The 71,455-nt window shown below is 32.4% G+C and overlaps 6 protein-coding genes and 1 long non-coding RNA gene across 10 annotated transcripts; 3 read left to right on the top strand and 4 right to left on the bottom strand.

Annotated features, from left to right (window-relative positions):
* The first annotated feature begins 888 nt into the window (after nt 1-888).
* LOC118032584 (uncharacterized) lies at nt 889-5,037 on the top strand. The gene is made up of 5 exons (XM_035037315.2): nt 889-1,446; nt 2,107-2,254; nt 4,026-4,243; nt 4,371-4,544; nt 4,732-5,037. Exons 1-5 carry the CDS (start codon nt 1,216-1,218, stop codon nt 4,816-4,818), a joined length of 858 nt encoding a protein of 285 aa, XP_034893206.1. The 5' UTR covers nt 889-1,215; the 3' UTR covers nt 4,819-5,037.
* Nucleotides 5,038-6,491: 1,454 nt separating this feature from the next.
* On the bottom strand, nt 6,492-7,751 carry LOC118032585 (calmodulin-like protein 3). The gene has a single exon (XM_035037316.2). The coding sequence runs from the start codon at nt 7,616-7,618 to the stop codon at nt 6,908-6,910; it is 711 nt and encodes a 236-aa protein (XP_034893207.1). The 5' UTR covers nt 7,619-7,751; the 3' UTR covers nt 6,492-6,907.
* Nucleotides 7,752-25,945: 18,194 nt separating this feature from the next.
* On the bottom strand, nt 25,946-27,154 carry LOC118032586 (uncharacterized). Its single transcript, XR_004684674.2, has 2 exons — nt 26,782-27,154; nt 25,946-26,648 (listed from the first exon to the last, which is right to left on the bottom strand). It is a non-coding gene; the product is annotated as an uncharacterized lncRNA (long non-coding RNA).
* A 16,403-nt stretch (nt 27,155-43,557) lies between these two features.
* On the top strand, nt 43,558-47,434 carry LOC118032589 (uncharacterized). Of its 3 annotated transcripts, none has more exons than XM_073409930.1 (8): nt 43,558-43,685; nt 44,125-44,194; nt 44,310-44,436; nt 44,780-44,893; nt 45,529-45,727; nt 45,844-45,889; nt 46,090-46,165; nt 46,764-47,434. In XM_073409930.1, exons 2-8 carry the CDS (start codon nt 44,138-44,140, stop codon nt 47,075-47,077), a joined length of 933 nt encoding a protein of 310 aa, XP_073266031.1. In that variant the 5' UTR covers nt 43,558-43,685; nt 44,125-44,137; the 3' UTR covers nt 47,078-47,434. The 3 variants fall into 3 exon arrangements, with proteins under 3 accessions (XP_073266031.1, XP_073266033.1, XP_073266032.1); XM_073409932.1 differs by having other exon boundaries at nt 43,559-43,685; nt 44,357-44,436; XM_073409931.1 differs by having other exon boundaries at nt 43,594-43,685; nt 44,127-44,194; nt 44,287-44,436.
* Nucleotides 47,435-47,819: 385 nt separating this feature from the next.
* On the bottom strand, nt 47,820-51,259 carry LOC118032588 (probable galactinol--sucrose galactosyltransferase 6). 2 transcript variants are annotated; one of them, XM_035037317.2, is made up of 6 exons: nt 51,054-51,259; nt 50,894-50,936; nt 49,394-50,778; nt 49,084-49,293; nt 48,831-48,965; nt 47,820-48,687 (listed from the first exon to the last, which is right to left on the bottom strand). In XM_035037317.2, exons 1-6 carry the CDS (start codon nt 51,194-51,196, stop codon nt 48,000-48,002), a joined length of 2,604 nt encoding a protein of 867 aa, XP_034893208.1. In that variant the 5' UTR covers nt 51,197-51,259; the 3' UTR covers nt 47,820-47,999. The 2 variants fall into 2 exon arrangements, with proteins under 2 accessions (XP_034893208.1, XP_034893209.1); XM_035037318.2 differs by having other exon boundaries at nt 50,894-50,943; nt 51,054-51,169.
* Nucleotides 51,260-57,255: 5,996 nt separating this feature from the next.
* Nucleotides 57,256-66,138, top strand: LOC118032590 (uncharacterized). The gene is made up of 6 exons (XM_035037322.2): nt 57,256-57,605; nt 58,047-58,133; nt 61,403-61,585; nt 61,694-61,780; nt 61,860-61,931; nt 63,877-66,138. Exons 1-6 carry the CDS (start codon nt 57,393-57,395, stop codon nt 65,821-65,823), a joined length of 2,589 nt encoding a protein of 862 aa, XP_034893213.1. The 5' UTR covers nt 57,256-57,392; the 3' UTR covers nt 65,824-66,138.
* Nucleotides 66,139-69,744: 3,606 nt separating this feature from the next.
* Nucleotides 69,745-71,222, bottom strand: LOC118032591 (uncharacterized). The gene is made up of 2 exons (XM_073409857.1): nt 70,550-71,222; nt 69,745-70,039 (listed from the first exon to the last, which is right to left on the bottom strand). The coding sequence occupies exon 1, from the start codon at nt 71,150-71,152 to the stop codon at nt 70,556-70,558; it is 597 nt and encodes a 198-aa protein (XP_073265958.1). The 5' UTR covers nt 71,153-71,222; the 3' UTR covers nt 69,745-70,039; nt 70,550-70,555.
* Between the last annotated feature and the right edge of the window lie 233 nt (nt 71,223-71,455).

Below are 71,455 nucleotides of genomic sequence, written 5' to 3'. Positions count from 1 at the left end.
TTAGTGGACCTTTAAACAGTGGAGCTTATTCCTAAAAGTAGCCACAATCAAAACATTTTTCTAGCAAAATTCAAAAATTTCTAAGAACATAAAAAAAGAAAGAAAGGTGGTAGGCCGAAAAACCGTTGAACGCTTCAACTTGGCCACTGAAGAAGGTTGGGCGAGAGACTAGGCCAACGTCACTGCTTACTTTAATGCCATGGTTGGAGCTTTGGGCTCCATAGACGAAACTATGTATGAAGCAACAAAATGCTGCTTCTCAAATTTTGCGGCTGCGCAACAAAAATTAGTAGACCCTACCATCTAAAATCAGGTTTGTTTCCTTTACCAAACATTAAAATGTGTAGCTGCGGGTGAACCTCATCCGCAGCCACATTGCCAAACACCACCTTAGTTTACACTTACTCAATGTTAACTCCATAATATTTGAAAAAAATATAAATTCTCCCCTTTTCTTATCACTTTGGAATAATTACAGGAAAAACAAATTTATATTATTAATTTTATTTCTCATTATTTCCTCTTAAATATCACATCAATATTTTATTTTTTATTTCTTATCCTTAATTATATCATTGAGATTAACTTCGAATTTGATCTTAAATAACTCATTTAGGCTATAGAAAGTTTTTTTCTTATATATCGAATGATAAAAAATAATATCACATAAAGAAATTAAATAACTTAATAAAAAAACTCAAAAGTTAACTTCAAAAGTTATTTAATGACAAGAACAATGCCTTTTGGAAGGTGGAAGGGTAACATTATGGGATTCAAAATATAAGGGTAGAAATATAACATTTATGAACTACAGGGTTAACAATGACGTTTACCCTTTCCTTTTTTTTTTTTCCTTATAAACCAACCCAAAAAACACGTCACCTTCCGCCTTTGGCTTTCGCCATGAAATATGAAGCAGCAATAATGAAAAGACAAACAGATGCAGATTAGGCAGATAAAAACCTACAAAGAAAGAAAGAAAAGAAGAGAAACCCTAATTACCATCGAATCCCCAAAAGCGATCAATCAAACCCTCAATAAAAAATTAGAGATCGGAATCAATCGAATTCATCGAAACCGGTCTCGATTTTTGAGGATTTGATTGAAATTTGGTGCTGTATGAACAAGAAATCAGTGGTTGGAGTAGATAGATAGATATAGAGAGAGAGAAGGAGAGATTTTTTTTTTTAGTTTTGATTAGGAGGAAAGAACACTATGTCTGCTATAGTGTGCGGGAAGAGATCTTTCTTTGAAGAATTGACAGTTACTAGCCCGCCTGTGTCAAAAAGAATCCGTTGTTCTTCTTCTTCTCCTGTTCGTTTCTCTCCTCCCAGATCGAATACCCTTGTTTCCAACCCGGCCTCCTTTAATTTCTCTTCTTCTTCTTCCTCTTCTTCGACTTTTGTCGAACAGCTCGCCGCCATTTTCCCTGATATGGACAAGCAGGTTTGCTCCTTTGTTTTATTACAAAACACAAAATGATTGATTGATTTTTTTATTTCTGATTGAATCTTTGTAATTTAATAGTTGATTGGTTGGGTTTTTGTTTAATTTGGATGGTGAATCCATCTAATTAAAGTGTCTGGGAAATTGGAAATGATAATCAATCAATTCTTCTATTAGTGGGACATGAGAAAGTGTTTTTTTTTTATGGTTTCGCGGATACATCTGATTAAACCATTTTTATACTGTAATTGGTGATAGAAAGTTCTGGGAATTTATAAAGAATTGATTTTGATTGTTGTTTTTGTTATGGTCTGTTAAAAATGGTTTTGTTCTTGTTTGGAGTGAGTTGTGAATGAAGGTGGATGTGTACCCGTATCAGTTTCCGATTGAAATGAGCTTGTTTTGTGGTTGATTTACTGGTGTTTTAATCAAAATGAAAGCAATTTTCTTTGGATGTTATTTGTTTATATTAATAACAGTAATGCTTAATTGTCGATGATATACTGTATGTAATTTGTTCTACTATTTTCCGTATGAGAGGATCATTTTTTTTTTCTTAAGAAATCAGATGGTTCGGCTGTAATGATTGCTTATTGGATTTCAGTGATACATCTGTTATGGGTATTCTGTTGACTTTTTTCTTACTATTTATCATTCTAGCTTCTTGAGAAAGCGCTTGAAGAATGTGGCGACGATTTGGATTCAGCTATCAGAAGTTTGAATGAGCTTCGTTTAGCATCTGTTGAAAATTTCAGCGCAGCTGCAGTTAAGTCTGATGTAATGGGCAAGGCTAATGTTCCACCACAAGGTACACGTGAGAAACTTTTTGGTATAAAATATTTCATGAAAGTTTTGAGTTTGCCTTGGATTGGCTGAGAGGATTTTGTATAACTAAAATGTGTGTATGCATGTATGTTTGGAACATGATGATGACAATCCTAAGATGATAGTTTTACTCTATGATTTTGCATCTAGGTGCATCCCCTGCAGACTCTTTTAGTTTCTTTTTCTACAGAAACCAGTATTGATGGATTTATAAAATGCTACCAGTTCAAAGTAACGTGGCGGACCTTGGATGCATTGATAGTGTTGAACTGCTATCCAGAGATTATGGAACAAGGTGTGGATAGTTTATTGACCATGGCTTTAATCAACATGTTTGATTTATCAACTGGTTGCACATTAACCCATGTTCAGTTGTTGAATATGGAGTACTTGCCAAACTAATTAACTGAGAGAGAGATCATTAAATTTGACCTAGAAAAAAGCTAAGGAGAATGGTGTGTCGATGTTTATAGAGGAAATGGTCTGTGGTATCACAGGTCTTTAGTCTAATCATAACAGTCAGAGAGGAGGGGTATCGACAGAGGGGGAGGGAGTGAAAATAAAAACAAGAAGCTGACGGCTGCAAGAGTTGGTCCCTTAAATCATTATGAGTTGAAATGAATGAGTTGTTGGAGCTGTAGCATGATTTGTGACAAACAAGAGGTGATCTCTTAACTCTGTAGAGAGTTAAGCTACAACAAATTGTTTTGTTAGTTAGAATTTTGGATGGTTGTGTGTGCTAAAATTAACACTACTAATAACTGGCTGCATATTAGCTGGCCACGAAGCCTTATCTCCTTATATACATGTCATGTTTTAATAGCAGGGAAAGATAGTCTCATTTTCCAGTGGATTTATAGTATGTGTCAGACTTTTTGCTATTTGTGGTGAATCTTGGGTGCTTTGGAATACCATGGAGAACTTGTAGTTGATTTCTTTTCACTTTGATGGGACGGAAGACTGCAAGATCTTATGGAGATACTGTGTTTGCTTGTGTTTTGGACCATTCGACAGAGAGAAATTTAAGAATCTTCAAGGATCCTTGCAATTTGAGGCAGTTTTTTCGTTGTTGCTCAGTGTTTAAGCATCTTTATGGTAGAATTCTCCAGAGGATTCTGAAGGAGTTTCAATAGCTAACATGCAGAGTGAATAGAGTGCTTCTTGTATTGATATTTTTTGCTTCCTTTTTCATCTTGTATATTCTCCTAGTTATACTGTATAGTTTTCTTCTTTTGCATTCTTATTCTCCTAGGTATCTGTATATCCTTCTTTTGATCATCAGAAGAATAGAGCCCATGTAAGAAAATCTATGTGATCAAGGGGAATGAACATGTGTTTTCATTACAGAACAAACCGCATGTAGCATATTAAATCGTTGGAAATTTCTTCAAATAGACTTCTCTTGAATTGTTGTTGGCATCCATTTGTAATTAGAAGGAAAGCTAAGGTGGTGGATTTAAACGTCCTTTATTTTGATCAAACAAAGATTAGCAGTCACCTAGTCATGGTTATGGTTTTCATCCTGAGCACACGTATTTTACTATGTCTTTCCTCCTCATGCTTGTCTGTGTCACATCAATCCTGTGAATAACCAATTGAATGAAACATTAGAAGCATGTGAACCACTGTTCCAATTCAGAAAGATAAAAGTAAAATAATAATTTGTACTTTATGGATCAAGAATCTGGGCCTTGGGATGTTGGTCTTTTTTTGGCATTGATGGTGTCTTGATGGAAAGCAATATTTTGTTGTAGGGTTGGCACCAACAGATGCTGAGGCTCCTACTGAGGATCCATCAGCATCAGCACTCCTATCAATGGATGGTATGGAGTGGGTAGAGCTCTTTGTTAGAGAAATGGTGAGTGCATCCAATATTGATGATGCCAGAGCACGTGCTTCAAGAGCACTAGAAGCTCTTGAGAAGTCCATTTGTACGCGTGCAGGAGCAGAGGCAGCCAAAAGTGTTCACCAGGTGTTTTATTGCTTCTATCAGTGTTTTCTTTCTATATTCCCTGCCTGCGTTCAGCGACTTCTATAGATGAGACATTCTTGTTGGGTTTGTTTTGAGAGTTTTTTCTGCTCGTCTTCCAATGCATTAGGAAAACATGATGTTGAAGGAACAAATGCAAGCATTGATTCAGGAAAATTCAATTCTCAAGCGAGCTGTATCTATTCAGCATGAGCGTCAAAAAGAGTTTGAAGAAAGTAGCCAGGAGTTGCAGCAGCTGAAGCAATTGGTGTCCCAATACCAGGACCAGTTGAGAACCTTGGAGGTTGAGCTCATTAACCCATGAAATATTTGCATGATTTAGCATTTTGGTGGAATTTTCACACTTCTTCCCTTTCCATGTTAACAACAGAGCTATCTGTGATGATATTCTGTGCTACTGCCCTCGTTTTAAAAAAATTCCATTGCTGCTTTTCAATTTTTTGACCTTTTTTTATGTAATGCTCTGCCAGGTAAACAACTATGCATTGACGTTGCATCTGAAGCAGGCACAACAAAGCAGCTCAATCCCAGGACGTTTCCACCCTGACGTCTTCTAATAAACTTGTATGGCTCTCTGGATAAAATATAAGCAACTAGGCCAGATCTCAAGGCAGGGCTTGTATGAACTATCATATGGAGCTTGACTGCACGGTTTTTTTTTTTTCCTTTACATGTCCAAAGGGTACGCCCTGATCAAAAGACAGATGTAGCTTGAAAGTCATGGAGTTATCCGTCCTTGGAATGAATTATGTCAGGCAGAAATGCTTGTGGTTTTATATTGCATGACCAGATTTATCAACAATAAGTTTTATATATATGATTGGTATTGATTTGCACCTATGAAACAGGGCATTTGCAGGGCGGCTGAATGACATTATATTTCTCTTATTTAGCCCCTACCGGCTTCATTCGACGCCACAACAATGTTTATTTGAGAAAAAAAAAATTGTGATTGGTCTTTTCAGGGCGGAAGGGCGGCTGCCGTGCAAATCGACCATTACAATGCGAAAAAACTTATAATTCATTGTCCATGTAGAATCTTCTTCTGATGTGATTGGGTAATTTGGTTAGGTGAGTCTTGGATTCCCAGTAAATGAAAGTTCATCCTTAGGAGCTACTCAGCCCTTCTATGAAGTTGATATCACGCTTTCTGCTCCCAGCCTAGAGGTAAAGCGAGCTATGTTCTATCATAAATTCATAGATAGCTCCGGTGCATCTGGAACCGGCTCAGTAATCAACCTAGATAGCAAACAGCTTCTTCCTTATCAGAACCAAGGAACCGTTTGTGTTAGCTAAGATTTCTTATCCCAAATTCCTGATATATGGAGAGATTTCTTAGATGCAACTTTAACATCTAGGAACATATGGTTTTGTAACTATACAAAATGCCAGCGATAATTTTTGGAAATTTCTACTTGTTCCCATAAGTTACGAATCGGTTTTCATCACTTTTGGCATTTACTTTAAGAGTCTAGTGTTAAAGGTTAACGGCTAGAACCTCTTTATTAGAAGCCATCCTGCGTAGGAATGCTTTAATAGTTGTCCAAAAAAGAAAGAGAAAAGATGCCGAAAGTCTCGTATTAAATGGATGAATTAGGAAAGAAGTTAAAGAGTGCTTTTCCAGTGGGTTCCATGCTTCTTCATGCCACCACAATAAGCACCCAGCAGCTTCAGCTTTGGCGCCTTTGTGGAATTGGGACTTCTGTTTTCACAGACGCAAAGTTTTCATTTTCCCCATCGCTCTTATGTTGCTTTCTTCATTTATTATCAGGAAAATACCTTCTCTGTTAGATCTGTACTTTTTGTATGGATGGAGTGATTCCCTTGTATTTGGTTGCAGGTAACTTAGGTTGGTTGTCGTAGTCTATCTTTAGTTTCTTCCTACCTAGTTTTGGCTAACTTGGTTGAATTCTTTCCCCTCTTTTTACAATATCTGATTGATCTGTCTACAAGTCTTAAGATTGGCATCTTCTAAACTGCTGCAAGGAAAGGAGGAGAACATGTTCCAAGTAGAGTAATTATACCTTTGCTTTCCTGTCTCTTGAAAAACCAGGTTTGTGTATTAAGCGAAACACGATACTGCTCCTGCTTGATACATGCATAAGCATGACATTGATACCAGCCAGTTCATTCGGGATTTCCTTTCGGTTTGATTTGGAGCAATTAAAAGCAAGACTAGATAATATACATGACTCAGCAATCAGAGAGAGAGTTCAATTTGCTAACAGAGTGTTGAGAAGATTATTTCAGTTGCTTTACTCTGAAAGAGCTGAACAGGGCATGCATAAACTTCTTTAATTTGGCTTTAGCATACAGAAGAAAAGGATCTGCTTCTATCTATGTACATGCTACTACAGCAAAATACAGACTAGCTAGCTAGTAACAAGTTCAAATCTTCTTACAGATATTAATACAAACCAACAAGTATTCTAGCCAAATTTGATTTATTCTCTTGAGGTTAGATTAGATCAGAGAGATGGCCTGTTGTCTTGCCTCTACACTCTAAACACTCAGAAGTTTGATAGGCAAGGAATAAGCTCCTGTTTCATTGAAATTTCTCTGTGGTTGTATGGGTGACAAAGATCAAGTACATAGAAATCTTACAAGTGCTTAAACCAAGAAAATTTGTATTGAGGGAGGAGTGGCTTAGAAGACAGAAACAAGCTTGCTTCCACCTCTCATCATCATCCTCTTAAACTCATCAAAATTAACCATCCCATCACCATCCATATCGACCTTCCTGATCATTTCCTTGCAGTCCTCCACTCTTCCACCTTCCTTTAACCCCAAAGAACACAACATCAAACCAAGCTCTTCAACTGATATCAACCCATCTTTATCTTTATCAAAAACATCAAAAGCCTCCTTCAAATCCCCTTCTCCTCCATCTTGTTGACCTTCTTTCTCACCATCTCCTCCTTGATCTCGAACCCCAATTGCCTTGCACAGGATACAAAACTCTTCAAAATCTATCAAACCATCTCCATTAGTATCCACTTTCACCACCATTTCTTCCACTTCTTTCTCTGTCATAAATATTCTTATGTTCTTGAATGACTCTCTCAACTCTTGCTTTGTTATAAACCCATCTCCATTCTTGTCAAAGGTAGCAAAAACGCTCTTTAGCTCAGCTTTTTCATAAGCAGGGCTACTACTACTACTACTGATACTAAGGCTACTAGTAGTAATACTCCTTTCTTTGTGAGAAACTTGGGGAGTGATGGTGGTTGGAGGGTTTTTAGAGGCAAAGGATTGGAGCCATGCGTACAATTTCTTGGAAGGTAGATAGAAGTAAATGTTAATGAGGCCAGCCAGGAACAAAACTACCAGTAACAAGATGGTAATGATCATCATCATATCTTGTTTTCGTTTGGTTTTCTTGTTCACACGCAGCTGGAATCAAAGAAGAAAAGGTTAATAAAAAAAGAAGAGGAGGAGCAAATGGACAAAGAGTAAACAGGTTGGTCTTGATTTGTTCAAGCTCACGAGTTGAAAAAGGCCATGAGTATTAAAGAAGAGACGCGTTATTTGGTGTGCTTTCGATCCCACAAACCGCGTAATTTGTAATAACAATAAACAAACTGGCTAATCAGAACTTGGTGGCATTGAAATTTTATGCTATTGGGAATTCGTTGAGACACCTGTTGAGTTTCTATCGGATAAAAAGTTGGAAAAAAAAAAATGAAATGCTTATTCCACTAGGAAGAGGTCATAATGGCAATTATAGCATAGAGGCTGTAATTTGCTGACACATTCTTAATTTGTGGCATGTTCCATGCGCAATTGTGGTTGTATGAATCATGTGTGCACTTGGTAATTATGATTGGAAGCTAACTCACACCATAAGCATTGATACTTCATGTTCTTTAGGAGCATAAGATTTGATGCAAAGTTACCATGCCAAACACTACTTGCTCCCACTTTAGCACACCATACACTTCTTTTATGCTTAGCTTACATTATCTATTATTAACTATAAATTAAAAGATGAGGGGTTTTATTGTACCCCTTTTAAATCACTATTCAAATTGCTTTTTTTTTTTTTTCAATGTTTTTTTTAATTTTTTAATATTAAATTTAATTTTTTATTGAGTTATTATATTCTCGTGAAATGGATTGTGGGTTTAGCGGGTTTAATCCTATTGATTCAAGCTTTTGTTTTTCAATTAACTTTTTTTTTAAAAAAAAATTTATCATTTAATATTGAGTTGATTGAGAATTAAATTTCATGATTTTTTTTTAATTATTCTTTTTTATTTTTATATTTTAAAATTAGATCGATTATGAATTATATTTCATAATTTATTTTGATTTGCTTTCTATTAGGTTGTTATAGTTATATAATCAGGGTTACATATTTGATATATTAAATTGAGTTTATCAAAGTCAATCCAATATATTGTTATTTTAATATTAAAAAAATATAATTTTAAATTTATTTTAGTTAAATTATGATTTTATAGGTTATATAAGTTGCTTTTGAATTCACATAATTAATCAAGTTATATTAAGCTAACTCTCTCTTGTATGATTTAAAAATTGTTTTCACATAAAAAAAAAATACACAATATCTAAACATTTTTTTTCTTATTGAATAAAAAATTGACCGGTAAACACGTGATTGACTTTTTAGACTCTCAAATATCTCTATCCGAAGAAAGATGTTTTAGTGGACTGCAAATTTTCCTTGTATTTATCCATGGAAAGCAAAGAGAACTGAATGCTTTTCCTGCTGAGTGCTAAGATGGGAATCTCCGAGAAATCAATACAAGAGAAAGATTGATAGAGAATCATTTCATGAGGGAACACAATTTTTTTTTTATTATTATTTTTTATATATTTTTAATTGTTTTAATATATTGATTTTAAAAATAATTTTTTAAAAATAAAAAAAATATTATTTTAATGTATTTTCAACATAAAAAATATTTTAAAAAACAACCACAAACACACTTTCAAACATACAAATAATAAATTTCTTTTTTTATATTTAGTTTGACAATGGATTGAAGCAGCTAGCATGCATCTCATCGCAACTTCACTTAATTTGGAAAAAAACAAAATGCTAAAAAGTCTACTGCATAAGAAAAGGACAGCACAAACAAAATTTAGATTACACTTTTTTCATTTGTCTTGTTATAATTTTTGTATCTTGTACGTACCCTAAAGTACTGTATTAACAATATTAATGATTTACTGCATTTTTTTTTTGATAAAATAACATAATTTATAATTTATTTGGGAAGATAACATAATAGTTGATAAGGTTATGCATGTGATATGATCTTTAACTTTGCGAAAGATTGCACATGTAATGTAAGTGCAACTTTTTTGTACGTGTATGTGACACATGCGTGTCCCAATAAATTGTATTATTTTTTATAAATAAGTTTTTAATTGTGTTATTTTATCAAAACAAATTTACAATTATGCTATTTTTGAAAAAAATCTCTTTATTGTAATGTAGAATAATATTAATTTGTATGCTCATGCTACCAAGAGACCAAGATTTTTTAAACATGAAAAATATCTAGATATCAAGAAATTCTTTGTTATTATTATTAAACACGAAATTACAATTGTTTTGAATTTTTTTCATAAAAATAATTTTTTTTATTAATTTATTTCTTGTTTATAGAGAATACAATGCTTTTACCTAAAATAGTTTTCATGTTATATTTTATGTGTGATTGAAAATTAAAAATAAATAAATGTGATGAAACAATATTTAAAATCTATTTAAAAATATTAAGAATAAAAAATAATTTGAATTGAATCTTCATGAATAATTTATTATTAATATTATTATTTTCATATTAGATACACAATAATTGAAAAAATAATCATTAAGATTTAAATGAAAATTTATAATAGTATTTAAAAACTTAAAAATTAAGTGAGTTTGATAAATTCATTTAAGAGAGTTAAAAAAAACCGGAAAAAAGAAGAAGAAGACAGAAAAGAGTGTTGAGATAATTTATTCTCTAATGACCTGCTAATTAAAGAGAGAGCTCTGCTGTGGACTTTTTATTGTATAGGATTGTAAATGTACTTGGTTCCGAGGATGATGGGGCACATTTACACGATTTACAGCCTCGGATATCGAGATTTTTGTTGCCAATTTAAGCTAAGCTTGAAGAAATTCCCTCGAGATTCCTTCTTTTTTTTTTAATTAAAGAATTGATAAGCTAAGCTCGAGGGGACAAAGAAAAAACATAATTAAGAATGTGTCATGAGTTCCTTATAAATAAAAAATGGAATGAGTAAAAGTCTACGATACCGACATACCAAAATGTTTATGTTATAATGCTATTTTATTGTTTTTTAAAATATTTTTTATTTATAAATATATTAAAATAATTTTAAAAAATATATTGTCAATACATCAAAACAATCTAAACAATAAAACAAAATCAACTTAAGGGCCTGTTTGTTTTCAGGAATTCATTTTCCTGGAAACCATTTTCCTCACTTTTTTATTTTTTGACAAATACATGGAAAAGTGAGTCAAAGAAAATCAAATTCTAGTCAAAAGAAAATGTTAACTTTAACATCAAGAAAGTGTTTTCCACTTTTTATTCTTGGAAAACACTTTCCTTTTTTACTTGAAACAAATCTCTCCTTGGGGGACCCGCACCAGCACCACAACGTCCACCAGCCATGCCACTTGCAATTGATTCATTGTCTGATGTCTCTGGTTCCATGTAGAAATGAGCTCGAAACGCAGCAAGATGAGCATAGTATGCAAGTGGCACTGACATAATAAAATGCTCCCAAGCAAATATTGTCATATGAAAAAAAAAACTAATTTGGCTTTCTTTATATGAAAAAAAAACTTATTTTAAGCTTTTAAAATTAAAAAAAAAAATATATTAATAGGTTTTACTTAAAAAATATTTTATAGGCTTATTTCTATATAATATGATATGACATATATAGTTATATTTTATAAAATAAGCTATGTATGAATATAGCATATAATAATAAAAAAATTCATTATTATACTTTTTAGATTTTATTTTTTTTATTGTAAGTGATTAAATATTTATATTAAATATTTTATATATATTAGATAAACCTGAAAAAAAATTAATTCATTAATAAATTATTTTCCAGTTCATTTTTCATAACACAAACAAACACTGAAAAATATTTTTCATAATACTGCCAAACATCGAAAAATACTTTTTTAGAATTCACTTTTCAAAAGAAAACAACTTTCCTGCAAACAAACGGAAGTCTAAATAAAACTAAAATTTTCAAAAACAATATTTTACCGCAAAAACAAACATGCATGAAATTTGAATGCAGGGGAGTCACTTGGGCTTTCTAGACCATTTTTCTTTAGTTAATGAATCATTATATATTTTTAAATGCTTCATTCGTGCATACCAGGCCCAGCCCTATATGATATCAAATGGGAGCTAAATAATTTAGACTCGAGGTTTTTTTTTTTTTTTTTTTTTCCCTCCTTTATTTTGGATTTTTTTTTTCTTCAGAAATTAAACTTGTGATTTTGATACCAAATGAGATGATTGTTTTTTTCTTGTTTAAAAAACGTCATGCATTATAATGAACCAAAGACTATTTAGGTTTTAGACAGGAAAGAACAAATAAGTATTTCACATGGCCATAGCATCTCATTTAGGAAAAAAGAAAAAATAAAAAACAATAAAAGAAAGCATGTGTTCTAGCAAGGGCCTCCAACTTCCAAGTAACAGTAAGAGGTCCACCATCATGGAATTTGATACGCCGAAAGAGGCCTATAGAAATTCAAGAAGATGCTTCATAGTTTCAACCAGTGGACAAATCTGCAATCTTCTCAATTGAACTTAAGTTGAGAAATTAATTGGTTCCATTTTTAAAATTGTGGAAACAATTTAGCAACTACCAGATCATTCCCCGATGTGGGTCTGATCAATTTTTTTCTAGATATAAGAAAATATTTAAGTATTCTTAATGTGTTTTTTAGAGGATTTTTTTATCGATACGAAGTTTAATTTAATATGACATGGTCAACTTGATAAATTCAAACAATATTTTTTTTGCTAAATCCGTTGTCTAATCATGAAACCTGATAACCTTATAAAAAATAATAATTTTTTTTTATTAAACCCAATTTTCAATCAACCCGATATTAAATGATAAAATTAAAAATAAAATTCAACTAAAAAACAAGTCGGGTCAACCTGAGTTAAATTAATAAATCTAGATCTTGAGATCGTGATAACCTCATATAAAAAAACAAGTTAAAAAAATGCAAATTTAAGAGCATGTGATGGATCATAATGGACGAGGGCTGGCCTATTTTGGTTACAACTTAACCTTTCTTTATAATTCTCGTTAGAAGGTATTCACATGGTCCTGTTAGTGATGCATTATTAGTATGGTCCCGTCAAGAACTGTCCTTTTTTACATTTATATTACGGGGTAGAGATGGAATCCCTCTCGCCTATGGAATCTCTGAAAAAGAAGAAGAAAAAGATGAGGGAGTGTTGGTATTGTCGTTTTCCTAGAGAAGATACATGTATATATTCCACGATAAAACTAATCGGATTTGTCATTCAATTATATAATTTATTGAAAAATAGCGAATTGTGAGTGATGGTTCTTGTATTTTCTGGAAAATTCTTCCATGGTTTTGATGTGGTATGCCCAGCTTGCTTATAGCTGTGGAAATGCTGTTGAAGACATAGAAGAAGGCTGGAAATTTGGTGGAAGAGTTGAACCGAGTTTTCAAATGGACAATGTTCATATGTGAGCCAATTTAGCATCTAAGTTGAAGGTGCATGTTATTTTTCTCTTAAATATTAAAAAATAATATGAATTATATCTTGAAATCTTACATGATAATTTAAATTATTGGATTGAGATGATTTTTTAATATGATATCAGAATTTTAATGACCAAACAGTCATAAATTCGAATCTCAACATCTTCATTTATTTGTTAAAAAAATTAAGTAGAAGATAATATAAATATATATAGATTTCAAGACTAAAAAACTTTTATTTAAAGAAATGTTTTAAAAAATAATATAAATTATATTCCTAAAATTTTACCTAATAAGATGGTTTTTTAACATAAAAAAGATAGTGATAAGATCATTCTAGTGTGTTTGTCAAATTGTTTTGACTTACAAATCCGGCCTAAAAAAACTTATTTGATCTTTTAAAAAAATTAATTAACTTATAAGCATCTCACTGATAACATGTTTAATAACAATAAGTGTTATTGTTAATTATTTAATTCGAGGATCGTTCCTCTGCCGGTTAATTTGATTGCGGAGATTTTTCTTTATTTTTAATTTTTACTGTGAATTGCCCAAGGTGTAATTTGGTTTGGTTGCAAGTTAGATAACAAAAAAAAGAAGAAAACACTTGAGAATTGTCTTGGAGGTAGAGGAAAAATAAAGATTCTTTCGATTTATAAAAATAAGGATATCACTCGAGACCGTACCGCTGCAGATCATCAGAAGCAGTGGTCGCTCGTGCAACTTGACTTGTCAAAAATCATGAATGTCATGACATGGCATTCTGAAAAAACTCACAGATGGTTTGGAAGCTAGCTTTTCATGTGGGTCCCTTGTCAATGAATTATTCACTATGCTGCAATCATAGCAGAAACATAGCTACTCATTCCTTCTCCACTGTCAACTTAAACTTTCACGCGTAAATCTCAACATTAAACGTTGGATTAATGTCTTGACAGAGAATCAGGGAGCGAGCCAAACGTCGTAGTTTCTTCAGTTTACATCCTCACCACATGCAACATCTTCTTTTTGCTGTTTGCAAGGAGGATCCCGTTTGAGATTTGATTACTTCTTCAAATGTTGGATTGGCGGTAGAACACATCGGATCAGGAAACCTAAATTGCCTCATTTTGGGAGAGTTCTTATGGTATTAGTTGCTAAGCAAGGATCCAAAGTGGTTCTTAATCACCATTTGGATTTGATAAGCCGCAGCATGTCAATCCCTTTATGATCATAAATTGTTGCATTGTTTCTTTTTTTTTTTTTTTTATTTACGTGGGTGTCCGGGCCAGCTTGTGCGCATCACGACTAATCTCACGGCTCACTGAACATCCTGCAAACCCAGCGAGCATGTAAGGCACCGCAGGGGTGACAGGCGTACACACTCAGGCTTGAACCCAAAATACAGAGGCAAGAAAACCCTTACCACCGCTAGGCTACAAGCCTCGGTGTAATTGTTGCATTGTTTCTTCATTACAGTGTAGGGTACCATTTTAGATACGTATAAAACAGCAAGGACTACAGGTTGTGCAATTTCATAGAACAGGTTTTCTGATGCACTTCAAAGTTCTAGGCTTTCAATTTTGAAAACAGAAACGGGAAATGGAAACGATCGACCCTTATGTTTGTTGATTCCTTTTCCTGTATGATCATGCACCGAAAACACTAGTACGTACCCGAGCGAAAGGCATGTGAGAGCTAAAGACATGGAAACAATTTAGCCGATATATATAGAGGGACAAGAAACCAGTAGTCACGTGATAAAAAGAAAAAAAGAAAAAAGAAAAAAGAACGTGGTGATGGAAACTACCATGGACTGTTTCTCTGTTGCGGTGATCTGATAGACAGTGAAAGGTGAGTCAGCGACTGGTGTCCTTCCTAAGCTGGTTGTCGTCACTCGTATTTTACCGTCTTTATTTTAATAAATTTTTAAGATTCACAAATTTAAAAAAATTTCACATTTACATGATTTCTTTGGTTTTCTAAAATTATTTTCATTTTTTCCGTAAAAAATTGAATAAAAATAATAAAACGTGCATTGAGAAAATACAAGAAAAAATTGAGAAAAAATATGCATGTGAGCTGATTATCCATTTCTCAATTTATTTTTCATACATAAGCTTTTTTGGATAGCTTAATCCAACTTAAAATTTAATTTAATCACCTAAACCAAACACAAAAACTTCCTTTCAAATAACTAATAACATTACCCGAACGTACATATCCTCTAAAGGATAAAAGTAAGCCATAATATTAACTAAAAAACTTTACGGAAAAAACTCATATATAAACTAATCAAGCTGCGCATACTATCTACATATATTTGTTAAGGAACCATCTCAACCTAAAAGTTTAAACTTTTAGGTGAGGTTCCAGAATATGATTTATATTATTTTCTAATAATATCTAACACACTAAAAAAGAACACCAGAGAAAAAAAAAAACACGCACACTAAAAACAAAAAAGGAAGGAAGAAAATAAAATTATATCTCCATTTTGAAAAGGAGTAAGAACCATATGATAATATATGTACTATGTATTTGATGGAGCTATGAATGTGTTTGTAAATGATATGGGATTAAATTAGATTTAACTGAACAATAAAAAAAAATACAATATAATAATCAAGTTACAATTTAATTGCATTAATAATATTACAAAACATGTAGCATGCATACATGGTTTAAAAATACATTCGAGATATGGGTAAAGAAGTTGGATGCATATGGTGACTTATTATTAATAATCTATCAGATAAAAAGATAATGTTGCTTAAAAAAAAATACTTAATACATATTTTCTTGAGATACTATTTTTCAAGATTTAATAAGAAATTAATTATATTAAAATTCTTATTAATATCCAAAACTATTTTAGAATCAATTAAATAAAATTTGCTAGCTTAAAAAACCTCTTTATTTTATAAAGATTTTTCTAAAATAGTGAAAGAGCATTCCATGATTCAAATAATGTAATCTATTTTTAAAAAAATTAATTAAATAAATTCAAGTAAATCACATATTACTTTTTCAAAAAAATTATGAAAAAATAGTATAATTTGATTGAATAAATAAATTCAAGTAAAAAAAAAATATTCATGCATAAAATTCACAATTTAACCTCTATAATCAATATATGAAATAATAATAAATTGATTTATCGAAAAACAAAAAAGTTATATCAAAATCCCAAACAAGTGGATAAATTCTGGTTTTGCGTCAAAATCATAAAACCTAATTAAAACGCCGATTGCGATTGAAACACACGTATATATACATAAATACAATTAAGTATAGAGAGAGACATGCATGGTGACCTCGCTATGTTGCTTGACTTCGCCGACTTTGACAAAGAAGCTCTTAGGAAGCACATCATCGGTCAGAGGTTACGGTGGTGGAGGTTACATCTTCCATATCTCTTGCTTTTTGTTGCTTTCACTCTCTTTTTCTTCCTCGTTTGTTTTTTTTTTTTTTTTTTTTTCATGTTCTGTGCTTCTCCGGTCGTTTTTTCTAGTTTTTTTTTTACCGGTTCTTGTGAATAAGTGAAAGGAAAGAAAGGCAAAAAAACAACACTAGTCTTATATCTTCTAACTACAAAAGATAAAAAATAAAAAATAGAGAAATATTAAAATACCAAAAATAGAGTTTTTCTTTTCTTTTGGGGGCTTCACTTACTAGTTTAGAGTAAGAGTAACGGAGAGAGGTTGTATTCTTGAATATTGGTCAAAAAAATTAGGTGACTTGGAGAAAGAAAGCAGAGGAAATCATGACTAGGTGTGTTTTAATTAATGAAATATAATGGTAAAAAAGCTACGCATCAAGTAAAAATAAAAAGAGAAATCATAAAATAAAAGCTAAAAACTGTAAAAAAAAAAAAAAAAAAAAAAAACGACAACGCTATTTTTACGGCAAATAAATGTAAAATAGCGAGGATGGGAAAAGGGGTCAAGCTTGTTAGTTTCTTTGATAATAATAAAATTATAACTATTGACACCAGGGAAGGAAAGTATTAGCGGCAGTAATTTAATTAGAGTGGGTCCCTTGCCTGGTTGCAAGTGCACGTGAATCGGTGAAACGTGATGACCTGGGAAGCCCTACATCCATGTGGCACACGCTCCATTCGGGTGGACAAAAGTGGTCGTTTGGTTGCATGCTCATGCTAAATTACGAAACTGCTAGCTTTAAGACGCGTCTGAAAAAGGCTGCAGCTTCTTTCTTGATGGGCCTTGCCATCAGGAAACCTGTAGTGGAGCATCATGGTCGTTCACATCTGCGTTCCATTTCAGCCGTTGTATTTTTTTTTTATTAAAATATTCAAGCGTTATATATATATATATATTGTTTTTTTTTTTTTAAATAAAAATTGTTATAATCCTAACCAACTAAATAAACTCGTTTTATCCATTATTATATTAGATTAAAAAGTAAAATTATATATTTTTAAGCAAACACAAACGATATTTTATTTATCTTAAAAAATAGTACGTTATTTGTAATTCATAGGATTTCCGTCATTGAAATGAAAATGACTAGAAAAAACAAGATTTTTTTTATATTTAAAAATTTATTTTGATCTAAAACACATATAAATTATATACATTAGCTAACTCTGATATTATATGTGCCTAAACTTGTTTTAAGACCAATATTGTTCCATGTATATTAGCTATCCATAAAATGTAATCCAAATCCATGCAAGAAAACAAAGAAAAACATGATTAGTCAAGTCACAAGTTATCACTATAATGATATATAGTTAATGAGACAATTACATTGAACAATTTTTTTTTTTTTTTGTATTTTAAAAATGTTTACATCTTATATTTTATAAGTTGTAAAACACTTTACATTTACTATAAAAAATCAACAAAAAATTTGAAATTATTTACAAAATTCCATTTTATTTCACTTAATAATTTTTAAATATATGCTATGTTTAAAAATTGGTATGGCCACTCTCTCCACTCTCCCTCTCTTTTCCAAACACAAAACCCTAGCCACCGCCGATCTCTACCATACTTGCTGGAATCTTGACACAACTAGACTCCATAATATACCCACGCCAGCAACCCATCTTCAAATGTTCATATATTTTTGTTGTTTATCACGCTTGAAGGGACACCTTATTTTAAACAAATTAAGATGTAATTGCTTTAAATAACAACATTTTTGTTGTTCAACCTTCGTGAAAACACTTAATCTTTCTTTCAACCTTCTTGTAAAAACTACACGAAGTCTTCTTTTTTTTGGGTCCACACCCTTCACCTATTTTGTTTGTAAGTATTCTAGCTGCGAAGTTATAGTAAGGCCATGTCTCTAGTTGCAATTGAACTGATTTTTTATTAAATTTTAAATTATATTTTTTATATTTTTAATTTTTTTTAATGTACTGATATCAAAATTAAATTTTATTTTGATATATTTTCAAATAAAAAATATTTTAAAAAAATAACTTATATCACACTTTCAAATAAACCTTAAAACATCATATCATAATTAAGCATAATAAAAATAAATCATTAATTAACATCTCTTTGTTGTTGGATGTCTAGAACAATATAAATTTGCATTAAAAAAGAGGTTCTCGAACATGGATATTCTCACTGTCATGATTTATGATGATCACGTAAATTGTTATACATAAGTTAATGTGTAGGATAAAGAAAAAGCATAACGATTGGGGGACCATAAACAACCCATACGTACCTTTAGTTACCAATAAAATAAAAAAGAGATCTTGCTCACATGGTTGCATGTGACGGGGATGGGATGTTCTTGTTAATTTTGTTAATTTCCCCTTTTAATGATTATTGATATTTTTTTTTCTATTTTTTCCAAAATCCAACCCATAATTCTCCTCTTTCACTTATCTATTCTTATTTCCACACTTGTAAATTTTACCAGATGAACACTCAAATATCAAACAATTCTTTAATTTATCTTTTTCTCATTAAGTTTTTGAATAAAATAGTGATTTAGACACCCAAATCGAAAATATTATCGGTCTAGAAACAAAAATAAAAATATTTATGTAAGACATATAAATTTAAATAGATTATTTTGTCGAATTTATATCAAAACCAAGACTAATTAGCATATATTTACATGGAACTCATTGGACAAAAATATGTCACTTCATTAAAAAGTTCGGAACCCCCACTTCAAATCTCAAAACTTGAATGAGTTTTTATCTTTTACCTTAACAATTATTTTTTCCTAAAAAAAATAATCTCATCACAATCATTCTCACACATACACCTATATAATTGTAAAAATCTTGTTTTGTTTTGTTTTTATATACCAATCAGAAGGACTTATATGTACCCCACCGCGCACTCACTATTAAAAGTGGGCTTTTTGCGAGTAAAATGTTCTCTTGTGAGTGAAGGGAACCCTACTCTTCTTCTCTATAAAGCTGGTTGCAAGATCATATGTATGCTAGAGTGGTCCATTATATTTTGTATGGGCATGCTCCATCTCCCTCTCTCTCTTCAATTCTTTCTCTCACTACATTTTCCATTCAAGAAAACCAAAATTAAAGGGATGTGAGATCTGAGAAGATTTGAAGGTTTTTTATTTAATTTTGCAAGTCCTGGTCATGCTTTTCCACAGCTTTCTTGAACTTCCTTGCCATGCTTAACTTGTGTGTGTGTGTATATATAGATCACTATATATCTGTATAGTTATTCACATTTAGCTAGCTAGCACCATGGAAGCTCAAGAAAGCCGTGGGAGAACATGGCAACTCAGGATTTTTTGGGGCGATCTGTTTCTTTCTTTTATGGTCAAGATCTCTCCCATGGACTGCATCCAAGAAGCTTTGATCATCTTCCTCCTTGCATGGATCATGGTAATCTCTTGTAATTTAGACCCTTTTTTTGCATAACTTTTTTAATGGCTTTAATTTCTTCTTCTTGTTTTGTAAGGAAAATTCTCTTCTAATCCATGAGAATTCTTGACAAAGATTTGGTTTTTGTGATGAATTATGATACGGGGTTTCATCCTCTATGATATCTTCACCAAAACTTCCCCCTTTTTGCTGTTAGAGAGGAGAAATTAGGCTTCAAACAATTTAAACCATGCATGAAGAGAGTAACAGAACATTTTGAAGTCCTATTTAGTAATTGGAAATTCAACTTTCCCTAAGATTAACATAAATAATGGTCATTGAATCAAAATTGTGAGGGGGAAAGAAAAGGAGTTGTGTTTTGTGTTCCTCGCAGGGAAGATTCCCTACCTTTCCTTTTTGTTGTTAACGATGATAGTTCTTCCTGTTGGTTTTTTGGTTCATTTCTAACATGATCGCCTACGTTTCCGTGAAAAAGGTTTAACTTTGTCACTTTGTTGACATCATTTTTAACCACTCTTCCACATTCTGACATCAGTGTTTTTTCTACCTCTTCTCCACTCTCTCTCTCTCTCCCCCCACTTTTCTGGTAGTTGAAGATTTGTGCATTTATACAATAATGTATAAATTATTGGGTTTTGATTACATTTCTCAGTTGTTAATTTAGCTGATGATCTCAACTTGTACAAACCTACACAATTATTATTGTTCTTTTGAATCTTGATATCTAACTCGAAGCCTTTGTACTAGGTTCTGCATTGCAGTCCATGAAAATTCCCATAATTCTTTATATAATTCTTGATTCAGTGTTAAGTTGCAGAGAATCATTGCAACTTGGGGTCTGGCTGTCGGGATTCCTAATTATCTCTCTCTTTTAGTTTTTCTTTTTTAATTTCCACGAATAAGGTAATTTTGTTTTCTAATTTCAAGCAATCTTGATCGAAATACAACGTAAATTCCTCTTCATTTCTAGGATGTTTTTCTTTTTTTGGTCTCTTAGATCAATTTTGTACGTTCAAACTGTTTCGAGGATTCAAGGCATATATTTTATTACAGGCTACAAGAAATGATGTAGAACAGTTTAATTTTCAGTTTAGAGATCATATATATGGTACCAATTTTGTTTCTACTATGATGCTTGGCATGTTATGATGACCAGATGGGGTTTAACCAATCAAGGACAATCAGCAACGTGCAGAAAAATCTCATTGGCTTGTTACAGCCAAATAAATAAAAAGTAAATTGCCTCCGGCAAGTAGCTAATCTCATCATTACAGATCAAATATCATATACTGCTGCTTACCATCTTAGGCTTTCTAGGTCTTAAGCATTTATAAATGATCTGCCCCAAATCAATTAGATCCCGTCAAATTTGATTACAACATTGAAACCTTTATTTATTTATTTAATTTCTTGACACAGTTGAAAATACTAGATCGAGCCCTTGATTTATTCCAAATATATAGTAGATATAGAAGGATTTGAAACAAGTTTTCTTGTTTAATTTTCCTAAATCTCATGCATTGCAAGGGATAGTTCTTGGTTTGAAGGAAGAACTAAAACTCCAAAGGCTGGTTGTGTGTTCACAGTGGATTAACATAAGTGAAATAGGGAAAAGGCCCATTAGACAATGAAGCTTTGTTAAGGGAATCTTTACCTGATGCAAATAATGAAATATGAAAAGCCTATTGCTTTTAATGTTGAGTATGAAAGAATGCTGATGAAGGGGCAGGTCCACCAAAACTAGTTTATAATAGGGCAGACAGGGGGGCATGGCAGACCTGTTCAACACCTCAAGATAAATATTGTTAATGCACTGAATAATATTAGACCATTAACATTCATTTAGCATTCAAGAGATGCCTCGTCCATTAGTATTCGTTGAAGTCAGCTTTGTGCGAATAGACAACATGGCAGCTAAAGGTAAAAGAGCAGCAATAATTCAAATGTTTATGAACTGGTGTATATATTTTTCGCAATGCATGAATATTGTTGTCCATGGAGCATTCGAGATGAAAGCTGAAGCAAGCTTTCGTTTCCAAAAACAACAACGAATCTCTGAAGTGCTGACCCAACTATGGACAATCGTCCAAATTTCTATAGTGGGATGGCGTTCAGGCTGATTGGTTTGGCCATTAGGTATAGAACAAGACTGTTTTTACCATTTTTCGTACATAGCCTGGTTTCTCAAGTAAATGGCTTCTCACATGTCCTTGGAAGTGTTTTCTCTGTAGCGAATATGACCTATTCTTCTTGCCATCACCTCCTTTTTTTTTTGTTGGATGTGTGAAATGATCTTATCAAGAAAATTCCAAAGTTACTGCATAAGAAAGCCACCAAGGAGATGTCTAGCTAGCTAGGAAACCTAACAACCACGTTACAAAAAGAAAAGAACTAATGGTTTGCAATGATCACCTCCTTTATATATGAAGGCTGAAAGCTGAAGAGATGTGGAAAGCTAGCCAGGGCATCATACCAAGGTACGATCTCCCAGCACCACAGTACTCTTTAATAATTAATGAGGTGAAATAATTCTTCATGAAACTACTCTTTTGACAATCATATATGTAATGAGTTATGCTTCAAGATCAGGTTCTCGGCGGTAAGAATTTACAACAAAATATACTGTACTTATTGTTTCACAGTTGAGGAGCATTGTTTGCAATATTTATTAGATGATGTTCTATGGCGATCGATCTTCCATTTATATCTCCACAATCCATCTTAATTAGATTTCAATTGATGCATTCTCTGTTCTTTTGACATGTATTTAAGCAAAACTAAAGCTATCACATATACAGCATTGTTTTGGTAGAAGATGCGACATTTTAAGCACCGAATAAAAAAAGATGCGACACTTCTTTTGAGAAAAAAGAAAAGAGGGTTATGGCTAATTAACATGGGATAACTGGCCCCCTATTAATTTCCCTAAAAGTAAGAGACCTTATCCTCTATTTGGGAAGAATTTAGCCACGAAAGATTCCCTTGTTGAATAGTTAGCTTTAATTTAAATCTACCAATTAACTGGATATACAGGAGTTCATAATTCCCCATTTCACTCGCTTTTAACTGCAACTTAACTCCAGGTCACATAATCATAATGAAGGACCATTAGCAGCAGCCAAAAACGTCATAATCAAGCTCATTACACCATAAGATCGGTTGAGCATTGTGTATGAATCACTGATGGTACAATTGAAACAATCACAACAGACTAGCTTGCCCCATGTGCCCACATTATATGGATATTGAACTACATTTTTTTTATTTTTTATTTTTAATAATCTGAAGTATTCGGGTCAGTTTGCATACATCATGATTAATTTTCGGATCTATTAAACATCATGCAAGTTCAATAGACAAGTAAGACATTGTGGGGGTGACAAACATACACGATCGAACCCGAGTATAGAAAAAGAAAATAAATCCTTTCCACTGCTAGGTCACAAACTCAAAACTACAACTTAATACATGTATGTGCGTAATTATTTGTATATAACCAAGGATAGATGCTATGTAATATCAGTTGATATGAAAAGAAAAATCAACTTGTCACATAAACTAAAAGAGTACACTCTGGAAATTAACTACGGGGAACATGAAAGGGAAATGGCAGAGCCAAGCAATAATATCGCGCGCTGCTTCCATGTGGTGGGGAAACGGAACAGTCACGTCGCTATTGATACAAAACTAATGCTGCTCTACGATTAGAACAATTGGTCATGAAGCATCATATGAAATGCAAAAGCTACCTTTGCCTTTTTATTTGATGTGAGAGTGCACAACAACAACGATAAATGGAAACTTTGTTGACCCTAAAAAGAAAGTAAAAGGATGAAAAGTTTGGTTAAAAAACGTGTACGAACAAAAAATCAACTGCCATGAATGATCAGTACTTACTACCGTGTAAAAGAGAAGAATATATGTTACTGTTTATGCATGGTTGCAACTCTCGGTGCTGAGACTTTACTTTAGTTTAGCCTATATTGCCAACTATGATTCTAACTTTGAGATTCTGTTGTGTGCCAACTAAGTCAGGGAAAATCAACGGGGTTGGTTCAAGTGGTAAATAGCTTGTTGTGCTTAAACAAGGTCTCGGTTTCGAGTTATTGTATACGCAGCAACACCTATTGATAGCCATACCTGTCACTGCCAGGTATGCGACTCAGGACGACTACTAGATTAGTCGGGACAACTCGAATACTAGGGGCTGGCAACCTCAAAAAAACTAAATCAGGAAAAGGATATGATGGATTTCCTCGTAAATTATAATCTGTGCTGACTCTCCAAATGGGGCTATTTCGATCCTTGCAAATAAAAGAAGTGGGGGAGCTAGCATCAAGAGAAATTACTTAATTCCAACGGAGGCATTAATTTAAGCTTTTTAATTTATTTTTATTTGAGTTAATGACCTCCTCCATGCCAATTTGTGTAAATCCCATTTGCCTGCTTTTAAACAAAATTAATGTTGGCATCTATATGCATGCATGCAAGTAATTTTACAGCTGAAAAACTTGAAACCAAGCACTTGCCCACGTTTGGGACACTGCCCTTGTATATAAAAAATAAATTAAATACAAACCCGCTTCCTGTTTAGTATCGTCGTCCTACAAGTACAGCTTTTGATAATCTTATAAAAATAAAATTATTGTTTTTTATTTTAAAAATAAAGAACGCAAGAGTGCGTTTTTGCTCAGCCCAACACAATACAGTAATCAGGTGGCATTTGTCATTAAGAAAAAAGAAATTGAAATTGTTTTAAAATAACATATAATTAAGGGTGCATGTCAGCTTTTATTCTCTTTCTTGTCTCAAAACAAAAGAGATAATAAAGCTTATCAATTAATTAGACCTTTAAAATAATTAATGAAATGACTACCGAATTCATCAAATTAATAATCTAAGCACCGAGACAAAAGTTACAGCACCAAAGCAGAATGTGCATCGATTTTCAACAATTATATATTTTCTTGTGGTTAAGTATTCTTTAATTCCCACATCTCCTTTCACGTTCACAAAGCACAAGAAAATCTAGCTTTTCCAACTCTTTCTCCTCTAAAGAAAAGCTAAATGTATATTAAATAAGACAAGCCAGATCCTGTGTGTGATCCTAATTGTTTTCCTTTAAGAGAGCATGATTAGTGGAAATAATAAGCATGTCCCCCTCTAAAGAGAAGGTAATAATATAATTAAGAATTCACGACACTATTGAAATGAAAAGAATAAGGCAAAGGGTCATCCTTGATTGATTATAATGTATGATTATGTTATTTAATTGCTTACAGCTAACAAAAAAAGATTGATGATTAATTAATCAAAATATGCGTTGGATTAGTCAGCCACATTAAGAGATGCATCCCAAAATGTAATTTTATATATATAACCCAAAAAAGATGGCCTATAACAATTGGATGGATCATTCAGTTCCCCTTAATTTGATGTGTTTTTCCAGCTAAGTTCATGAGAAACTAGACCCAACTTTCTTTTTTTTTAATCACCATCACGTTCTTTACATTGTTGTGTACTATTCACGGACAGAAGCTTAATTTTGCATCTGAGAATCAGGAATGTCATCATTTATATGGCTCATGAAAGGTGTTCATGCGAGAGTCATTTGTCCATAGAAGAAAGATATATTGTCTCTACCATCCAAAGGAGAAGGCATGAACCCTATGATCTGATTAAAAAAGTGTAAGTTTTGTTCCCTGTAGATCATATATTTCCTTAATTGCCCTTACTTGTCTACGTACCCATTTAGTTTGAAAAAGAAAACTAATTTCTAGCTTCTACAAGCCTTCGTTTGGCACTATTTCAACTCCAATCCTGTTTGTTTCATTTACAGCTAGAAATCCAAATAAAGCAAGTGTTACACAAGTTTCATTTCTCTGTGTTTATGGGCTTTCCATTAAATCTCCACCTAACATTAGCAATGGAGTTAGTGTTGAAATTGGGGGCTTGTAGGTGATGGTTGATTCCATATATACTGAGAAGGCAATATAGCAACCTTGTGTGGTCCATATATCCTATAGCTAAAAAAGCAAGCCTCATTTAATTTGATCGAAGATGCCATGCCCAGCATGATATATACACAGTAAAGCTTAGTTTATATTTGAACAAAAAACAGCGAGGCAAATCAACAACAGACTACATATCACCCTCGTCACGAAAAGGAATCTTCAGATCGGATGTATACAAGAAAAAAAAAGACTGCAGTTGACTATTACTGCATCAACCGACACGGTACAAACACATTATATTGGGCGATCAAAGTATATATATGGCCCTGTAAACTAATAGTATTATCAGTACAAGATTTTTACCTAGTGAATCTAAAACACTACTACTGTGCTGTAAAATCAACTAAAAAAATCCAAAATCTTACTTGTCATCAAAAGATATTAAGCAGAGACAAGAATCTGAAGTAAAAAAGAATGATTCGTGAAGAGTATATCTATACCAAATAAATCTATCTTTGTGTGGTCTCCTTTTGATGCAAGTACAAATGGAAGGACACTGTTGGAAGGAAGCTATGCGTCCAAGATACTCTGTGATTATCTGTAGTGCAAAACATAATCATTAACACTGTAAGATCTGTTTTAACATGAGAAAATCAGAATAATCAACAAAAAATAGCATTAAAACACGAATAAATATTAAAGAAATCTTGTTTCTTCCATATTGGTGGATCGGAAATGCCATTTCATTCAAGAATGGAAAACCCTTTGAGTAGAAAGACTGATCAGAGGTAATTCACCCACCCCTTCTTCGTTCTCCTTCAAAGCATGAAACTTGCAAGAAACAAGAGATTGTCGAAGTCATCATGAGCATCAATTAACATCACACAATTTGTTTTCACAAAAACCCTAAAATCAACTGGATCCAAGAGATCGTATATCAAGCAAAAAGAAAAGGATCAGAGACCTTATACACTGATCATTGATGCAGGGCCCGATGAAGAAACATTAACTTTCTTTGATCCTGTTTGTATCTTCCCACAGCTTTATTGAACCGCAACAAAAATACAATGTGATATGTACATGCACGGCAACATCAACAACAATATTCAAATAGGTGCAGTTCAAGAAAGCTGTGGAAGAATACCAAGAGGGTCACATATAGACCACCGCAAAACTTAGATTTAAGTATTTTAGGAGCTTCAAGGCCCTCCATAAACAAACCCTAGCAAGGTTTGTAAAGAGAAGGGAAGGGCAGGAGGGCTAACTGCAAAGAGAGAAAAGATAATTCAAAATATATAGGGATAAAAGAGAGAGACCATGAAAGAGAGGTGGTGTGTGTGTGGGTTTAGGGTGAGAAAGGCTGGTACTTATAGCGGATTTGAGGTCCTTTTTACCACCAATCCCAAGAAGAATATTGGGCCTAAGAAAACTGAGCCCCACCAAACTCCATCTTTAATTGTTTTTTTATTATTATTTTTCTTAGCAATTCTCTAACTACAACTATTTTTACAGAAAGCTGACTATTTTTCTTGATCCCACTAATCTCCTCACTACCAACAAAATGTTTTGATTAAAGTATCAAAAAATCCCATTAATATATGTGCGGTTCTGATGCAAACAGCCGGATCTGACGGTGACGGTTACCCTTGTGAGGGCACATACATGGGTCCCACTATGCGTTGGAAGAAAAGTCTAACCCCTACGCGCCTTAAATGGCTACTTGAGCTTACCATTTTCTGAGTTTCTTCCCTTATTTTAATGGCCAGCAAAGGAAATAAGAAAAACTACTTCCCAGTTTTAGGATTTGAGAGTAGTGGAGGAATGATGCCCTGTGATTAAAATCTCTAACTCTTTTTAGCATCTTCGTGCATCGTAAATATTTCAGTAACGATTACTGTTAATTAAAAGTCTTTTTCAGAATTAAAACTTTTGATAATTTAAGTTAAGAAATTCTGTGTAAGCACCACAAATTTAGTAAAAGCTTGCTAAGTTTTTTCAAGATTAAACTCTTGATAATTTAGGTTAAGAATTTGTCTACATCAAAAAAAATCAGTAAAACTTGAAGTACCTAAAACACCTATAGTATGGTTAAATTTGTTTCGGTGCAAGAAAGTTGTGGCTTGATGATGATGATGATGATGATGATGATGATGATGATGATGATGATGATGATGATGATGATGATGATGATGATGATGATGATGATGATGATGATGATATATATGACTAAAAAAGATTATAACTAGAAGTGTTTTGAACTCTACATAATTTACATTAAGGAATTGTCTACACCATATATTTATTAAGGCTTATTATTAATTACAAGTGTTGTGAAATTGAACTCTTAATAATTAACGTTAAAATATTTATACATCATAATTCACTATTTTTTAATGAATTGGAATATGTAGATTTTATTAACGAGGATAAAATGTTAAGTCCCTTAATCTTCATTTAATTAGTATTCTGCCAAGAAATTCTTGTTACATAATTATAACGAGTATCAATTATTAATAAGTCAAGGATAATTCCTAAATACATCCTAATTATTCTATATTTTTTTGTGTCTGGAAATTCCAAATCTTAACAACTTAACCTTTGAGATCATGGAGTGTTACATTTGAGACATCAAGCTATTAAGATGCAATATGTTCCATATATCTTTTTAAATTCTTAGATGCTTGTTTTGCTGGGTAGTTTGGATTTTATTTAGCTCATTTCAAGTTGTTGGGGTCATAATACAAGTTTTTACCTTATTTAGAGGGTCTATATATGCTTGGTTCTTGGTTGGAGAAGGGCTTCATTATAGTATTGAGTTTAATGAATTTTTGAACCGAGTTTCATTATAGCGTTGAGTTTAATGAATTTTTGAAGCAGGTTGCACGATTTATGATATGAAACACATACTTATGCTAAGGCTCCGTTTGTTTGCAGGAAAGTGAATTCCTTTTGGAAAGTGAATTCCTGGAAAGTGAATTCCGGGAAAGTATTTTTCGATGTTTGGTAGTGTTATGAAAAATGAACTGGAAAACACTTTCCAGTGTTTGGTTGTATTATGGAAAATGAATTGGAAAATAATTTATTAATGAATTAATTTTTTTTTCAAATTTATCTAATATATATAAAATATTTAATCACTTACAATAAAAAAAAATGAAATCTAAAATGTATAATGATGAATTTTTTTTTTATTATATCTCATATTCATACAATTAAGGGTTTAATTAGAGAATTGATAAGTTTTGAGACTTAATTGAGCTTGAAATTAATTTAATTAATCAAATTAAGGGTTTAATTGGAGAATCGATAATTTTTGAGACTTAATTGGACTTGGATTTAATTAAATTAATTAAAGCAGGGACTTAATTGAAGAACTATTAAAGTTTGGGGTCAAAATTGCACAATTAAAATCCAAGGACTACATTGAAATTTTCGTGCAAATGCAGGGGGCCAATTACAGTTTAAACCAGGAGCTTAATTACAAAACTGTTAAAACTTCAAGGGCCAAACTGAAAATAACCATTAAACACCAAAAACGGTGCCGTTTCTAGACACTGTTCATCTTCCTCAACCGTTCAGCCGCCCACCGCCACCATTACACCTGCAATCAATGGATGAAACGTCATTGTTCTCTGGCTATAAAAGCCAGAGAACGAAAGACCACAGAAGAGGATCACAGAAACGAAAGGGTGGGGGAGGAGAAAATAAACGGGCTTTTCGTTCCTCTGTTTCTTCTCAAGGAAACAGAGGAGGTGAAGAAAAAAAGCAACGAAGGAGAGGAGAGCAGAACTGAAAGAGAGGGAGAGGCTAAACCCAGACACAAAAAAACCAATGAAACGGGGGGGGGAGAGAAGAAAATAAACTGACTTTCGTTCCTCTGTTTCTTCTCAAGGAAACAGAGAAGATTAAAGAAAAAAAAGCAACAAACAGAGGGAGGGAGATTATACAGAGGAGAGAGCAAACTTTGGCCAGCCACTGCACCTTCATCATCGTCTTCTTCCAAGCCAATGTTAGATGCGACTCCGGAGGCAAAAAAAAGGAAATGAACGGAGTATTTGGTTTTGATGAAATAAAAGAGAAAGAGAGACTGTTATTTAGGCAAATGAACGGAGAAAAAAAAAGAAAGTGTTTTCCTTTCTTTAACAGAAGGAAAACACTTTCCTTTCATAGTGTTGCTTTTTTAACTTTAACCGGAATTTCAATTCCGTTGACTCCTTTTCCAAATGGTTACCAAACATGGGAAAACAAGGAAAGTGAATTCCAGGAATTCACTTTCCTGCAAACAAACATGCTCTAAGAGAAAAAATGAGTAAGGTGACTTTAAGGTTTAGAAGAATTATAGACCTCCCTACATCATTAAGAGAAATTAGAAAAGATACTTAGAGTTTTATACATTAGAAGGTTTTCAAAGGCATTCACGATGTGAGTTCTAGAAAAAAAATAAGGAGACTCACGATTCCACTAGCAAGCATACCAACAAGTCGTTTTCTTTTACAAACCATGCAAAGCGCCTGGTTAGAGAGGTTGTTTTAATTTCATATATTTTTTTGAAAATGGCACCTATAATTTGTGTTTAACTAATAACCGACGTATTTAATTTGCAGGCTATATATCTTGGGCGCGAGCCTACTCTAATGTAGTTGTATATGGAAACACATATATACAGAGGGAGGATCCATGGAAAAGGATGCAATAGTTTATTGATAGTCGAGCTGAGGTATTTATTGTAAGTAGACTTTGAAACATTTTTGTATATTATTTGGACTAATGTTTTTTCATTCATATCTCTGACTTATTTTTATATGGTGTAGGAACAATATAACATCGCCACATGTACAAAGCATGGAGAGGACCCTTCAACTCATTCAGAACATAATTCAGATTTGAGGTTAGAGGTTGAAGTAACCAATGGATCCGATAAGAATCAAGATTACAATATCTCTATGATTACGACTTGATATATGAGATTGAGTTGTAGTGTTTTGACTGTAGGCACCCTATAATGCAGCTCGAGTTAACCATCAACAACCATTGAGAAGTTAGCTGAACAACGGGTTGATGCTTTAAGGGTCGAAATGGAGACAAAATATGAAACACTAAAAAAAAATAAAAATAGAGCAGATCATGGAGAAGTATGAAGCATACTTTTCCAGTCATTATCCTCCCCCCTTCGAACCTACAACTAGAGCTTTTAATTCATTTATATATACATTAGTTATTGATTTTATTATAAAAAACTTTTTCTTCAATTTAATTGATTTTTATAAACATTTGTATTTTTTTTTTACATTATATAAAATTTGTCTTCAATTTAAATTAGTTTTTTGATATAGTTTTGATGTCATTGTAAAATTATTTTATAGCATTTAAAAAAAAATAAAGACCGATGAAAATTTCATCGATAAATGATCAACCTTTTATCGGAGAATTACAGAAAGTTATTAATTGTTTCAATCCACCCCAATAGAATCACTAATGTAATATGTTATTCTTGTTCTGTCGGTGAACCATTAGTGACACAAAAATATTATAGATCAAAGTATATGTCGGAATTTCATTGGTAAAAATCATCATGAAATTACTAACAAATATGACATTAGCGACGAGATACTTCCTAACGACATGTTTCCATCAATAAATTATTCAATGGTTTTTATACCAATAATATTATTTTATTTACACCAACAAAATATTTCTTTAGTGTTTTGAGATTTTCTGAATGTGAAGGCTACTATAAGCCCTTGTCTTTATTTATTATTAATATATTGACATCATTCAAAAAAAAAAAAAAAAGCACTGTTAACACTGACATCCATGATCACTTATAATCTAAATATATTCATGATAGCGATGGAATGAAATCTGCTTAGGACTATTCTTGTAGCATTAGTGATTGATATTGACTGAATTCATTAATTAATATACATGACAATGTTGATTTTTTATACATTAACAACGTGTTATAAATAATACATTAAGTCCTATAATGTAATGATTTTGTAATTTTAAGGATTATAATAAAACAGAATAATTATAACGGTAATTAGTCAATTATACCTTACAAGAGATGGCAATTAAAAATTAAAACGCATAGCAAATAGTAATAGACATTACATAAAAGAAAAACTATATATATAATTAATCATATAGGAATCTGATTGTATTATTGTTGTTGTTGTTGTTTCAATGAGTGAATTTTAGTTTTTGAAAAATATAAGGACCATGCCAGATTTCAAACAAGAATCAATATCTAAATAAAACAAAACTAGGGACCTAAAATAACTACTTTAAGCTATAGGGACTAAAGAGAAATCTGTCGAAAACAAACTAACGTTGCTGAAAACTTTTTCCAATTAAACAAGAGGCAATACATAACATATACATGCATCGGTCCAAAACATTCGTTTTCAACTGGCTTCAATACTTCAACTGCGTGAGACTCAATTCCTCCAGAATTGCAGGTGGGATTAGTTCGACTTGATGGAAACCCTAAATTAAAGTTGAATTAAGCCTAAATTAAACCTTAAATGAAGTTCGTGTTTACATGGAAGCATGTGAGGGGGTGACCCCACCATGGAAACATGTGTGGGTGCTGATTAGACACCGTTTTTCCCGGGACGGAGGTCGCTTTGTTGGCCTGGCCTTGCCTGTATTGGTGGACATTTCTGCCTGTATTTTAATGCCTGGCTAAATTAGTGTAAGATTAATGTGGGTGTCCGAACTTCATTTGTATCGATTTGAACTGATGCAGATCAGTGGGTTTTTTAGAGTTATTTTATTCTATTAATAATAAGTAAGGTATAAATATTATAAAAAAATTATCTAAATCTAACCTAAGATATATATACATTTATATCATATAAATATATAATATTTATATTTCTGAATATGATATAATATTTATAAATATCTGATATACACACACATATGCATATCGTTTTAATATATACACACCTCAAATAAATATATTATTATTTTATTTTATATTGAATAATAGATAATAATATAATAATAAATGTTTCTATAAATATTCAAAACTCGATTAATATGGTATGAATATCTAAATTTCTTGCTCATTAAATAATTTTTTATTTGAGTATAAAATATAAATATTGTAAAAACTTTATCAGATGCTATTCTTTATCCACTCTAATTAAAAATACTTTTAATAAGGATGTAACATACATAGATACACACACACACACTTCATCGTTTCTAGCTGGCAATCACTTTGCTAACCCCCATCTTTTCATCAGCAAAACCTTCAATTATTTGATTTGATTTGATTTAACACTATAATAATAATGTTTTCCATCTTTATTTTCGATCATCAACATTTATAGGGTGCATGGTTTCTTTGTGCTGCCTGATAGAGAAATGGTGGCATTGACCTCCTACATGTTTACATGATGAAGGGCAAGTTACAAATAGATGCTATGGTTTTAATTATTTCACTGCGATTAAAATCAAGAAATTGTACGAATGCAGGTAAGAAAAAAAAGTTTTTACATGTGCTAATTTAGATGGTAGAGTGATAATTAGATGGATAGTCCTCCTTTTATTTTATTTTTTAAATATTTACTGCTACATGAGATGTGTGTTTGGGAGAGAAATTCACAGAAAATTATAATCCATTTGACCGATCGAGGCGGGTTAATGTATTTTTTTGGACTTACAGGAGCTTTTATATATATATATATATATAATTTTATATTTTAATATTTAATTAGTTGAATATTACACTTTTAAGTTTTTTTTTAATTTCTTATTTATGATAAAATGACTTAGAAGGGATAGCATTATTTTTTTAATTTTTTTTTTCATAATTTGATATTGGTTTTTCTCATTTGATATTGATTTTTTTTTCTTTTTTAAAATGTTATTATGTTGTCTAAACATTAATTTTTTTACTTAATTTTATTTTTATCTAACCTGCGGCGAAGCACTTGTCATGTAATTGATATAAATAATCCTTACCTGATTACCTATGCTTGTAGATGGTTATTGGACAACATCTTCTATCTAGTAAGCTATCATCTTAGTAAATTAATTAAGATTTGAGGATTCTCTCATATTATAAGTGGTACAAGGTATGTTAACTTTGATTTTTGTTTTTGATACTTATGATTTAATTTACTGTGTTTAAAATTATAGATTTTGATTTTTCATGAGATTATTATTGTAAATCTATAATTAAAATTTCATTTTTTTAGATTTAGTCACCACTTTTTGACATGTGTTTTTAATTAAAATTCATGTCGGCAGGGATAATAACCATAATAATCAAGTAATCCTATTAGATGAATAACCATCAATCCGTTAATCTAACGGAATCAATAATTACTAGTCAATTACACGAGGATTTCATTAATATTAGATCAACTAGATGAATGACCATCATGCCATTAATTACTCTCATAATATTTTTGAGGCTAAATGGGCCAAACTATTTTTTAACTTCAAAATCATTTAAGAGCTTCGGCCTATTTGAAAATGGGTCTTTCTGTTAGATTGCGTAGGTTTCGTCTGTTAATTAATTAACATTTTAAAAAACACCAATTATCCCTCTTTTATTAAAATTTGGTTAAATAATAAGTCACATCGTACCCTTCACTTCTTTTCTTTTCTTTTTTGTTACGTTAAACCTCCATCTATTTTTTCTGTTAGATTAATTCTGAGACATTAGTTGAAAAAATCAAGGACTTGGTAAGTGCCTTGTGTATGACTTAAAAAATAAAAATAATTTTTTTAAACAATAAACTATATTATATAAAAAAATCCAAACATGGAAGTTGAAAGTTCTTTTTCAATTTTTATGGATTTTTTTTTTATTTTTTCATGGATTTGTTTTTGGAATTACAGGTATTTATTAATAACTTTTTAAATAGATTTTTTAAATCTTTTTCTACTAAAGAGTTAAATTCATCTAAGGATTAAAAAAATCAATAAATCAAATATTCTAATTAATTTATGCATAATTCACTTGACTTTCTCATATAAAAATGGATGGGAGGTAAGTAACCAAAAATTGAAAGTAAACAATTCAATGTGACCAAATTGTTTTAAGAGGCTTGATCAATTTGACGAAATTCTAATAGTAAAGAGACAATTGGAGATTTTTAAAATCTTATGGTATGTTGAAAATCTCTTATTATAATCATTCATGTATAAAATGTATTTTAACGTTGAAAAGTTTGATTTAGCCTTTACATATAAATTATATTGCTCTCAATTTTTATAAAATATAATAAGAAACTAATAATTTTTAGTGTTACAATTTCATATATTCAAGAAATATTTTTAAATATTTTATTTTAATTTAAAATATTAATTATTTTTTTACTCATGTTTAATAGTTTATAAAAAATATATATTTTTAAATAATTACTGATGGTCTTACCAACGGATTAAGTCCATCAGCATATATATTTCAGAAAGTTAAAACATAATTACTGCAAATATCATTGTCATTGTTTAATCACTAATGAAATTATATATGATCTTTCTATTGGTTATATGTCGAATTTCCTAATAAAAATACAAATAAAATGAAACGGATAAATTTTTTTGATGCATTTTTGCCATCAATAAATCCATGGTAATTTTATTAACGACAGGTCAAAAATTATTGATAATAATTTTATTGATGGAGTGTTTCCGTTTATGAGTCTATCGATAAAAATAATACTAATGGACTAAGATTATAAATATTAATAAAAAAAAATTATGTTAATAAATCTAAAACTTGCTATCTCTTTTCTTTCTCTTTTTTGGTTTTCATATTCACTTGTTTCCAATGGATAAATATTTAATACCATATAGCAACCCAAAAAGATAATTTATATTTTTAAAATTTTTTTCTTTTATTTTCTATTGCAAATTGCATAAAATAAAGTGATGTAAAAATAATAAAATATATTCTTCCACTAAACTGATTATATCTTCCGGAATAATTTTAAAAACACATCATCACATACATTCAACTAAATATATTTTAAAAAATGTGATAAAAACATGAATGGTTACGAGTAAGCTAAAGGGATGTAACGTGTAGCATGTGTTTATATATGGCGACAGTTGCATGGAAATGCATGTTGTCTTTTGTCAGTATATCACTGGCTCTTTTCTCTCAACTCACAACACATGCCCGACACGATTGGAAAGGAGGTTTGTCTATTTGATTTAATCCACAAGTTTGTCTTTCCCCTTCCCAATTTCTAGCTGCTTCCTCTCATGCCAGCCAGCCAGCCAGCCCCTTTAATTTTCTTCTTAATTAAACAATTTTATAAAATTATTACAACATTTGCTGCTTGATCAACTAATTCATGAGCACAGGTCAATGGAAGATCATGCACATGTCTATTAATTCACCAAGATTGATTAACTGTCTTAGGGTGTTTTGTTCCTCTTCATCACTTAAAAAATTGAGTTTAAATAGTTACTAACCCTGTGCCAATTGTTCATTATTCGAGGTGACTTGATATTGCATTACAATTATTATAATTATATATATAAAAGAAAAAACAAACCCTCAAGCTTATGGCAAAAGACACTATGTAGATAGGGGAAAAAAAACAATGAGGATAGTGTAGTATTCTATAATATTTTCTCTTTCTTTAAAATATATTGATTTTTTTTTTTATCTTGATCACTCAGTTTTTTTATTTAAAATTTATTCCTTTGATGCTTGTGTTTACAGGACTAGTCATGGTGGTTTGTTTTGGCTAACTAGGAAGGGGGGGATTGCATTGTGTTGAGGAAAGATGGTTGATGCTCGGTTTATCAAGAATAAATAAAATTTTATTGAATTAAAACAACTATATTTTTAAGAGACTAAATTTAAAACAATATGAAGATTGGATAAATGTTAAGGCTTTTTTTTTTGCTGGCACCAGGGACAAAATTGAACAGTCAATAAGAAATGTTCATCCTAATTGTTTTTTTTTATCAGACAACTTTTTTAATTTTTATTTGATCTTTTTATATTAAATTTATTTGAGATCAAACTCAACGGTTTGTTTTGATTGCCTATATATAAGGTATCAGGGTGTCAAGGAAAAATTCTGGCATGCAATTAATACTTGATTTCATAAAATAAAATTCAATTATATTGATCTAAAACAATTAAGGCTTAAGGTACAAAATTTAAAAATAAAACAAGACCAAGGATGAAATAGAATGAATAGAGAAAGAATGGATGGCGTGTGAATTACACGTGTTAGCAAGTTAGCAAGTGAGGAGAGTCGTAGCGCTTTCAAGGCGTGTCTGACCTCCTCTGGGCGCCAAATTTGCTTTTTTGCGATCTCTTTTGAATCATCTTGACAAGGTCTACCATTTGAGATGGCGTGCGGTGTTGATGGGGTTTGGTGTGTTCTTAACAACTTTTTTTTCTCTTTCTCTTTCTTTCACTTGGTTTTCGTGTTGCTTTGTTAATTTTCTTCTATATCAATTTTGGTCCAAATTTCTTTAATTATTTTTTTTTTGTCTTAATTAAAAATTTTGATTGTTTGTTCAATTTAATCCTTCATAATTGCTATTTTCATTATATGGGATAATCTTGGTTTCAATTTTAAATGATTTTTTTTATTTTTTTTATTTGCTTTATGTGTGGTTATCCTGATCTCATAATATGAATTGATAGTTTTGCAAGCTAACACAGGTCATCTCATGTCTTTTTAGGTTGATTTTTTTAAAAATTTATTCTTTAATATCGCCTGGTTGGAAATTAGGCTTCGAAATGTTTTTAAATTTGTTTTCTATGTGATCATTCTATTCTTATGACTTGAGTTGCGAGTTCGACAAGTTTACTTAATTTAACTCAAGTCACTCTTTTTTGGTCCTTCTTTATAAAATTGAATATTTTTTCTTATTTTCTTCATTTAAAATTGTGTTGATTGGAAATTAAGTTAGTTGAAGATTATGCTTTATATATATATATAAGGTTTATCTCGGTCTCATGACCGTGTTGCGAGTTTGAAAGATTAACTTAAGTTGACTTTGGTGGTTTCTTTTTTGGGTCTATTTTTTTCTCTCTCTTTGATTTTTTTTTTTTTATTATTTCATCTTTCAACATTGAATTTTTTTTTATTTTATTTTTTAATTTCATCCTTTGTATTTTGTTAATTTTAAACTGTGATTCTTAATTTGTTTTGGTTTTTTTTTCAATAGAGTTATTGTGGTCTCAAACAAATATTTTAATATTTGATTGATCCTTAATTTTAGGAGTATCTATTTTTGTTATCATAAAATTAAATAAAAAAATAGTTTCACCAAACAAAATAAGGTTTTGTAAGTTAACCCAGCTTAGCGCAAGTCTTGTATGTTTACCTAGGTTGACTTAAGTCATCATTTTTTAGATATTTTTAAAAATAATTAATTTTTTTTTTTTTTTTGACATCGTGTTGATTGAGAATTGTGTTATATAATTTGGTTCAATTTGATTTTTATAGGTTATCACGATTTTATAATCATGATTGTAGATTTTATAGGTTAGTAAATGTTGACTTGGGTTGATTCAATAAGTCATAGTCTTGATATTTAAAGAATGAACATGTTATCTAATATGTCACCAATTCAATAGCTAAAAAGGTTTCGATCAATGGTATTGTGTTCATGATTTTTGTTTTGTTTTTTAACTTCAAGAAAGCACATCTATGACGTCTTTACATTTTTGTCTTATGTTTTAAAAAATATTTGACCAGAGACATAGCTAAATCCATAGAAATGATCATGTAGCCTTGATATTTTAATTTATCATTATATTTTCAATTAAGATAATTTTATTTTTTAGTATGCATTAAGTTTTTAATATAATTTTTTATAAAATTTTTAAGCTAAATCAATATAATTGATCACGTAATCTGCACATAAAAGCATTGGAGGTGCAATGCTTAAATATGTTCACGATCTCCCCTGCTGATGCTTCAATATGTTTGTATGTATAGTATTTTTCTCTGTTTTTTTTTTAAGAAAATCTGGTTTACAATTTTATAAAACTTCTACTAGATAAAAGATTTCGGTTAAAAAAACAAAGAGGTGCAAAATGTCAAGACTTGACGAAACAAATTGTGCCAATGTCTTTATAAAGTAGAAACTATTTCAGCTTAAAAATGCTTTAGTTTTTTTTTTTTTTTTAATGTGAAGAAAAAAAACCAAAATATTTAATTAGCTTAATTTAAAAAGGTATTTTAATATTTGATTCCAATATAGATGTTGTAGAGATTCCTCTACATATTTATAAATCTAAAAATCATTATTTTATTTGCATTTGCTGGATGGATGGATGTGTGGTATAACTTTATACCAATTTATATACAAGAAAAAGAAGGGGGGAAAAAGTATGAGCTACCAAAAAGCCTAAGTAATCCATTAAAGCCACACATATATAAACTAGTTCTTAATTATGAACAATTGCTTTTAATCTTGCTTGTATAATTAGCCAAAATACTGGCTGTAAAGGCTTATGTATCTTTTCCCCTACAAGTTGTAATGATGATGCCCTAACATGGGGGACCTCGCTGTCGCTTGCTTATCCTACAAGAGGTCCTTAAAATGAAGCTGCAAAACCTTTCTGCTTTATCTTCATTGATTTGTGATTGTGAGTCGGCAAACATGTGAGGGGAGGGGAGGGGAGGGGATGATAATGGAGGAGGGGATAATAAGATGAATAAGCTCTTAGATTCAAGTTTAAAAACATTTGATTGCAGGGGTAACTAATTAAATTCATCATGTATTTTTAAGCAAAAAGATGAATTTGCCTCTAAATCTAAGTTAGATTGTATTTTTATTTAAAGAGTATCCCGATCATTATATTATGCAGAAAAGAGTAAGAAAAACTTTTTTGATCCCAATCAATATAATAAATGATCGATTGATCCTAGTGAAATTATAATACTGCTAGAGCTATGCAAATAAGTTTTTTTAGGGAAATAATAATTATAATAGGATAGTCTACGATACATTGAGTCTAGGTGTACAATGAATTCACTATCTTAATTAAATATTTTTTTAATTGGAATGTAATAAAATACTATATATATAAAAATTAAGAATTTTATTTTATTATAATTATCAACTTATTGAAATGAAATTTGATTTTATTTTTTACTTGTATCTGTATATCTATGTATGTATCTTGCCTCCCAAGCTAGAATTTCTAGGCCCACCCTGAACATAGACCATCATGTTTAATAAATCTGAACCATTAAGTTTAAATTGAATGATCATGATCTGGTTGATGATAGAAATAATAATAATAATTTAACTTTTTAATATTTTATTTATCTCATTTAACCCATCAATGAATTAAAAAAATGACAAGACTTGAAATATGACCGGTCATGTTTTAAGAACATGAGAGGATTGAAATCCATATTGTGAGACCTTAAATTACATAATTTAAAGTCTTAACAGACACTCCAATGAATAAAATAACAGTAATAATAATTACATTTATTAAAATGCTGGTATGATTTTCAAAATTAGTTTTTTTTCTTTTAGATAGTTAAGGTAGCATCCGAGAGCAATGGATTTGCCTATGTTGTCATGTTGATTAAAAAGAAAATACAGAAAAAAAAGAAAAAAGGTTTGAACCATCAATAGCAGTCAAATAATAATCAGGTCATGATGCAAGACCACTTGATCCGATGCTGGATCTATTCCCCTTCAACCGGCACTACCCAAGTGCCAGGTGTCTTCAAGTGGAGCACGAGCATGATCACGCCCAGAGCAATCCAAGTGCCACGTGTGCGCTGAGTTGTACCCAGCCCCTAAGCAGAAGCTCAAATGCCACATGTGCTCAGCATTGAGGCAGGATCCAAGCACCACGTGTCCCAGCAAAGTTTTTTTTTTTAATAATAGTAGTTTTTTAAAATTTATTAATGATGATAATAATAGTAATAGTAATAGTAATTTTTAGTTTTACTTTTCAAATCAAATTTATGGTTGTTTTTCAATATTAAGAATACGTTTTTTTTCTACTTTAGTAATTATTTTATTAATAATATTCATTATTATAAAAATAATAATATTTATAACACCAAATATAATATTTTTAGTTTTATTTGTAATTTAAAAAATTGATCGTAGCATCCTAATCAATACTGTTAAACTCGCGAGTTACTCGTAAAATCATATAATTTTAGGAGTTAATATATGCTTAACATGCAAAATCGCTTTAAAAACTTGAAAATAGGTAAAATCAAGTGAAATCGGGTGAAATTATGAGTTTAGAACTGCTTTTATGATTTTAACAAAAAAAACTATACTGCAGTATTTCAAGCTTCTAGCCATTGTTGTTAAAATGCCGAGTTGACTCATAAAATTATAAGATTTTATGAGTGAACATGTATATAACATGTAAAATTAGGTTAAAAACTTAAAAATCAGTAAAATCAGTTAAAATCAGACTAATTTAAATTGATTTAATTTTACTGAGTTTGACAAAAGTTAAAAAAAAATACCGATTCCTTGTCCCTGATTCCCCCGAGGCCCCAACACTTCACACATAATCCCCACTCCCAATCTCCTCTTTCACCTTAGCCCAAATATCAAATTCTCAATAATCTCAACCCTAGTCAACCAATACCAACAACGCAGCTGGTTCCACACTTCCACTCTCCACTCATCACCAACAGCGCAAAGATCAATCCCTATTTTTTTCTTTACTTTGTTTGCCTCTGATTTAATTGTCTCCACTCTCTTGGCTGGTTTTGCTTGCCACTGTCAGTGAAACAACAATTTCATTAGTGGCCAAGTTTGCTTACTAGATTCTCTTTTTTTCTGTCATGTTTTATTATGTGGAAGAGGGCCATAAGGTATGAGCCATCAATCTTATATCATTTTTTTAGTAGTTTGGCAATTAAATAATCTTGAACTTGCTGTTAATCTTGCAAAAAGAGAAAATCTTCTTGGTGCTGAAAATCTGGTAAACACATTACTTGCTGTTAATTTATGTTGGACATTAATCTTTGTGTTTTGTTGGATTCTCAAGCTCAGGTTCTCAGCCATTATTGATTTAACAATTAACCGGACACCGTGAGATCGACTACTTCCTCTTCATTAACATCACTCTCCTTTTTTCCCGTCATCAACACTTCAACAACTTTCTCTTCAGTCTTCATTCTTCATTAAAAACGCTTTCCTTTTTTTTTCCCCATCATCAACGGCATCCTTTTCAGTCTTCACTGAATCACTATTTATCAATAGGTAATACTTAATTGCTTATATTGAATTTTTCTTGCTGGAAAGGGATTTTTAGCCCCAATTGTTCTTTGTCCCATTCCTTGCTTTCTCTTTCTTCTCTCCTTACTTGAGTGTGTGGCATAGAGATGGTCATCAATAATCATAGACAATTACTTTTAATTCCTTGAGTTTAATCCTTTGTTGAGTTCGTTCCAGTAATTCTACTTCTTTGCAAGTCTTTTCCTTTGTTAATCGTTCTAGTAATTCTACTTCGTTCCAATAAAAAACTTGGGTTGATTGAAATCAATTAAAATTTTAAAAGTTGATAAAGTTGTTATAGATCTGCAAAGCTGTTCTTAATTTAGGCTATTTGAAAACTTGCTGGTGATATTTTTAGGAGAAGGTGTTACTCAATTTATAGACTGTGGATTGTGGAATGTAAATTGTAAAGAGAATAAAGAGTGAAAAGCAGAGAAGCAATGTCATTTTTTCTATTTCAAATCATCAAGCACAACTTAAATTTGTAGAAGACAATAAATTTATCAAACTGAACAACTAGAAAAGACTCATCTTGCTCGAAGAGTGTTGCTGTCCGAATCATAACTCTGTCGTTATTACATGGGTTATGGTGAGGAAGGAACAATGGAGTCTCTAGTTTTCATGTGAGTAATAGGTTAGCATGATTCTCAAGTACGTTTCATAACAATCAATCCCACTTTTGCTTTTCATATGTTGTCTTAAGTTTTCATTTTCTTTTTTCAGTTCTACAGTTGTAAAAAATTTAGAGCTAGAATGAAGAAAATGGAGATTTTTCTTAGTAATCAAATATTTGAATAAGCATTTATGCTAACTTGTAATTTGCAGTGTGCTGATATACAATTTGATATAATCATAATTTTATTTACTATTTGTTGATGATCTTAAAAAAATATGCTCTCTCCCACACCGACAAAATCAAAACACCTATAGCAGGAAGCACCTTGCTTGGAAATTAAGGTAAAATTAACGCTGCCAGCATATGATACCACAGGTCGCTTAGCTTAAGGTTTTTAAAAAATATAATTATTGTTATTTTTATTTTAAAATATATTAAAATAATCTATATATATATATATATATATATATATATAAAAATTCACACACTTTTGATTAGGGCCACACACGAATTTTCAACTTGAAATCAGTCTCACTATTCCTTGTAAGTTTGCGGGTTTCTTTATTATTTGCTTTCTTTGATTCTAAATTGCAAATACACTACAAGTATTTGAATCTTTTTCACCAATTATGTAAAACATTCCTTCCATAGTTACCTCAAATCTAAAGGTGAGAAGGAAGGATTTTAGTATTTACTTCTCTATGATTCTCTCCTGTTTAGAACATTAACCATCCACATTTTTTATTTATTTTCACTTATGGATTATTACTAAAACATATTTACGTAAAATAAATTGCCCAAGCAAGATTAGTATCCCCTTATATTAAGTTAAACGTGATATATTATATTCTAAGACAAAAAAAATATAGTTAAAATCAATAAAACAAACTTACTTGCTGGACTATTTTCTCTTGTCCCTGAGAACCGCGGCTTTATGTTGTGGCATAAGATGCGCCTCGACTTTGCTTGGATCCAACCACTTTAGAGGATGGAGATTGAAAAACATTCAATTAGGGACAATAACCAGTAAGGTAAAAAACACTCCACATGAGAAAATTAGCATAGTCGTTTGAAACAATCTAAAACCAAAGCACCGCAAAAACCTTCTCTTCTTTTCTGTCTTTTTTATGGTTTCTCTCTGTTTTAATTTTGTTTTTTTGGGTTAACATAGAAAGAAAGATTATTCAAATAAAGATGGGACCTTTATGGCCAAAAAATCCTCTTTTTTTATCCTTTCTAAAAGTGTATTTCAGTGCTTGCTCATTCGAAGATATTGCTTATTCAGTTCTTAACATGGGTTTCTTCTTGTTCAATTAGAGATATGAATTTAGTCCCTTTCTTGCTTTCTTTCTCCGTTTAAAATCTTGAAATTGAACTCAATGGTTACTTAGGTTCTTATTTTTCTTGTTGATATTGTTTTTCCAAAGGGTTACTGGAATTAATATTGTCCTTGTGTTTTAATATTTGAATAGTCTCTGGCGCTATGGATCTGTCTCCATTCAAGTTGGACATTGATGAACTTATAAATGAGTTTGTTGAGGTATTTACTTGGATTTGTTATTTTGGGCTGTTTTTATTCTGTTTAGCTATTGTTTTTCAGGAAGGGTTATTATGTTTTGATTGTTTTAACAGTTGTGGTGTTCGGGAACTGTTAGGGTGAGTTTACAACTTTGGCTGATATGAAAAGAGTATGGCTTTCCAGGAAGTTTACCTACATCTTTGAGGCTAGTCCTCCTACCAAATTGGCCTTCTTTATGCAGTCGTTGTATGCTCATACAATTGGTGAGCTCTCACCGACTTGATTTTTGTATTGTCATTGAAGCAAATAATGTTTGCTAGAATCCAGTTGTCGTTGTGAGTTTTTCTTCAGTTTAAAGATTGTTGCCCTGGTTATATTTTATAAAAAGCCCGTTTCTGATAATGGACAAGTCCCATCTGGGGCTGGATAGTTTTTGGATCATGTTGCTTTCTCATCAGATTTCTTGAGACATAGTTAAGCGAGAGCTTGTTTAATCTTACCATGCTCATAGTGAATTTAGATGATTATCTCCTTAAAAGTAGATCAAGGATTTTTTAATTCAATTTCTAATGCAAATTTTGCTAACCAACATGCAATCAATTGCAGGTCACATGATTAGCACTTCTTCTTTATCACAAAGGCTAGGAGGCCTGTATTGCCTTTACTGTCTTTATGAGACTCAACCATTCAAGCCTCCTTTCAAAATCTACTTCTCTCTTGGTATATCTGCACTTTGCATAAAATTTATCTTTGATGTACTTAATTTTGAGGTTTAGTTTATTATGATGAGGCTGAACTATGTGCCATGCCATATTATGAAGCTTTTGCTCAAATTTTCCTTGTTGCTTATCTGAATGGCAGGTGATGTGCAATTTGGCTTTCAAATTAATTCTTTGATTCTTCTTACCAGAACTAATTGATTACATATTACTGTGTGACTTTTGGTTGTTTTGAATGGTTCTGGCACACTCATATTTTATTAAAATTGGAAGTTACCTCAGACAAACTACTTCTGCTAGGTCTTATTCTAACTCATCAGTATTGGTGTCATGAATCATCTTTTCCATTCTTTTCTTTATGGGGCCACTCTTGTATTCAGCCATGAACAAACAGGGTTTTTGCACTGTATTGTCCCTTGTGATTAATTTTTTTTCATCTGTTGGACTTTTAGGTTTAAAGTGAACATGCTTAAGGGTTTTTCTTTGTGTGAACTCTCTCCCGTTTGGAAGCATTTTATTGCTCTTGATCATGTTGAGGTGAATTAAGTGATGATAGTAAAAATGAAGTTATGATTAGCTGAAGTTTTGTTTTCCCTTCTCTTTTTCGCCATCTTATTTCTTCTTGTTATCTGACAGGAGAGTTGAAGAAACTCAAGACCCTTGTTATAAATTCAAAAGAACATGGAATAAAAGTAGTACCTGCTTTGGTCAAAAGGATGCTAGAAAAGAACACGTTTCTCTTTGGGTTTGTGGACTTACATGAAGGTTCTGTTAGTGAGACAGTGAACCAACTCACAGAATTGCAAGATGCCCGTGTGCAAGTTGCATATAAGAAGTATGTTTCCTAAAAATGATATGATTTATTCCAATCTAATAGCATGATTAGTCAGGTTTCACGATTCAAAATATTCTATGGATCCTCTTATTGCTCCACTGCTTTCTTTATAACAGGTTATTTGATGATACTCGGATTGAGCAGTTCCTCCATATGGACATGGTATGTTGCATAACTCCTCATGTGAAGGTTTTACTTAGGTTCCACTAGATCAATAGTTGCAATAGGCCTCGCCATCTTTTTCTGTTTTGAAAATAGTTACCTGTAGGTATAATGATTTTACAATGCTCACAGTTGGTGCCATGGTTTTCCTCTTCTTGTTTTCTCCCTGAATAAGCTTGTGGATTGAACTGCATCTGCAGGGTATGGAATTTGATTTAGAGATGCTCAAGAAAATGTCAACAGAATATGCAGAGGCAAAGAAACATGCCATCAGAGGTATGTTCTTTTATCCATCTCATATCTGTATTTAAAAGTTATAGACTGAATAAGCATCAAATCATGAAAGTAACATGTGTATTCTTCCTTAATATACCTGTATCTGAACTGCCTAGCAGAGCTAGTGATTTTATCTGTTACCAGATGCAAAACTAGTTTATCAATGCACTTTTTTTTTTTTTGTAACACTAAGAAGCTACATTTACTTGTCGGTGATTTTTTGAATTTATCTAATTGTTGAATTTTTTGTTATACTCCAATTTTTACTAGGATAAATGGTCGGGGTGGTAGAGTTTTTCTAAATATATTTGATTGCTTAGTTATTTCCATAACAGTTTGTGTTTATTCTTATTGCCGATTTGATTCTCAACCCAAAAATTTCTCTGTGATTTCTTATATGCATCATTTATGGTGCTGTATAAACTTTGAAGCACATATCAGTTGTTAATATCTAAACCATGTTAAATATGCTTGGTCCAGATATCATGGAGTCTCCCAATTTATATTTCCCTTCCAAAATTCTTTCAGTATCTATAACGTATTTAATTTACCACCCTTCTGCTTGTTTTTTTATTTTTTGTTTTTTTTTTTTTTACAGAAGCAAACAAGGCAGTAGATGTCAAAAACATACAGCATATATCAGATGATAGGGAATTTATTGGAGATGAAGTTGAGAGGATCACAGAGAACTGGAATGTCCAAAGGCAAGTGTTTTATCAGCAAACAGGACTGAATCAACGTCATGCTCAAAAAGATGAGCAACAACATCAACCACAGCACAAAAAACATGAACAGCAAGATGATGATTTTGGTGATGAATTTAGTCATCAACTGGAACTGCAACTAATTGAAGAAGAACAGCTACAACAAAAAGAAGAGGATGATGAATCTAATCATGAATTGGAGCTGTAACTTTCTGTAAAACAGCCCTAATAATATAGAAACAAAATGGTGAGGAATTATGCTACGAAAACCAGGACAAATAGGAATCCCATGGTTTAGGACATAATTATCTAGCAAGGTGATCATTCCAATCGAGGATGCTGCGGAATTTTGTGTTTAGACTGCTGCAATTCTAACCTCCCTTCAAGACCATCCCCGGGACCTTTTTCAGTTTATGGAAGAGAAAGCTGATGGGTTTTCTGGATAGGTTTTTCAAGTTACTGAATTTATTATCAGAACACAAAAGGATATCTATGCAGAAAACGTTTGTCAGTATATGTTAAGAATGGCATCTTGAAACAAATGGAGTCATTTTTATTGTTCTTCTTCGCCATTGGTCTGCATCCTCATGAAGTCTATAAACCTAGCTTTTCCAGTTCCATTAGGGCCCCTTGTCCCACCCTTCTAGTACCAAGAAGATTTTTTTTCTGCTAATGCCATCCATGTCTAGTTTTGATGATTGAATACTTATTGATTTTAAGTGCAGATGAAGTTCAGATTGGTTTTCTCTCGTTTATTTTGGTCCACTGGATTCAAGTTATTAATCATCTTAGGATTAATCAATGCGTTTCATTATCAATACCCCATAAATAAAAGGAGGAAACATTAGTTTTTGGTTGATCATCACCATTCAATGATTCAATATGAAATGGCATGGAGATGGATTTATGCAAGAGTCTTAAATTATTTGAGCTTAGTCCAGAACAGAGTATTTATTAAACAGGTAAATAGCAGAATTCTTATTTGACCATTCCCCCTCAATTCCTCACATGATCACATGAACTAGTAAACTACAAAGGGAAGAAAATTAGAGGGGAAACATGCAAGTACAATAAATACCCCAATACCCAATCCTCCCATGTAGCTCTTACTCTATTCTAAAAGAATTTTCCTATGACTCAATCTCAACAACATGAAGTTTGCCCTCCTCAGGCAAGCTATCCAAGCTAAAACTAACCAACCCAGAATTCGAATCATACACAAAATCAACCACATTTGAGTCCACAATGCACTTCCTTGGCTTAGCAGATGAATAAGCACCAAACTTGCCACACCCTTTAACCTCTACGCAAACTTTCCCTACCAATTCATCGCTGTAGTTCCCCACCCTCTCTTCAGTCACACCACTACTCTCACCCCTGTATCCATCATCAAGCTCTGATAATTCAGCACCACCTTTCACTTCATACTTTAGCCCCTCAATGGCTCCACCTGCATTGAACATGTTGATTAGCCCCAGGGGTGCAAAGCTGAACCCAGGTGCTAAGACCTTGATGGGTGTTACAGTGAATATGTCATGCTCAAGGACTTTGAGTGACACTGGCAATGCTGCATTGTAAGGGAGGGTGATTAGTTCTCCTGTCCGGTGACAGTAGAAAGCACAATTGCCATCCCAGTCGGGGTCCGTGGCAGCTTCAGCGATGAGGTGAACATCACGGCCCCTAATAGTGCCTGTTAGGGCCTCAGTTGTGGTTTGGTGGAAAGCATTCTTTCTTTCAGTGCTGCTCCAAGCTGCTCCTTGGCAATTGTAGACACCTAGGACCCCTGTGAACTTGTTCATGCTCCATATTTTCAATAAGCTTCAATCAAAGAAAAACTGTTTAAGAACATTCCCCATAATGCAACATTTCTAGGATAAGAAATTAGCTAAAATTCAGATGAAAATATTTTCTTCATGCTAGCTAGCTTAGATGACAAAACTATCAAGAAGAAAGAGACTTACCTCACTCCATCACGGGCAGGGTCAGAGAACAAGCAGTCAGAGGTGGGCCTTCCAGGCAAACGAGCTCGAAGAATAGACCCGTCGGGAAGTACCACCTTCTTTAGCAGCTCAAAGTTGTGCTTCCCAGGTGCATCACTGCTCATCAAAAATGTCACCACAAGCATTTAGCAAATGACATAGCACAAAAATATTTGATGATATCGTAATTTAACATGGTAATTTTAATTGATAATGAAGGGCTAGGATTTATTACCTGACATAGATGGGTCCACCACTAATAGCCCTAGCAGAAGCATGATACTCTGCAGCTGCATGTAGAGAATGGAACATGTCCCAATCAGGCTGCATGAACTCTCCCAAGAAAACACTGTTATATGCCACAGCTGCTATATGAATGGTGTGTGATACTGGATCACGCGGGTAGAAATCATCTGATGCTCTCACTACTGCTGTTTGTTTGGAGCTGCACCATGACATTTCAACGCAAAATAAATCACATCAGGAAAAAGCCCCAAGCTTGCCAAAAAAAAAAACTAACTAAAGAAGAAGAGAAGGAAACTTACCAGTACAAGGCATCAGTGTTATGGCTCATGCAAGCAATGCAGCCATTATCAAGGAAGTTCCTAGCAACAGAAGCATCAAGGGCTTGATGATATTGCCTAGTCAATTCAACCCTTCCTCCTAAACCAGCACCGAGTGTCTCCAAAATACATTGAACATCCACCTTAACCCCATCGATACCAGCTGCTGCCAGATAACTATGCAACTCATTATAAAACTTGTACACGTTTTTTGGATTCACTAACCCTAATCCCTGCAACGCCATTGCATCGTTTTTCCATGTGGGCTCATTCTCCACCACCCCCTTTGACACCATTGGATACTTCATCATTGACCCATATTCCTCCATCTCCTTAACTCCTGGACGGACCCCGCCCCAATAACCAGTAATAGCATGCCACACATACACATATTTTAACCCGTGTTTTTCTTTAGCTATATTCACTATGCTCTTGATCCCCGCTGCTGGATCATCTTTCTTCTGGAACTTGGCGTTCTCTTTAATCCCAGTCAACCTAAGCAACGGTTGCTGATCTTGTTTCCTCACATCTTGACCATTGGTTTCCTCTTCTTGGTCACGACCAACTGATTGCCATCCATCATCAATGATCACAAATTTTGGCGGGGTACCACCAGAAGCTAGACTTTGGAGCCCAGCTTCTACCCCTTCTTGAGTCACTTCTTGATAAAAGGCATCCCAGGTACACCAGCCAAAATAATCAATAATTCCAGGCAATTTTTTCTCATGCCGTTGACGAAAAGTCTTCAGATGCAACTTAACGGCTCTAACAGCCTCCGTTATTGTCCTAAACGGATCGGTCCCGGCATGGATGAACAAAGTGTGAGTAAACGACGACGTTTTGGTCTCTGCATCACCACTCTCCAAACAGAGTTCAAGCTCGTCGCTAACATTCCCCTGCAAACAAGCCCTAAATGACCCTTCAATCAAAGGCAGAAATACAGTGTAAACAACCTGGTTATCTTCATCTCCACCGTCTGATTCAAGGTGGGACCCATCTTTAGTTTCCACTAATAAAAACTGTGTCTCTAGAGGAATATCTCTCCCTTGATCCCCCATTTTCTGAGCCATCCACCACAGCTTGAACCGGAAACAAGCCATGAACCGGACATCATGTAAGGCGCCCAAAGAAGTCACGTGTCTACTATTTTCTTGATCAAACACCGCACCTAAAAACACTCCCTCCACCGGACCTGAAGTTGAACCGGATGTTGCTATCACATTGTCTGGCACACCAGTCAATATTGTCCGGTCTTTAACGATCAATTTCCTGTCCGAAATACGAACCGCTGGTTTGATCGTCATTGCTTCCTTTTCCTCTTCCTTTCTGTCTTCCTTTTTTAAAGGTTTTAATGGAACTTCACTTCTCTGCGATTATAAACGCATACAGTAATGAGATACATCAAAATCAAAACTACTATAAATACACATTACAGAAAAATAATGGGGCATTGGGAAGCTAAAGAAAAGATGAAGAATTTACCTTAAATGCCAATAAAGAGAGTGCTTTATAATTCGAAGAATACCTACAAACTCCAAGAGGCGAAACAGGGTATCAAATTTTGTTCAAATTTTCTCAGAAACCAAACAGAAAAGAATAGCAAAAACAATGGATAAACATGGAAAAGAAAAGGGATAAATACCAGAAACAGAAGGCTTTTTTGGTTTTTGCTTTACAGAAGTTTGGAGAGATCCCAATCGAAGACGAAGGTAAGTGAAAATGAGGTCTGCTATTTATAGCACAAGATTGTGGATTGACATTACTGTAACAAAAATTTGACAACATTTTCTTTTCCTCCAATGATCCTCGTCTGTGTTGTAGTTTATTGTCTCTGTAAGAGATTAGAATCCTTCTTTCTTGGATTTCTTAATGCCAAAAAACAGCTTTAATTGTTACCAACGGTATAGATAAGACCTTATTAAGATTCTAATTTCTAACGGCAGATTTATCCGCCACGTTGGATCCACGAAATACCAGTCCACTTACCCGGTTCTAAGAAAGTGGACTATGATTCTTTCACAGCAAGGTTCACTTTTTTTCTATGAATTTACGGCTCCTAGCTTGACGTGTAATGTTTTGAGCATGTACAGGTGGTGGTTAGGGTTTGGGTGCATGGAGAATACAATGTATTGTGTGTGGGTTTATTTTTGTTTCTTGTAGAGCGCCATAAACCATTATCAGTGCTGATCTGTGTCCACGTACTCGCTTTTTGGCGTCTCTTTCTTGACAGGAAGCCAAGTTGTAGCTGTCATTAAGATCACTCCACGTGGATGTAAAAGGGTCTGAGATCATCTGACGGTGGGGACAATTTGCTTGTTTTAACCAGCTTCTCAACAATCGTCCATTTCAATTGCCACGTTATTAGTGTTCAAAACGACTACAGTTATCGTGCTTCGTGACCAAGCACGTTGATTGTGGTGTGCGCGCAAAATATTTGACTATTCATTGATGCGTGAGAGGACTTTAATCTTTTATTTTACTAATTCTACCATGTGTTAAAATATTAGAGTTAGTTTATTTTGGTAAATTTACTCGCGTGGCGGTCCATCCTAGTGAATTTATTAGTGTTTAAATTCAGTGTTATTAAGCACTTTTTAATTAGATGGCTGGTAAATTTAAAATCTAATCCAAGTCAAGTTTTTATATTAAATAGGATAGAGATTATTGACATGATCATTCATAATTTTCCTGGTAAAGTCTATATAAAATTATGTTTGACTTTATTTAAAGAAATTCAAAACAGCGTGTTTTATTTATATATAAAAAAAAAAACTTGAAGCTATACCGCAGTAACCTCGTAAATACTCTACTTGAAACTTTAAAGAAAAAAATTAGTAATTGTGGGAAAATTTGGTTGGAATCCATCCTTGATATTTAGCATACGTAATACTTAAGAGATTTAATCCCTTAGTTTAAGGCAAAGAAATAAATTCTAATTTTTCTAGAAGTTAACGTGCATATGGTGCTACATTCACATTAATTTTCTGGTATTTAGAGTAAATTTATTCTCATGGTCAAATTAAAATATTGAAAATAGATTTTTTTATATAAGTTTAAGACAAAGTAATGAGTGCACTTCTGTTCAATCATTTGATAACCCACGTTAGCTTTGGAAGGGATCCACGGTCTTACCATCTGATGATGAAGGTAATATTTATTTTTGTATTTTAAAAATATTTAAATATCTTTATTTTAAATTAATATTTTCAAATTATTTCAATACAATAATGTTAAAAATAATTTTTAATAAATAAAAATATTATTTTAATATATTTTAAAATAAAAAACAACCAAAACTTTACGAGTTGCTGCATGGATATTTAGTATATACATCAATTATTTGGGATTCAATGATGCATGCATATAAATATGGCTATATATTCTGCTCCGAGTTTCGAAAGAATGATGGAGTAGCATAGTTTATGCTGAGAGATTCATAAAATCTTAAAGGTCAGCATTCAGAAAATATTATTTTTATTTGAATCCATAATATCAACGTAGAAGATATACTTTTAAAATCAATCGAATAAAAGCTTAATCATAATAAATTGATTAAAAAAATGCTATTATTATCAAATAAAAAATAAAATCCGATCAATGATCGATCAATTAATGAGTCGAGCAAGATTACACGAAAACCTCTAATTAACGAGGAAAAAAAACTAAATTAACATCACTTCATCGTTGCATCATACGCTAATCCAGGAATTAATTAACAACTTATGTACATCAAATAATGCAAATCAGTAAAAAAAGTCAATCAATGCACAGAGTCAACTAGAGTCTGTTTTGGAATATAATTATGGTAAAGAATTTTCATGTTGAAATATAATAAAATAATTTTTTTTTTTTTTAAAAAAATTATTTTAATATTAGTATATTAAATTAATTTAAAAATAAAAAATTAATTTATAAATAGACAGAAAAGTTTTGCAGTTTTTCTAGAACACAGTCCAAAGCATCTTCGATCATCATCCACGGCTAAAGACAAGAAATTGCCAAGCTGCATGACAGCTTTTATCCAGAGCTCACTATGTGCGTCACTAGCTAGAAATTAACTACTCCAACCCCATTATAATTAAACACAATTACTTAAGAGATAATTATAGATTAATCTCTGATTTTCTGCCACTTTTCCTGGAAGTTTAATTACGTCAAGAGACGAATCCCCGTCTTGTAAGAAAGCCTAGCTTTGTTTTCTTCTTTCCTGGTTACTTTGCTTCACGTCTTCACTAACTCTTTCTCAATATTGATCACCCCTTTGTTTTTTCTCCTCCATAATGATGTGAAACTTAATAAATTCGAGAAATAATGTATGATCAATTGGTCTTTGCTGTTAATGAGCTAATAGATTTCATTGTAGTTAAAATCAATTATCTATCCATTTACACACATTGAAGATGTACTAACCTTCAATATAGCTGGAAATTTATTACCTCTCTAAAAATGAGGCTGTTTATTTGAGTTACACAAACCTAAACTGATAAAATTACATTATCATGTCTAAATGTTGGGCATATATATGTGTACACGTGGCATTTGGATTGTTTATCTCAGGGCTTGGCACCCCTACCATATATCTAGGCTTGAACACGCAAAGACCAAACTATTCTTGGCCCTCAAATTTTGCAGAACCCCCCATCTTTTTAAGAAAATAAAAGGTTAGGCGTAGCGTGGGCCACTAGTGTGTGTGTATAAAAAGATTAAAAAAAAAAAAAAAAGCATAACAAGACAAAATAATAATGTTTTTTTGGATAATTGTTATATTTATATATAAAAAATGGTATAGAGTCCGCAGTAGCAAAGTACATTAATCATCTAGCAGTGGGAAATAATATATATTTTTTTATGTTTATTTATTATGCTTTAAAATAATCATGACAATAAAAATACGTTTGTAGAATATTGAATACAACTATAAAAGTTGTATAAACTATAAAAGAATTATAATATTGTACTATACATTTCATAATAAAAATGGAAAAATTATAAAATTAAGATATCATGCATATAATTAATTAAACAAATGTGTTTATTAACATTAACAAGAAAAAAAAACTAAAGCAAATGGTGTTTTATTGTACGCCAAGACAGAAGTGCATTATTAATAAGCATTGTTCTATATTGTTCATATCATTTTTGAACTTTATTCACATGAATCAATGGTATTTATTCCCGAATAATTTTTTAATAATCATTAAATCAGAAAAAAAAACCAAAAACCCTAGGTTGAAGACTTAAATTTTCTCTACTCAATAATAAAATAATAAAAAATAATCATGCATATAATTAATTAAACAAATGTGTTTATTAACATTAACAAGAAAAAAAAATCTAAAGCAAACGGTGTTTTATTGTACGCCAAGACAGAAGTGCATTATTAACAAGCATTGTTCTATATTGTTCATATCATTTTTGAACTTTATTCGCATGAATCAATGGTATTTATTCCCGAATAATTTTTTAATAATCATTAAATCAGAAAAAAATAACAAAAACCCTAGGTTGAAGACTTAAATTTTCTCTATCAATAATAAAATAATAAAAAATAATTTCACTCTAGCAATCTATATTAATTTATACACAGAGGTGCATTAAAATTCCAATGTTTTTTTATCTTTTTTTTTTTAATAGGTTGTATTTCAAAAAGAAAAAAGTTAGACCAAAGGAAGTAAGGCTTGCACAGCAAAGTATCATGCTTGTCTGTGTAAATTGTGTACAAAGAGAATTAGTACAACAATGTGACATAAAATCATATTTAAAAGTTTGATTTTCTTTATATTTTAAAAATGTTTTTTTTTTTGAAAGAAATTAATTTTTTTATTTTAAATTAATATTATTTTTAGTATTTTCAAATCAATGTGCTAAAATAAAAAAATAATTTTTAAAAAATAAAAAATTTTATTTTTTTAAAAAACACTTGTCTATTCTGTCCTTTAATTCTGGACTGGAGAGCTGAAGAATATGCAAGCTGAAACACTGTAGCCCAATCATAGAAGGGCTTTATTGTTCTGACCTTGATACCATAACCAGATCATTGATCAGATCCAAGTTGGTCCATGTCCAGGAGAGATTGGATCGCATCAAGAGACAAAACCATGGTTGTAAAACAAATCAGGTTGCTTGTAACAGCAGACACTATTGCAGGAAAAGAAAAGAAAAAAACTTTTACTTCAATTTGTTTGTTTTTCTCTGCTAATAATATGCGTTCTTGCTCATCCATGATATATCTATTTTATGATCCAACAGTTCATGTTTTTTTTTGATGATTAATATTTTTTTTTACGAGCAAATCTCCAAATTAGCAACTCCATCTTTTTCATTGTAATTTTGCTAAAATCTTGAATTTTACTATTTTGACACCATTTATTTTTATGTTTAGAATTGATATTTTTTTAGTATTTTTGATAATTTTAATATATTATTATCAAAAATTAAAAAAATTATTTTATTATATTTTCAAAAACTTTGCACCAAATACAAATACACACAAAAAATAGTTTTTTTTTTTTTTATATATGCAAAATTGCTTCCCTCCTTTCTCATCAGCCAAGGAAAACTACAATATAAAAGATTAGCACAATGACAAATTTCCCTCAACAAATTGTGAAGCCTTTTACTTCTTTTAAAAACAGTCTCAAAATAACAGTTTTAGTCGGTTGAATATAATTATTGTTATTTTTTAAAATATTTTTTATTTAAAAATATTAAAATATATATTTTTTTTATTTTTTAAAAAATTATTTTTGATATAAACACATCAAAATAATTTAAAAATACTAAAAAATATTAATTTAAAGTAATAAAAAAAATGAATTTTTTTAAAAATACAAAAATGAACAGACCTAATTGAGAGAACATGCCCTGCCAAAATCATCCATTACTCTCCCTTGCCCGTTAAAAGTTTATATGCCTTTGAAGTTTGAACCATCCCTCTTAAAACTATTCCAATCCAACCCCAAAATAGCCCATACCATAAAGCCAATCTTGCCCATACCTCATTCCTTATTAAACAGCTACTTACAAAAATGGTAAACTTTATTCTAATCCTTATAGATTCTACAATGTTCAACTTTAATGAATATAGTTTAAAACCTTTCATATCAATCTCATAATTCTCAAAAAGTTTCAATATGATCATTGTTGTTAAATTAGCTAAGCTGCTAGCAAGACCATTTTTTTTTGGATTTTTCCTATATTTTTTTTTTTCCACTTTCATTGTTTGAATTTTTACCAAGAGAAGCGAAAAAAATAGGAAAAAAGAGAAATTAAGACAGAAAAATATTTTAAAAATAAAGTTAATTTTACGAGTCTTCTATAACTTAAATATTTTCTTAATTTGCCATGTTTTTTAAGAAAAATATACTTTTCAGTTCATAATATTTTTATATTTTATGTTGACTCGTTGCTCATAACAAATTTGTTGTTATCATTATTGAAAAATTCAAAGCTTATAAGAGCTAAAATGAAGCATTTTGAATTAATAAGGACTAAAACATAATTTAACAAAAAAATCAATCAAAACAACGAAAACACAAAATCAAAAACAAAATCAATCGTGCTCCCACACTTACTCCACTAAAATACCCAATTAAAACTCCTTTACTCAAAAACCCATTTTTTAACCTCAATCTAGAAAAAATAAAAATAAAAAGTATAAGTACTTTCCTCTTTCTATCCTTATTTCACACTTGAGTTCTCTCCCTCTTCGCTAACTGTCCTTCTCTGCAAAATCCCAAAAACCCTAGGGCGCTTTCTGTATTTTCAACACTCCCAAAAACTAAAAAAAAAAAACTTCCTCTTTTTTTTTTTTTTTTTTTATAAAAAAAAATCTCAAATTTCCATAAGTTAGGGGTTTTTACATTTCCACACGGTTCAGTCACAATTACACATAGATAGATTAGATTAGATAGCGAGAGTTCAAATAAACAAAAAAAAAGAGACTCGAATCGTGACCGTTAGGTTTTTTTTGGATCTGATCATGGATGCACGAGATTCGACATCGAACCGAGACGTCTCATCGAGCGGCGGCAGCGGCACCACCACCGGCGGTGGAGGAGGAGAAGAGGACCCTATCCTTTCCGTCACTGCCGCGCTTGCCAAAGACGCTTGGTTACACTTTAACTCTCGCCGGTTCAATGAGTGCCTCGAGGTTTTGTATCAGCTAAAGCAGAAAAAGGAAGACGATCCAAAGGTGATAATTTCACAAATAATATAAACTCACTTAATTTTTTTTTGTCGGATATTATTTGATTAGAAATTAGGTTAACTTCGAGTAAAATGTTGTAATGGACTGTTAATTTTGTGATTTAACTCACTTAAATGAGTTGCTGCTTTTTAATTTTAATATTTTTTAGATTAAGTTAGTTAATTATTAACTCACTTAATTTAGCTGCTACTTTTTATTTTTTAGTATTTTTTTTTGGATTAAGTTAGTTAATTAACTTGAAAAGCTTAATTTTGCACTTTATTTAGTTAGTTCAAATTTAAGGACAGTATCTCGGCGGGCACACGAGTGCCGAAGTTAAGCAATGTGTTAGGGTATTTGGAATATGTAATTGATGTGGGAATTTTCTCTTCTTTTCGTTTTTCTTGTTCCTTTTAAGTTTGTAATCTCTGGGTTATGCTTTATTAGGTACTTCATAATATTGCTATTGCGGAGTATTGTAGAGATGGTTATCCAGATCCGAAGAAGTTGCTTGGAGTGCTTAATAACATTGAGGTATGTTATTTTTGTTATGTTTTTGTAATATTGGCTGGAGGGAGGGAGTGCTATTAGTTTGGTTTTGGCTCTGTGTGAAGATGGGTTTGTTATTTAATTATCAGAGGATAGTGATTTCAAAAGGGAAAAATTATGTTGCTCAATTGAATTTTACATGTTAGATTTTGAGAGCAAGAGATTTCTAGTGGTGCTGCAGTCTACATTTAGTTCATTGTGAAAGGATGCTATGTACAGTCATAAGAATCTGTTCCTGCTTTCAAAGTAGCAATCACGGGTATAATTCCACAAGTGTTCAGTATTGCAGAGGTCATCTCTGAGGCACACTTGGAGTTGTGGGCATTGGATAGTTTTATATGATAGCTATTTCTTTGATAATTTACCTGTGCATATTTTATCGTATTGAAATTCAATGGATTAATTTGGTCTGTCATTTCAGTCTTGTATTAGTATCATACTGTCATTGTTTGTTTCTGTTGATTTCTTGAGCTTTATCTGGTCTTCTATCCTGCCATATGCAAGTTGGAAAGCTATTAACTCAATAATGTATTTACTAGATTGTATTTCTATCCCATTGAAAACGATCCTGGAATTGCTTACTTGAATCCTAATCATGTTTGCATCGATGTATAGATTTTTTGGGAATGAATTACCATCTCATAATACCCATTTCGGTATCTGTTTCAATCTATTTACAATGTACCATGTGGATGTTTTCCCTACTATGCTGTGTTTGGAATTTTCTTTGAGCTGGTATGATACTAAAAGAAATCCATTCCGACCCATTTCATTTTTCAATACCTCCCTCTTCTTAGCTCCTACCATTTGAATTAATCACTATTCTGCACCGGTACATCAAAAATTCATGTTTGACATAGCTAAAAGATCTTAAATCACCTCCTAACATTCATCTTTGTTATCACCAGCTTCCTATGAATGTACTCGTCTTATTCAATTTTCTGTTTTCATGATAAAATTAGTTCTTGAGTTAGAAATCCAGCCCCTTTTCTATTCATCTATTCATCTGTTTAATATTGTTATCTTATCTATGTTTATTTTATTCATATGCAGCTTCATTCCAGCACTTAGTATCATGTAGATAGCTAGTCTAGCTGTGATTTGAAAGAATTTTTTCTAATAATGAATCTTACAATCACGTGGTACTCATGTCACTAATCATATCTTATGTCCTCCTTTGCTATAGTGCCAAATTAATAATTACATTGAAGCTCCTTTGTTCTACCCAACATATCAGGACATTCTTCTCTATCCTAGCACTGTGAAAGTTGCAATGCATGTGCTACTTTTTTTCTGCTATGCCTAGGCTAAAATTGTACAGCACTATCTTTATCAGACATATATATTGAATTAAAATTCCCTCCTCCTTGAACACTTGTCATTGAGCTTTGTCATCGATAATCTATCATATGTGTTGTTTAGAGTGGTAATAACATATGGTGTTTATTTGTATCTTTTGAGTTTTCTCATTAATATTTATATGAGAAGGATAGCCTCCATATTCAATTTCCTGAGTCAGACCTTAATTGGTTTATGAATCTGATGCTTCCACACCTTAATATGTGCCCATTCTGTTTTCTAAGGCTTCATAATATAAAATTCACTACTTATTAGTTTTTACAACTTTGGATATCTCATATTTTTTTATCTATAGATAGGAATTCATAGTGATCCTTTTCTGTCCATCTAAGAGCAAGTGATCCCTATCTATTCATTGGTTTTTTCTTTGTCTCCAATGTTTTATAGCTAAAGTAATTCCCACTTCACCTCCCTTCAGGAATTTCAAACTTGTATATATATATTGCTGCTAGACTTGTATCAAAAAATGTTGAAAAAATTTCTTTCTCCTCTTCTTCATGTATTTAGCCTTTTTCAAACCTCTTCTATGAATTTTAACTCTACAATCTAGAATCTTTAGTTTCCTCATAGTTTCTTTCTTAGGCAGCTGACCTTTTTTGATACGCATCATCATGTTGACATCTGGATACCATTCCCTTTTATCAAGTTTGTTTTCTGCATATCTTCATTCTACTATTAGAATTTCTTTAAAGGTTAGTTTTCTAGAAATTTTATCACCAACTGTTTTATGCATCTGGCCATTTTCACCCATATGATGCCTTTAGTAGATAGTTTAAAAGCTGGTTGCTTCTCTCTTCTCAATGCTGCTGCCTGGTTCTTGGTTTTTTTTATTCATTTGTAATTTCTCCATCTTATCTGTTCTATAATGTTCACACCCAATTGACTGATTTGTGTTGAGGGATTTGCCCCTTCCTTGGTATAACATCATAATTATTGCTCAAGTTCCTTTAATCTCTTTCTTGTGAGAAGCAGTTTATTTTACTCTTGTTTCATTCATTTTAAAAGATAATCAAATGGATTATGTTTTCATGGGATGGAATGCTAACAGTACTGAGTCATAAGTGAAAGAAAGCTCTAACTTCTCAGTTAGCCCCCTCCTCATTTTCATATACTGTTTCAAAACCACTTGTTATTGCTTTCCACATTTTTATCAACAGTTCTCCAATAAACATCTTTTCCTCACAAGTTATCCCTTAATTGGCTATTGTATTCCTGTATCCATTCCTTCTTTTTAGATTCTGTCCAATGTTGTGGTCCTGAGCAACCTTTCCATGACTTTTCTTGAGGTTTGCACAACATAATTGAATTTTTTATTGAACATAATTCCATTTTGATGATTTCTCTACTTGTAATTCTTTTCCATAGTTTCTTCAGTCTTCATGACAATCCTGGTGGCCTGCATCCATGAATAGGATTTGCAGGGGAGTTCTATCTTGTTGATATAATTATTATGTCTGATACTGCTATGATGACTACACTGTTATAATGACCACTTACTGAATTGACCTGATATTACCATTTAAGAAGTTCCTGTGTGGTTATTCTCCTTTGATGGATCATAAATGATGAGTCAAAGGTAGCAACAAAGTACATGGCGGTCAAAATGTGGATGATAAAGATAATGCTGAATGGTGTAAAAGGTTTTCTAGTGGGTCCACATAATGGATTTACAAATTTGTTATAGTTCTTAAATCTCATTTTGGAGCCTTTCATTATATCTTCACCTTTTTATTTACTATCATGCAGCTACTGAATGAAGCATAGACATTCTGTTAGAGAATTTTGTTAGTTGTGTGGGAAGGTTTGCTGCACCATGTTTTAGTTCCTTTTGGGGGGTTTGAATTTCTTTCATGTTGTGACATTTTCTGTCGTCTCATTTGCTGGTGTTGGTTCAGAGGAAAAGCAAAGAGCTTGCTCACACTTCAGGAGAGCAGGTGGAGACTGTTAGCAATCTTGGGAATAAAGTTATCTCAGGGTCTAAAGGAAGTGGTGCAATGACACTCCAAGCATCGGCGACAAACAGCATATCTGTTGTTTACATGGATGACTTTGATCCTACAGTAGCAAGGCTAAATATTGTAGGCTCTATTGATATATATATATATATATATATTTGTGGTTGAACTATGGATTGCGATTGACTTTTCTTTGCAATCTTGAGTGATATGTTAATTTGTCTCTTATAGGCGATTATTTGGTATCATCTTCACGAATATTCAAAGGCATTATCAGTTCTAGAACCTTTGTATCACAATATTGAACCTATAGAGGAGGTATATTTTTGTTAAGCTATAATTATTTCTCTCCCTTTGTTGTTTCCTTGTGCTCTGATACTTTACTTTATATGTGCAGAGAACTGCTCTTCATGTTTGCCTTCTGTTGCTAGATGTTGCTCTTGCCTGCCAGGATGCATCTAAATCTGCTGTACGTGCTGACTAAATTAGTGCTTAAATATGTTCATTAATGTATTGCAATACCCATCATAGTTGCTTCATAAATGACATTGTGGTCTTAATATCATGTTTTTTTGCTTCAATTTCTCAATCTTGATGATTGTATGTTGAGAACAGAATGCTGCTGCATGTCGGTAGAGATTCTCAATTAAAGAACTGTAAATGCAATAGTGACAATATGGACAGGAAATATTGATATATAAGCAGTTCTTAAAAATAAATCACAAAGGAGTGTCATTCCACCATCCAAGTGCTGAGAGAGTAGACCACAAATGTTCTTAGAGAAAAAGAAAAGAAAAGAAAAAATCACAATTCTAGCTACTGAAATTTGTCTAAAGAAATTCAAATGAGGAAAGAAAATTAACAGAGAAGAAGCCTTCCATGTCTTGAATCGTTGCTTAACCTCTGCATTGGAAGTTCCACCTCTTCAAAAGTGTACATGCCTTGCACATCTCCTTGTCATGTTCTATTTCTGCTTACTGAAGCTTCCTTTTGATGTGAGCTTGAGCACATTATCAACATGACTACATTTTGAAATGCTGCATGTTTGGTTTCAAAAAATAAATTAGATCTAAGACTCCCTGCTTTGGTGTTTATATGAACTGATCCGATGCACTAGGTTTTGACAATCTTTAAAAAGAGAAAACAGTAAATTAATTTCCCTGTGGCTGCACTTTTTACTTCATCCATCGGTGACAATTACATTCTCTGCATTGTATAACTCCTTGAAGTAAACTTGAAATTCTCAAGAAGCACATACTAGTCACTGCTGGTTATCTGAACCTCTCAGCATTAGCTACCTTGTTTCTTTGCTTCTGAAAGTTTGTGCAAATTTCCAAATGATATCCTTTTCTTTATATTAAAAGAATCTTTTTCATACCAACTCAATTTTTCACCCTCAATTTGAACCATTTTGTACCAATCTTTAACTTATGGTATTAGGAAATAAGTTTTTGGGCACTTCTTTTGGAGTTCCTCTGATATGTAAAAAGAAATGCCAACGAGCAAAGTGACAACTATGAGAGAGACCTGTTTAGCCAAGAAACACAAGTGAGGTTAGACTTAAATAAGCATTAAGTTTCTTTTCTATCAAAGTCTAACCCCACTTGTGTGTCTTCTAAACTCCTGGCCTCAGGCCTCAAACCTCAGCATTGGCTAAATAGGTCTCTCTCTCAATAGGCTTCAAATAAAATCAGTTTCAATGGTTAGGCTATACAACCAGGAAGGTACTTCCCCTTTCCTTGAGCTCTCTCATCCTAGGCCTGGTAGGAGTTCAATAACTAAGTTAGCTTGTGCCCTCTTCAAAATCTTTCTTTGAGGCTGCGGGAGGAGGCTCAATAGCCTATAATATAGTAAAGAATGTGATCTTCCTCAAACTGGTGAAAGGATCTTATAAAGACCCCAAATAAAGTAAAGAGCTGTGTGATGAAGGATGTCAATGAAAGAAATGAAGGATGATGGTATATTATAATTTGGTTTTCATCAATCATAATCTTGAATTGCAGTTGTTTAGGTAAAGCATTCTTTAATTTTCTTTCATAGGCGACTCTGTTTGAATATGATGATTAAGTTAAGCCCCTCAGCATGGGCCCGTTATTTCTGCTACATTCTGGTGCCATGTTTTTCACTCAAGATGATCTTAAATTTTCTGGCACTTGTGATTGAAAACCCTGAACCTTGCATTATATTGTAATTTGTAATGGAGTCTTTGTTTTATTGGTGTTTTCTATAGTAATTTCAGTGGAGACTATTGGAAGCCATGCATTACAATTGCAATCCAGTATGTGGCTTTTCTGCCTTCACAACAAAAATGGCCTTTGTTGTTTGTTTGTACTGCAATGTGTTGTTTGAGTTATTGGCAGTTGAAAAGCTCTTAAACTAGGCATTTTTTATTGACTTAACTTCACCATTTTCAGGATGTTTTATTATATGTAGAAAAAGCTTTTGGCTTTGGTTTTGTGGGTCAAAGTGAGAATGGGAACACAGCACAGCAACAATCTGCAAGTCTTGTTGCAAAATCTTTGTCTGTTCCTAGCAGTTCATCAGGGATGGATGCTAATTCAGATTTAGCTTCTAGTGAGAATGCTTTGGAAAAGTCTTTATCAAGAACTCTATCTTTATCAGATGAGACACTTGAGTATGAATCGATGTTCTCACTAGATATAAGTGGGCAAGACTTAGCAAGGCCTGCGGGTCTTTCATTTTCAACTGATCTTTCAAGGACCCCGATTGATAGGTCCTTTTCTCCTTCCGAAATGAAGCTTAAGTTGCATCTTTACAAGGTTCAGTTTCTACTTCTCACCAGGAATTTGAAACAAGCAAAGCGCGAAGTCAAGCTTGCTATCAACATTGCACGTGTAAGGGACTCGCCCATGGCTCTCCTCTTGAAATCTCAGCTTGAATATGCTCGTAGTAACCACCGTAAGGCCATCAAGTTGTTAATGGCAGCAAGTAATCGGACGGAGATGGGGATTTCTAGCATGTTCAACAACCTTGGGTGCATCTACTATCAGCTTGGGAAATACCATACAGCATCTGTGCTCTTTTCCAAGGCACTGAGTAGTAGTTCATCTCTTCAGAAGGACAAGCCGTGGAAGTTGTTAACTTTCTTACAGGACAAATCTCTCCTCATTGTATATAATTGTGGAGTGCAGCACTTGGCTTGTGGGAAACCCTTACTGGCTGCTCGCTGTTTTGAAAAGGCAAGTTTAGTTTTCTACAACCGGCCTTTATTGTGGCTCCGCCTCGCTGAATGCTGTCTGGTGGCTTTGGAGAGGGGTCTTCTAAAAGCTAGTCGAGTTCTATCGGACAAGTCAGATGTTACAGTTCATGTTTTTGGAAAGGGAAAGTGGAGGCATCTTGCAATTGAAAATGGGATTTCAAGAAACGGGTATGTGGATTCTGTTGAAAAGGAAGATATGTTTTTGGGTAGTGACGGCCAACTGAAGCTCTCTGTTCCCCTTGCTCGGCAGTGTCTCCTCAATGCTCTGCATTTGCTGGATTACTCTGGATTAAATCATTTGAAGCCTGGCTTGCCTTCTAATTTATCCTTGGATGAAAATGAAATGAGCGAAGCAGGATCCATGAAGAGTTCAAACCACAAGAATTTAACTGGATTTGATTCCAAAACATCAACTGGAGGCATGGGCCAGGTTAATGCAAATGGGGATGCAAAAGAACAGAAGGGGGGGACAAGTCAGGAGATCATGCAGAACTCTATCTCTTTCCATGAAGATATTCGCAGGAGAGAAAATCAGTTGCTCAAGCAAGCACTTCTCGCTAACTTGGCATACGTAGAGTTGGAATTGGAAAATCCTGAGAAGGCCCTGTCAACTGCAAGGTCTCTTTTGGAACTTCCAGTGTGTTCGAGAATTTATATTTTTCTGGGTCATTTGTATGCAGCTGAGGCCCTCTGCATGCTGAACAAGCCCAAGGAAGCTGCTGAGCATTTGTCAATTTATTTGTCTGGAGGGAATAATGTGGAGTTGCCTTTTAGCCAGGAAGACTTCGAGCAATGGAGAGTGGAAAAAGCTTTTGATTATGAAGAGATGAATGGAGGATCAGTTGCTACGAAGAATTCTTCCCCTGAAGAATCACAAGGTATTGTGTTCCTCAATCCAGAAGAGGCACGTGGGACCCTTTACACAAATTTTGCAGTCCTGTGTGCAGCACAGGGTGATCTTGAGCGGGCCCACCATTTTGTGACACAAGCATTATCCCTTGTGCCTAATCATCCACAAGCCACTCTGACGGCGGTTTATGTTGATCTTATGCTCTGTAACTCACAAGCAGCGATCGGCAAGTTAAAACAATGCAGCCGAGTGAGATTCCTCCCAAGCGGTGTACAATCGAGTAAGTGTTGACGGCTTTAACATTGGCTTTTTTCTTCTTGTCTGGCCCACTTCGCAGTTCTAGTTAGCAGGTAGATGAGCAATCCTTTACTAGGATCTGTAACATATATATAGTTCGATTCAGAGAATAAGTTTCCTGTTCATTTTTTGATATCTAGGGTTCATTAATTGGTGCGGCCGAGTGTTTTGGGTAGAGTCGGGTGCCCACCTTTCAAATTTATATTGTGCTCTTCAAGACCAAAAACAGAAAAGGAATTATTCATCAATTTCTTTCAGATTTCCATGATGTTTGTCATTCAAGCAATGCGATATGGTTTTTGATTGCTATCTGTTGTTCGTGTAATTGCTGCATGGTATGGTGGGAAATAAAGGATTATTCATCTTCTAAGACTGCCATGTTAAGAGTGTTGATTAATTTGTTTTTATATAAAAAATATATTGAAATAATATATATATATATATATTTATATTTATATTTAATATTAGCATAATCAAAATAATCTAAAATTATATAAAAAAAAAATTAGAAGTTTTTCAAAAACAGTATTATAGAACTACCATGTTAGTTTTAAACAATATTTTCTGAAAAATTAAAATTATTTTTAATATATTAATATGAAAAATAATCTATAAAATTATTATTTTAATATATTCTTAAATCAGCTTCAACCAAACAGTTGTTTCTCTGGTTTAAATATCAAATCAGCTTCAATGTTACAGGTGCTATTTTATAGTTGGTGCTTTACAGTTTTCCATTTTGCCCCAATTTGGTTCTCTGCTCTTCTGTGCCACAAACAAGGGGTATAAACCTCGAATTATCTCATGTTAACACAATTTGATTGATTGATAAAAATGTAAAATTAGGTTAAGCTGTCACTCGGTTCAATCGATTCCGTCGTAGCTCCATACCGTAAACAAAAAGAACATGTAGCGTTCATTTATTCTGTGAATCGAACAAATCTTGTAGAAAATAATGGAGTCATATTTATAGGATAAAACTAGATTTGTTGTCCGTGTACAATTTTTTTTTTCTATTAAAATAAATATTAGGGTAATTTTTTATTATTATTCAAGTTATCAATTCAATTAATAATATAAATAAAAAAATATAACAAAAAAAGAAGAAAAAGAATTAAACCTAAATTTATTCGGATTATCAAGTAAAACTGTAAAAAAATAATTAAAAAAAACCTATTAAACAATGTGAACTCATAAACCTGTAATCATGGGCATAAAATTAAGATAATCTCATAAAAAAAAAGTTAAAAAAAAATTTGAAGGATGAAATTAAAATAAATTGATTAAAAAATGACAAAAAGTGAACCAACATTAATCTTTAAAACCAATGATCATAGTCATGAGCCCGAAGCTAACATCATAAAAGACAAATTGCAAAAAATAATAAAGCAAAACTACGAAAAAAAGAGATATAAAATAAGGAAACACTAGCTTAAAAAAAGGAGGAAAAGAAAAGGTCGCTGACACCAAATCCAAAAAGCGTTCTAGGCACGCGCCACCCCATCACATCGGGGGGTGAGATAGAAAGAAGACGAACCAAAATGAAAAAAAGATGTTAAACATGAGTAGGAAGCCATCAGTCTTGCAAAAGATGCACTTACATCCAATAACTTTAAAAATTATACAAATTATATAATTTCAGCACCTCAATATTTTTTCAATTCAATTTTGGTACAAAAATTTATTTTTGTTATTTTTTAGTTTCTAGTTGAGAGAGGTTGTCGGATTTCAACGGTAGAGAGAGAAAAATGTCATTTACATTTATTTAAGTTACCAAAATAGATAATATTTGTGTCAAATAGTTTTATTTGATAAGTGAAGTTCAGATTAGGTGTTTGTTTTTTTACCTTTAAAGTTCATGAAAAAACAAATCTAAGCTCGAGTTGATTTTAGTTTTTTGAGGCGGTTTTTTGAAATCATAAATAGGTTTATCACAATTTCTATGATGTTTTATAAGTGTTTTGAGTAAAAAAATAAGTTGAAATCAAGTTTTTAGGTAACACGACTTAAGTCTATTTTCTAGCCATATCACAGTGGCTGAAATATGGTTAAATCAGATGACATATTGTTTGTCTTAACAAACAACGCATTAGTTGATTTTTGTTTTTTAAAAATTGGGATTGAAAAAAAAAAATAAAGGCCTAATCACGCGGGTCTGCTAGAGTAAGCCTGGGCATGGACCTGTATATTAAAAGACATGTGATCATACTAAAAAAAACTGAGGGACTAGATGATTGTTTTGAAATTGACTAAAAAAATTGATTTGGTCCTCTTAGTTTTCAACATACACATTCCCTCCCTTTATTTTTTTTTTTTCAAAACTCACTTCTAGTCTATAATGTTTTTTTGTTCCTATTTTAGTTGGGGGTGGGGGTTTAGTTGGGGTGGGGGGGGGGGGTCATTGATTGATTTATGGTTGTAGAGAGAAAATTATCTCTTGACAAAAATTCATACTAAAATGGTTGATTTTAATGTTTACAAGTTTTATTTGATGAGAAGAGTTCTATTAAAGTGTTTTTCACCTTCAAATTGCTTGAAAAAATAGATCTGGTCTGTAAAGTTTTTAGGTTTCAAGATGATTTTTTTTGGGTTATTGAAAGGCAAAAACAAGTTTGTTTAGGTCTACAGAGTATTTTAGGGTTAAAACATTGTTAAAAATAGATTTTTAAGTATAAAACACTATTGGCTTGACTTATTAGTGATCAAAGGTTGCTAAAATCTTGACAGAATAGAAGGTGTGTTGTTAACTATATATTTTTTCAGAAACATCAGGCCATCTCATAGAAAAAATATATTTTAGCACGCTTAGATGTTTAGATTGCTCTGACCTGTGTGTTTTAATGTTTACAAGTTTTATTTGATAAGAAGAGTTCTATTAAAGTGTTTTTCACCTTCAAATTGCTTGAAAAAATAGATCTGATCTGTAAAGTTTTTAGGTTTCAAGATGATTTTTTTGGGTTATTGAAAGGCATAAACAAGTTTGTTTAGGTCTACAGAGTATTTTAGGGTTAAAACATTGTTAAAAATAGATTTTTAAGTATAAAACACTATTGGCTTGACTTATTAGTGATCAAAGGTTGCTAAAATCTTGACAGAATAGAAGGTGTGTTGTTAACTATATATTTTTTCAGAAACATCAGGCCATCTCATAGAAAAAATATATTTTAGCACGCTTAGATGTTTAGGTTGCTCTGACCTGTGTGTTTGCCCCCTTTTTTTTTACATTTATTTTTTTTCTTTCAAATTAGATTCTTTACGATGAGGTTTTTATTGATTTTCCTTGCTCTCTCTCTCTCTGTTTTTTTTTCCTCTTGATTTTATACTTTAATATTTTATTAATTTCTAAAAGGGAAATGTTATTTGTTTCATTTTGATATTTGGAGATTTATCATGATTTCAAATAAACATTTTGATATTTAGTTGGTTCTGAATTTTGCGAGCAACTATTTTTCTTATCATATAGTTAAATATAAATTATATAAAAAAATTATTGAACCCAATTAAGTCCATGACCCCAGTCACAGATTTAGCTAGTTAACTTTAGTTGGTTATGAATTGAGTTTCGTAATTTATTTTAATTTGCTTTTTATTGAGTTATCAAAGTCTTAAACAAAAGTTCCAACATTGAGTTGATGCTTGATTTTACAAGTAACTTTTATTTTATTATATTATTAAATAAAAAATAATTTTTAAAAAATTTAAATTTGATAGATTTTATAACTTAGATTGTGAGTTCAACAAGTTAGCTGACGGAATAATTTTGAATAATAATAATCAGCGGGTCAGATTGTTGGGACCGGGAATAATTGCAATTCCCATGTGTCGATAATTTACATTCAGTAGCTTAAGAGTTCAGCTTTTCACATGCCCAAATGTACTAAGGACAGAGGAAAAGATGCACAAAACAAAACGCTATGTAACAAATCGAGAATCCAATAAGATTTTGAAATGGGATAGAAACATATTCTTGATTGCTTCCTTGTCTAAGACAAACCACACATGCAACACTAATCTTTGACAACAATAATAATTAAAAAAAAAAAACAATAAATGGTGTACAATATGGCCAAGCATAATTGATACCAATCAAGAAAATTAAAGAGAGGAGACATCAGAAACAGGAAAGAGAGCGAGTGAGTGAGAAAGGAAGAGGGATCAAGCTCGACATCCTTTCATGTCGAATCTATCATCCATGGATCAGGTAGGCAACCTGCACACATACATGAGAACATGCATATCATGAGCCAGTAATTCCCTTCCTTGTATCTATACATAAAAACATTATAAAAGCAAAAAAAAAGAAAGATATATTTATATATATAATTTAGCATTGATAAGAGCAAACAAATATTGAGGTATAGTCATGTTAATACAAGGATCGATGAGGTCCATCTTGTTAATTTTTGTTAATTAGACGACGAGCGAGCCTTTTGGCCCCGTTGCTTCTTCTTGAGTGTGTGCAAACCACCTTAGATAATAAAGATTAAATTGTTGGCACTTAGCAATGCTAAGAATTAAATTAGTAATTCTAGTGAATATTTTAGAAATGATTTCAATGTTTTGGCTTCCAAAAATCCTTGCGCATAGGCTCATCTTCGCAACACGTGAGCACTTAAAAGTCCATTTTCAATATATATATCAACTTAAGCAAACTATTAAATAATATGCAGGATAAGATTTTGTGATTTTAGCCAGGTAAAGTGAAGAACGTGTACTTAACTTGGATCTAGAGAGAGCAAGTGTAACCAGGAGGAGGTGTCTTCCCACAAGTAACAAGGAGTTGAAGAGCAAGCGGGACATAGATATTGAGGTTAAGAGCCTTGATTTTGAGAGTGGTGCACAAGCAGACTGCAGCTTCAAGTTCAACAAGTCCTGTAAGAACTGGGCAGCACTGGTTCACAACTGGATCACCAAGGCCAATGTGCACTAGCCCACCAAGAAGATCCACACAGGCACCAAGTTTTAGTGTATCAATAGGGCATGTATCCTTGGGTGATGGAGGTGGAGGGCATGGCTTTCCCTTTGGTGGCTTTGTAGTCACTGGAGGAACTGTGATAGGAGGGACTGTCACAGGAGGGACTGTCACGGGAGGGAGGGTAACTGGTGGCTTCACAATTGGAGGAACTGGAAGTGGAGGCAGAGTCACTGGTGGCTTCACAATTGGAGGAACTGGAAGTGGAGGGAGTGTAATAGGAGCTTTAGGAGTCTTAGGGTGTTTGTTCTTTGGATGCTTGCCACAAGAACCACAGTCAAGAGTTGGGGCGGCTGAGGAAATGAAGATCATGCAAAGGAAGAGGAAAGCTGAAATTTTTGTAGAATCCATGTTTACACTCCCTTACTTTGTGTTAGAGAGAAAGAGAGAGATGCAATCAGAGTGGTATAGTTTGTGGAGAGTAGTGTTGTTATATAGGAATAGTGATGGATGCTAGAAAACAAAAACCCTAGAAGCACAATCACGTGAACATATATGGGGCTTATGGCTAAAAAAGGCAGCTGCCAAATTTTGCTAGTTGGCACCTACCTTGCGAATGCATGAGTCCATTATTAATTTATATTCCCTGCTGTTTTCTGGTTACTGGCTTTCAATTGCATGATTGTGGGATTTTATCATGGAAACATAAAAAAA

This window comes from Populus alba, chromosome 6, assembly GCF_005239225.2.
Source record: "Populus alba chromosome 6, ASM523922v2, whole genome shotgun sequence".
Lineage (NCBI taxonomy): Eukaryota > Viridiplantae > Streptophyta > Magnoliopsida > Malpighiales > Salicaceae > Populus > Populus alba.
This window is presented reverse-complemented; position numbering and strand designations above follow the sequence as displayed.

What these genes read in the sequence shown, in the direction of transcription:
- LOC118032588 (XM_035037317.2), bottom strand. Translation starts at nt 51,196, where the DNA reads ATGTTGTCAAATTTTTGTTACAGTAATGTCAATCCACAATCTTGTGCT. An exon ending in GGTGGACCCATCTATGTCAG is followed by an intron (nt 48,966 to 49,083) that starts GTAATAAATCCT and finishes TTTGATGAGCAG; the next exon opens with TGATGCACCTGGGAAGCACA. An exon ending in CCTGCCCGTGATGGAGTGAG is followed by an intron (nt 48,688 to 48,830) that starts GTAAGTCTCTTT and finishes CTTTGATTGAAG; the next exon opens with CTTATTGAAAATATGGAGCA.
- LOC118032585 (XM_035037316.2), bottom strand. Translation starts at nt 7,618, where the DNA reads ATGATGATGATCATTACCATCTTGTTACTGGTAGTTTTGTTCCTGGCT.
- LOC118032584 (XM_035037315.2), top strand. Translation starts at nt 1,216, where the DNA reads ATGTCTGCTATAGTGTGCGGGAAGAGATCTTTCTTTGAAGAATTGACA. An exon ending in TCCCTGATATGGACAAGCAG is followed by an intron (nt 1,447 to 2,106) that starts GTTTGCTCCTTT and finishes TTATCATTCTAG; the next exon opens with CTTCTTGAGAAAGCGCTTGA. An exon ending in CAGCCAAAAGTGTTCACCAG is followed by an intron (nt 4,244 to 4,370) that starts GTGTTTTATTGC and finishes CCAATGCATTAG; the next exon opens with GAAAACATGATGTTGAAGGA.
- LOC118032591 (XM_073409857.1), bottom strand. Translation starts at nt 71,152, where the DNA reads ATGGATTCTACAAAAATTTCAGCTTTCCTCTTCCTTTGCATGATCTTC.
- LOC118032589 (XM_073409930.1), top strand. Translation starts at nt 44,138, where the DNA reads ATGGATCTGTCTCCATTCAAGTTGGACATTGATGAACTTATAAATGAG. An exon ending in CAAAATCTACTTCTCTCTTG is followed by an intron (nt 44,894 to 45,528) that starts GTATATCTGCAC and finishes GTTATCTGACAG; the next exon opens with GAGAGTTGAAGAAACTCAAG. An exon ending in AAAGAAACATGCCATCAGAG is followed by an intron (nt 46,166 to 46,763) that starts GTATGTTCTTTT and finishes TTTTTTTTACAG; the next exon opens with AAGCAAACAAGGCAGTAGAT.
- LOC118032590 (XM_035037322.2), top strand. Translation starts at nt 57,393, where the DNA reads ATGGATGCACGAGATTCGACATCGAACCGAGACGTCTCATCGAGCGGC. An exon ending in ATATTGAACCTATAGAGGAG is followed by an intron (nt 61,781 to 61,859) that starts GTATATTTTTGT and finishes TTATATGTGCAG; the next exon opens with AGAACTGCTCTTCATGTTTG. An exon ending in AGGATGCATCTAAATCTGCT is followed by an intron (nt 61,932 to 63,876) that starts GTACGTGCTGAC and finishes CACCATTTTCAG; the next exon opens with GATGTTTTATTATATGTAGA.